The sequence below is a fragment of the Paramisgurnus dabryanus genome, chromosome 20 (genome assembly GCF_030506205.2).
Source record: "Paramisgurnus dabryanus chromosome 20, PD_genome_1.1, whole genome shotgun sequence".
NCBI classification, from domain to species: domain Eukaryota; kingdom Metazoa; phylum Chordata; class Actinopteri; order Cypriniformes; family Cobitidae; genus Paramisgurnus; species Paramisgurnus dabryanus.
In genome coordinates, this window is record NC_133356.1 from 33,041,710 (window position 1) to 33,113,459 (window position 71,750).

The 71,750-nt window shown below is 39.2% G+C and overlaps 3 protein-coding genes across 14 annotated transcripts in view; 2 read left to right on the forward strand and 1 right to left on the reverse strand.

Moving 5' to 3' along the window:
• efemp1 (EGF containing fibulin extracellular matrix protein 1) overlaps positions 1-4,966 on the forward strand; it is a 19,427-nt gene extending 14,461 nt beyond the window's left edge. For 10 of the 11 annotated variants that reach the window (XM_065249770.2, XM_065249807.2, XM_065249835.2 and 7 more), the window contains 6 exons: positions 1,790-1,909; positions 2,668-2,787; positions 2,928-3,047; positions 3,792-3,915; positions 4,049-4,241; positions 4,511-4,966. In XM_065249770.2, coding sequence (XP_065105842.1) covers positions 1,790-1,909; positions 2,668-2,787; positions 2,928-3,047; positions 3,792-3,915; positions 4,049-4,241; positions 4,511-4,672 — 839 coding nt within the window. In that variant the 3' untranslated portion in view covers positions 4,673-4,966. The remainder of the gene's footprint in view (positions 1-1,789; positions 1,910-2,667; positions 2,788-2,927; positions 3,048-3,791; positions 3,916-4,048; positions 4,242-4,510) is intronic. The other variant, XR_012335551.1, reaches the window with a different exon arrangement.
• A 6,439-nt stretch (positions 4,967-11,405) lies between these two features.
• Positions 11,406-40,291, reverse strand: heatr5b (HEAT repeat containing 5B). Of its 2 annotated transcripts, XM_065249762.2 has the most exons (36): positions 40,169-40,291; positions 39,481-39,608; positions 37,641-37,852; positions 37,255-37,363; positions 37,003-37,152; positions 36,617-36,788; positions 35,802-35,956; positions 34,794-35,043; positions 34,335-34,490; positions 33,623-33,873; positions 33,198-33,309; positions 32,458-32,610; positions 32,277-32,376; positions 31,383-31,492; positions 30,521-30,684; positions 30,076-30,251; positions 29,598-29,703; positions 29,321-29,511; positions 29,000-29,159; positions 28,733-28,922; positions 28,045-28,214; positions 27,539-27,686; positions 27,009-27,188; positions 25,697-25,957; positions 24,524-24,705; positions 21,610-21,678; positions 21,239-21,418; positions 20,936-21,161; positions 20,542-20,769; positions 20,334-20,461; positions 20,090-20,234; positions 18,051-18,311; positions 17,435-17,665; positions 17,197-17,339; positions 15,888-16,101; positions 11,406-15,545 (listed from the first exon to the last, which is right to left on the reverse strand). In XM_065249762.2, the coding sequence occupies exons 2-36, from the start codon at positions 39,604-39,606 to the stop codon at positions 15,238-15,240; spliced, it is 6,117 nt and encodes a 2,038-aa protein (XP_065105834.1). In that variant the 5' UTR covers positions 39,607-39,608; positions 40,169-40,291; the 3' UTR covers positions 11,406-15,237. The 2 variants fall into 2 exon arrangements, with proteins under 2 accessions (XP_065105834.1, XP_065105832.1); XM_065249760.2 differs by lacking the exon at positions 40,169-40,291 and having other exon boundaries at positions 39,481-40,061.
• Positions 40,292-62,266: 21,975 nt separating this feature from the next.
• On the forward strand, positions 62,267-69,272 carry fbxo28 (F-box protein 28). Its single transcript, XM_065249754.2, has 5 exons — positions 62,267-62,488; positions 64,607-64,716; positions 64,977-65,115; positions 67,048-67,243; positions 68,052-69,272. Exons 1-5 carry the CDS (start codon positions 62,300-62,302, stop codon positions 68,444-68,446), a joined length of 1,029 nt encoding a protein of 342 aa, XP_065105826.1. The 5' UTR covers positions 62,267-62,299; the 3' UTR covers positions 68,447-69,272.
• Positions 69,273-71,750: the final 2,478 nt, after the last annotated feature.

The window sequence follows — 71,750 nt, forward strand, 5'->3', positions numbered from 1 at the left end:
CTGCATTCGATGCATCCTCAATATCAAGAAAACATCCGGGTATTTTCATGCGTCCTCTGTACTTGCGTTCTTGAGAATTGGAATGAACTTCGACTGTTAATGATGATGTAGAGCAAGGACACGAGAACGCAAGATCGCTTAAGAACGCATATTGAGAAACAGCCACTCGCATCACCCGGAAGACGACTTTGACATTACCACAGGGTTTCCAGTTAAGTGTACAATACACATCAGACCTTTAGCCAACATTCTGTAGGTGTGACGTCTGAGGCTGATACTACTGGCGCAGTAACATCATCACCTTTTTTTTCGAGTCCGCGTCCAGGTTGCGCGCGCACACGTCCGCACAGCTTTTCAATTATACTCACCGCGGCTACACGCGGATGGCCGCGTTCTACACTATATGCAATACAAATGATTTCTTATTCAAATTATTACTCTACCAGGCCATCAGGGCAGCACTGATTTGGCGACATTTACAGTACATTAAAACATTAGGATAGGTGAAAAAAGTAACCGATCCACCTTTGCAAACACAGTTTAGAACAAACATCAAGACAACAAAGAACAGGAATCAAACATTATCATGCTCCACAGCTTTCTGTTCTTGGAAAAAGTAAAAATTAAATAAGAAAAACGATATTTCTATAATTATTTGTAGTGGAGTGTCCTGTCTAAATATTTTCACGCACATGTGCTGTTGTACACGGACTGTATGCGCACTGTCCGTGTGGTCTCAAATTTTGGGCTGCACGCGGACCCTCCTGATGACGAAAACGAGGTCGTGTGGATGGCGCGCATACGCGGACGTCCCTAGTATACCTTCGGCTTAAAGGAATAGTCTACCCTTTTGCCATATTAAACTATGTTATTACCTCAACTTAGACGAATTAATACATATCTATCTTTTTTCAGTGTGTGCACTGTACAGCGTGTTATGAATGTGTTAGCATTTAGCCTAGCCCCATTCATTCTTATGGTACCAAACAGGGAAGCCACCAAACACTTCCGTGTTTTCCCTATTTAAAGACTGTTACATGATGAGTTATACCAGTAAGTACGTGCCACAAAATAAAACTTTTTTTTCGTCTAGGTTGAGGTAATAACATAGTTTAATATGGCAAAAGGGTAGACTATTCCTTCAAGTGCTCTTCTGCCATACAATAAAGTTCTCATTTTTTTGTCCGATTAAAAATCGCCACGTTTTATTTAGTGCCACCATACTTCCTCGTGTAACTACTCATGTAACAGTCTTTAAATAGGAAAAACATAGAAGTGTTTGGTTGCTTTTTAAATTCATCCCTGTTTGGAGCCATAGGAATGAATGGGCTAGACTAAATGCTAACACATTCACGACGCGCTGTACAAAGATGAAGTGCACACATTGAAAAAAGACAGGGATGTATTATTTCGTCTAAGTTAAGGTAAGAACATAGTAAAATATTGAAAAACTGTGTAGTTTTCCTTTTATATCTATTGCAAACATCACATTACAGCCAGTGACCAGCTAGGATTTTATTTCATTAATCTCTTTATATCTTTGTATTTTATGTTTATATACATATTTATTTGATTCATTTTCTTAATGGCACTTCTAAATGGCATTAAATTGTTAATCACAGCCTTATCTGTCTTTACTTCCTGCCACAAAGAGACACGAGGTCTGTCAATAAATTGAATGTAAAAAGAATGTAATATTTTAAAAAATGCCCTCATACAGGCACGTTATCAAGAATGTCAGTAGTAGGTTATATAAGGACACGGGTGTGTGTTTGTGTGTTTTTTGCAGATAGAGATGAGTGTTTGCTTTCACACTATTGCATGCACAGATGTGTCAATACTGCTGGCTCTTATTACTGCCAGTGTAATGATGGCTACCAGCTTGCCAACAACAATCACAGTTGTGTAGGTGAGTGACCTTCTTATACACACATGCCCACTCACCTCATTCCTCACATCATCTCTTTCTCTTCAGTAATATACAGATGGGGTCCAAAGTTCTGAGACCACATTGAAAAAACTGGCAATGGAGTAAGACTTTTTTTCAATATTTTTTTCTTACCCCATTGGCAGTTTTTTTTGCTTGTTTTAGGTTAAAATTCCCTTAAATTGTATAAGTTTTGTAAAATTTAAGAATTTTTAGATATTTGTACTAAACAAAAACAAAAATTCTAAGTAAGAAAGTAATTTTTTTTGCAGTGCATTCCTGCACATCTCTGGCAAAGAATTTGTGCCCACATACTCACAGCACTGCTTTGATTAATTGGACAGGTGTTCAGGTATGAACTGCTTTCTTTCAGGTCCTGTCATATCATGTCTGTACGGCACAAGTCAAGAATTTGTGTACGGCTCTCCAAAACTTTCCAAATTTGTTTCAGCTTAGATGAGGACTTGTTTTAGTTTCATGCAGCATCACTTGGATATCTGTGCCTGTTCTTCCCGTTGACTTCTTACTGACAGGACTGGTGGAAGAAATCAAGCCTGGCTCTTTCAATCACTCAAATCTGATTAGCAACTAAAATCTTACTTAAAAACAAAGTAGACCGTTATGTTTCCGAAAGGGTCATAGAAGTAATCTGTGGCTTTATCTGTAAAGGCAAATTTTAAAAACAACACTCTTTGATAGTAAAACAGGGTTTCTGTGAATAACTTTGATTTGTGTTTCAGATGTGAATGAGTGTGATCTGATTCAGCCGTGTCATCATCAGTGTTTGAATCTCTTGGGCTCATATATTTGTCATTGTGATCAGGGTTATGAACTCAGCTCAGATTCAATCTCATGTGTAGGTTGGTGATTTGACTTTATTCACTCTATACAGCGTGTATTTCACTCCATTAAAAGATGGCAGAATGATAGCAGCGTTTTTATTTGACTCGACTTGCACTTGTGTTTTGTTTAGCTATGTTGTTTTGTTGTGTGTGCACAGACATCGACGAGTGTGCGTTCTCCACTTACATCTGCCAGTATGTGTGTATAAACCGAGCAGGTGGATATTCGTGCACTTGCCCTGAGGGATATCAGCTGCAGGGAACAAGAATGTGTCAAGGTTTGAGCCTCCTCTTCTAATAAATATTAAGCTCTTCATAGCCTGATCTCTCGTCCACACCCATACATTTCACATCAGCACAACATGGGCCAGGAATTTCAACCACATGATCATGGAAACAATGCAGCGCTCCCAGGCTAAAAAAAATCACCAGCATTTTACTTGTAAGGCCGACTTTTGTGGTTTGATGCTTTCCTTGTCATTACTATATTTTCTTTGTATTAATAATAATTTTCGAATGATTTTTAACGACCACAGAGAGTCAGGTTTAACGTCTCATCCGAAGGACGCTGCTTTTTGACAGTGTAGTGTCCCTGTCACTATAGGCCCTTTTACAGCCCACGTGATCAAATAGTTGTGCGTGCATTTTGGCAACGGAAGTGGTGTTGTTCCCCAGTGATTCTAACGTGTTAGCAACTCAGAAAGTTTATCAAAACGGTTTCCCAGCATCAAAATGTCTAGTTTTTGGTTGCACTTATCGATATTCCACCAAGGGGCTTAAGTGTTATAGGATTCCGACAGGATCCTGCGGAGCCTGTGATTGCAGGCGATTAAATGTGTTGATTGGAGCGAGGACATAATAAAAAATTCAGCTGGTGTGTTCCTCCTTGTATGATTTCATTTGACTTTCGGACCTGAGAGTGTTTTTATAGTGCCTTGTTCCCTTATCATTACATCCATAACCCAGAATGACTGAAGATTTAGTATAGCAAATGCAACAGTTTGTTCTCTTTGTTATTAAAGACATGAACGAATGCGACGGAGGCCATGAGTGTAGAGATGACGAGATGTGCTGGAACTATTACGGCGGTCATCGTTGTTACCCACGGAACCCATGTCATGAGCCTTACGTTCTTTCATCTGAAAAGTAAGTCTGGTGTTTATATCCTCAGTTAACTAGAAATGTAACGGTTATAAACCTGCGGCGGCTAGACATTTTAAAATGTTGTCTTGATGTCTAATCCCATGGAACAGTAATACACTTGCTTTAATTTCTGCAGTCGATGTTCCTGCCAGTCTGCGAGTGCGTGTCGAGGCCTGCCACTGTCTATTCTTTACAAATACATAAGTATTCATTCAGAGCGCACTGTACCGGCAGATATCTTTCAGATCCAGGCCACATATGTCCTCTCCAATGCACACTACAACTTCAGAATCAAAGCAGGCAATGATGGAGGAGAGTTCTTTCTTAGGGTGAGTAGCCAATCAAACCAATAGAATTCAGGATTAAATAATTCCTGCCTATTCCTGATTTTTAAATCTAATATCGAACATACAATATTATGCTTTTTCCATTTTTCAACTGTTCAGCGTGAAATGCACGGGTGTAATGAAATGCTCCTTTAACTTCAATTAAATTCTATAGAGCACTTCACAGCTTTGCATTGTTGGAAAGTAGCGTTATAAAAAAACAATCTGCTTTTGACTGCTATATCATTGATATCATTGATTGTTTGTTGTAGAGATTGAGCAGCACTGGTGCGATGCTGGTCTTAAATAAATCTCTAGAGGGTCCACTGGAGCAGATTGTTGATCTGGAGATGATCGCTCAACACAAAGTGTTAAACTTCAGAACAACTTCTTTATTACGTCTCACCATCATTGTAGGGCCGTATCCGTTCTAACTACATCTATACTGGACATTATACTACATCTATACTGGATAGTACATACATATAACACATCTATACAGTACATACATTCAACGCATTTATACTGCACAGTACATACATACAACGCATCTATACTGGACAGTACATAAATCCGTACAACCTATCTATACTGGAACGTACATATGTACAAGGATCTTTACTGGACAGTACATATATACATACAACCTATCTATACTGGACAGGTCATAAATGTGTACAATGCATCTATACTGGACAGTACATACGTACAACGTATCTATATTGGACAGTACATATTAGGGCTGCACGATAAATCGCATGTGTTTGTCACGCGCATCTCGTCAGTAATGCCGGTTCCTTGATTAGTATTAAATCGCCATCAGCTGTTTTCAGATGGAGCTGATTTAACTACACAGAGCCGTAGTTCACTGACAATCGGGGCAATTTTGCATTAATTATCGCGGATGTATCGCCTGCGATATGTATGCGATATGGCCCAGCTTGTCAGGGAACTACGGCTCTGTGTAGTTAATGTTGCGCCATCTAAAAGCAGCTGTTGGTGATTTAATACTAATCAAGGAACCGTCATTACTGACGTGATGCGCGTGGTATCGCATGCGATTTATCGTGCAGCCCTAGTACATATATACGTACAACCTATCTATCCTGGACAGGTCATACATACGTACAATGCATCTATACTGGACAGTACATACATAAGTAAAATGCATCTATACTGCACAGTACATACAACCCATCTATACTGGACAGTACATACATACAATGCATCTATACTGGACAGTACATACATATGTACTGTCGTGGAATTTTAGCCGCATCAAATAATACTCACTAAGAGTCAAAGTCAAGGATCACACAGACACACTGTCGACAGAATTTTCTTTGTCTGAATTTTATATATTCTGCAGAATAGGCTCTCACCCCCATGGTGCAAGAAGTTTAAAAACCTAAGAGCCCCGATCACAAGGTTGAAGACACATTTATAGTAAGATGCTGAAACACGTACAATCATCCGTTTCTACGTCATTTAGAAGATAGCCTTCAGTTGTCAGTGATTAAGAGCAAAGACCGTTAAACATAATCATAAAGGACAGTACATGCTGGTACATGATGTTTAAGTCCTTCCTTGGACATTGTACTTGCTGAAAAGACAGAAAGAGCATAATTCTGTACGTTAGCAGAAAAACATGATCTCCATATGAATCACAATTTGTGAGCTTCAGATTGTTATTAAAAAATGAAAAATAGGATGAAAAATAAAACATAATAATATGAAAATAAAAGCATAATAAAAGTCCTCGACTACACTCCTCCCTTTTTATGATTTATTCATAACTTCATTTACTGTCATCGTTACGTAGCTCTGGTTATTACCCTTAACCATAGTGTACATATAGTTCTGTGCAGTTGCAAAAGTAAAAATGCACACACACATAGTATGATCATGAATCTCATTTTTGAAAGAAGAAAAATAGTTTGTTTTCTTGAAGAAATTGAGCACAGTTAGAGTTGGGGTCGTGAGCCCTTGATGATTCCGGATTGAGCACAGTTAGAGTTGGGGTCGTGAGCCCTGAGCACAGTGAGAGTTGGGGTCGTGAGCCCTGAGCACAGTTAGAGTTGGGGTCGTGAGCCCTTGTTGATTAATTTCCTTTGTAGGTTCGGGTTTGGTAGTACCACACGGTGTAGTCGTGCCAAGCTATCCTGCTTTCTTGTTCGAATGAAATTATCTTAGTGTCTAAATGAATGTGGGGTCTCAAAGCTGGTGTTGTAATAACAGTTATTAAGCTGCAAGCGTCGTGTCGATTACCCACATTAAAGATGTCGTGTGCGTGTGTCCAAACCAAACCCAGAATACTGGAGTCGTCCTCCAATACCTTGTGAGCTGTTGCAGTTTTCTCGTGTCGTTCTTCGTATAAACTTGCAGTATACAGGTATCTGTGGTTCCCACCAATACGAAAAAGTGGTCCGTAGCAGTCGACTAGCCGTCCTCCCTTTGGTTTGCACCTTGCAGTCCAGGACCAACCCTCCGGCAATGGGCAACGTGCACCCAGGTGGCACGCTCCGCGACTTTCACGGCAGTGTGAGTCGTCAGCAGAACCTGAAATGGCCCCTCCCACCGTCTGGCTTTCCAGGATTTCCTCCTGAGGTTCTTTACCACCACGTAATCCCCTGGTTTGATGTTGTGTAATCGTTCTTCTACTGGACGGGGTAGGGCTGATTTAACCTGCTTTGGAGATATTTTGAAATACAGAGGACATAGAAATACAATATTGCAACATGTCATTTTCATTTTGAAGAGTATCGCATGTCACCGTGGTCCCCATGTGTCCACCTAGCAAAATGGGAATAAAAATGTTTAGGTAAGCAAGGTTTTTGATTTGGACCCATCCAAATCCCTTCAGGAGTTTTGGTTGCTCCACACGATTTCCATAGAGCTATTTCTGTTGGAAGAGAAAATGTTTGCATGCTTATTAGTAACTCCTGTGGTGTTTCGGCTTCCTTTTCCTGGGAAATCTGTGTAAGAGAAACGTTTTTGTTAGTAGTCATGAGAGATGCTTCCGCATCCGTGCGTGCATTTCCTCTGGAGATCACGTCCTGTTCCTTGGTGTGTGCTTTGCATTTGCACACAGCTATTTGAGAAAGGAGTAAAATTTGTTATAGGAGAGAAACTGTCAGTAAAATCAGCAGTCAATGTAAATGGTTATAGATTGATTAGTAGCAAGTTGACAAGCTTGTGTTAGTGCATGCAATTCAGCCACCTTTGCAGATTTCTGAGGTGGTAAGCATCCGGATTTCACTACTTCAAAGTCAGACACAACTGCCCACCCCATCCTATCTATGCCTCTGTCATCTCTGGAAGAGGAACCATCCACATAATATGTGAGGGTGCATTTAGGTATGGGTGTGTCAGCAAGGTCAGGCCTTGGTGTGCATACTTCCCGTAGGGCAGACAAACAACAATGTGGTGTACCTTCACCAGGTGTAGGTAACAATGTCGCCGGGTTTAGCACTGTACATCTTTCAACTGTGACATTAGACATCTGAAACAATGCACAGGAATAACGCAGCCATCTTGCTGCAGACAAGTGAGATGTGCGCTGTTCAAGCCCTGAGACATCCTGGTAGGCCCCTGGCCACCGCATCAAGGCGTCCTGAAAAATATGCAACTGGTCTCAACTTGTCACCATGTTCTTGTAACAAAACAGATGTCATACAGCCATTTCCTTCATCCACAGTTTGAACAAAAGGCTTTTTTGGGTCTGGCAAACCTAAAGTGGGTGCCTGCTGTAGTGTCTGTTTTAGTTCCACAAATGCCTTTTCAGCCTTCTCTGTCCATTCTACCTTCTCTGATGGTGCCAAAGGTTTCTCATAAATCATATCATGCAATGGTTGTTGCATCTCAGAATAGTTAGCAATAAAAGTCCTGCAATAAGATGTCATACCCAAGAATGACATCACCTGTTTCTTTGTAATGGGTTTTGGTATGTTAGCTATTGCCTCTATTCTCTTTGGAGAGAGAGACTTACCCATAGGTGTAATTTCGTGTCCTAGAAAGGTTACTTTCTGGACAGAGCACTGTACCTTTTTGGGGTTGACCTTATGACCTTCCTTAGCTAGATGAGTAAGCAGCCGTATGGTGTTGTCTGTGTACGATTGCTGAGTCGGTGCTGGCACCAAGAGGTCATCCACGTACTGCAATAAAGCAACATCATCATCCAACACAAGTTTCTGTAATGAACAATGCAATGCATTGAGTTTGTAAATAGTGCGGCTCTCGCTATACCCCTTAAATGTAAAATCAAACCAAAACTGGCTATCAGAATGGACAGGAACTCTGAAAAATGCACTTGAAATATCCACTACACTGAAAACCACTGGCCATCAGCTGGTATCTGTGAGAGAATTGTGTAAGGGTTTGGCACGTGAGGTGCTCTTGCTTGTACCACAGCATTTCCTGCTTGGAGATCTTGAACAAACCTCCACTCTGTGGGCTGACCTGCATCCCTGACCTTTTGTACAGGAAAAATGGGTGTTCTCACAGGTGAGTGTGGGCAGGGAATAATTATCCCAATAATGCCTAAAATACTGGCCTTATCCCCTCAAGCGCCTCCCTTTTCAGAGGATATTGGGGTTTACATGGTCTATAATCACTCTTTGGGGTGATAGTTACTGGTTCACACCCTTTAATCAAGCCCACATCATACTTGTCTTTAGCCCACAGGTAATCAGGTACATTGTCAAGAACTTTTTGCGGTAAATCAATACTAGCACACGTCATGTGTACTGACAAACTGTTTTGTGAGTTGAAATCTGCAGAAACAGCTTTCTGTATTACAACTCTCTCTCTCTCAGCCATGAAAAAGCAGCATAATCTCTTCTGTGTGCTGATAACTGCTCTGAGAACTGTATGCTATCTGCCAATGGTTCCCAATCAACAGCCTCGCTGCAGGCCTTTGCAAATTCACCTGCATTTCTAACGGCTGACTAGTATTTTTTGCAATGGAGATGTGGGGTACTGAATTGTCAAAATCAAAAATTTGTTCCTGCTTTTCCTGTCAACTGAACGAGTGCCACACACCATGAGTCATTCCAGCATATATGGGTTAAAGTCAAAACCCTCTGTCTTTACAGAAAACCATCTCTCTTGCCACTCTCTTTCTGTTATGTCAACAACATGAGCTTGTGCAATGCATGTTTTCAGCTGGAATGACCTCGCTGGCTTGTGGCAATCTTATCTTCCCTTCAGCATGCAACTCTTCATTCAGAAAGGCCCATTCATACACATATACAGACAGAGACATACATATAGATGACATTCTGGGATCCCAACAAGAAATATTCAGGCCTTGGTTGTTACATAAGATGCTAGCATTAATTTTACACATCAAATCCCTCCCCATGAGGTTTACTGGACACGCGTCAGATAAAAGGAACATATGCATAAACTTGTTACCGTCATGCATACAACAGAGTGGAGCAGTAAATTCTTCCCTCACTATATGCCCCGTAGCACTCATAGATGAGTTAAACTGCCCACTCAAGGTGACAAATGGGAATTCATCTTTGCGTTTGACAGAGTTAGTCGCACCAGAGTCCACCATAAATAACAATACCTGTCCCTCAACCATTATTTCTTCGAGAGGCAGTTTAAAGTATGCCTCTCGATTAAACATCAAGCAAAGCAAGTTCTTCATTGCATAGAGCGTTTCTTTCCCTTTCACACACATCAGAAAAAACAGAATCAGCAAGCAGATAATATGGCATTTGAACCGCAGAAAAAACAAGATTGGACTTACCCCCTTCCGTCCGATTCTCTCTTTCCCCCTCCTGGCTTCAGTCCCCTTTTTCTTTACACCCCGCAAAGTTTCCCGCGTCCGCCTGGGATTCTGGTTGCTCTGGAGAATTTAGGAAATGAAAACATTGGTTTTTCAAGTGTTCTTTCTGTCCGCAATACCAGCAAATCTTCTCTCTCTGATTTTCTTGCCACTGCTTTCGCTCTTTTTCTCTCTTTCTCTTTGTTGCCAGTTCTCCTGGAAACATTGTCCTTGTGAAGGGAAACTGTGCTGATTATGTCGTTGCTGGCCCCATTCGCTTATCTTGACAAAAGCTGAAGATAGTTGTTGATTTGCCTTTCTCTGCTGCTTTCGTTTTTCTTCATGCAGGCGTTCAGCATGTAGAGAATGTGTAATGACCTCACTCAGCTTTCCTGATTCCCATCTGATGCAGGTTTGCTTCACCTTTGTTGAAATTACAGGTTGAAGTTCCCCGAGGAACATTTGCTTTTAGGTAGGATTCCCAGGATGTTACCTCTCCGGTGTTGATGTTTTTATCTGGACTTCCTCCTCTTCCTCTTCCAAGATGCTGTCGAGGAGGATTGGTGGGTTTAGCCCAGGTGATAGTTCTTGTGCTGGCGGTGGCGGGGGTGCAGTTGGTATTTTTGGTAATGCTTCTTGTGCGGGTGGTTGTGGGAGTCTTCTTGGAGGGGGTTGGAGATCACCGTCTAGAAGAGGTACCTTTGTATAAGAGAAATGTACCCCAGGTGGGGTACGTGCAGGTGCATATGGAGGAGGAAAAAAAACAGAAAGTTAGGTTCATCATGTAATGAATCTGATGTAGGAAAAACATTTGCTTAATGTTTAGCTCTGACTTAGTCTGAGTCAGTTCGTCCTTGGTTCTTATCTTACTCTGTGCTCTCATTTCTCTGCCATCCGCAATGATCTTTTCCCTTAATAAAGTGAGTGCTTTTACACTCAGTGTTCCTTTAGGAGGAAAATCATACCTTTTCTCCCAGATTTTACGCTTTCCAACGCCCCCGTGCCCTTTGATTTGATCACTCGATCACTCGAGCATACACGCCATTTTCCAGATCCATTGACTTTGTACTCCCTTTCGAATTACCCTGACCCATGGTCACGAACGAAATAACGCTTACCGTATTATCTATTCAGATGCCACCACAACGGTTCTTTTCCAGATTCCGTCAGCTTTGACTTCAGAAATGGTTGAGACTCTCCCTTCCCTTAGGCCTGGGGTACGGAGCCCGAGACCTCTTGTCTCAGGGGTGATCAGTCAGTCTCTCCCAAACCTGGAGTCTACAGCTGTGGAATCCGCATCCTCGTCGCCATTATTGTCGTGGAATTTTAGCCGCATCAAATAATACTCACTAAGAGTCAAAGTCAAGGATCACACAGACACACTGTCGACAGAATTTTCTTTGTCTGAATTTTATATATTCTGCAGAATAGGCTCTCACCCCCATGGTGCAAGAAGTTTAAAAACCTAAGAGCCCCGATCACAAGGTTGAAGACACATTTATAGTAAGATGCTGAAACACGTACAATCATCCGTTTCTACGTCATTTAGAAGATAGCCTTCAGTTGTCAGTGATTAAGAGCAAAGACCGTTAAACATAATCATAAAGGACAGTACATGCTGGTACATGATGTTTAAGTCCTTCCTTGGACATTGTACTTGCTGAAAAGACAGAAAGAGCATAATTCTGTACGTTAGCAGAAAAACATGATCTCCATATGAATCACAATTTGTGAGCTTCAGATTGTTATTAAAAAATGAAAAATAGGATGAAAAATAAAACATAATAATATGAAAATAAAAGCATAATAAAAGTCCTCCACTACAGTACAACGCATCTATACTGCACAGTACATACAACCCATCTATACTGGACAGTACATACATACAACGCATCTATACTGGACAGTACATACATACAGTGCATCTATACTGGACAGTACATACATACAACGCATCTATACTGGACAGTACATACATATGTACAACGCATCTATACTGCACAGTACATACAACCCATCTATACTGGACAGTACATACATACAACGCATCTATACTGGACAGTACATACATACAGTGCATCTATACTGGACAGTACATACATACAACGCATCTATACTGGAAAATACATACATCTGTACAATGCATCTATACTGGAGAGTACACTAAATCTATATCAGATAGTTCATACATATAACACATCTATACTGGACAGTACATACATACGTCCATCCCATCTATACTGGAGAGTACATACATTCATACAACCGATTTATAGTAGTATGCTTTATTGTCCTCGAGAGGAATTTTTTTGGACTACAAATTGCTGCATGACTTACATACAATCTACATACAATAAACAAGTAAAGGATAAAAAACAATATAAGAGATAAAATAAAAAAAGATACTTATTTGTTAAACAGGTGCACAGATACTGATATAAAGGAGTTCTTGTATCGATTTAGCTTGCACCTCGGGACTCTGTATCTTCTGCCAGAGGGATGCAGTTTCATATTGTGAGTGCAAAAAATGAATCTAATTGCCAATGATCTTTTCAACCTGGTTAAGAATACATTCCTCATATAAATCTTGGAGGTTACAATCTCTTTCATGGCCGACAATTTTTGATGCTGTCAATATCAGGTCAACTTAGATTTAAGCTTCACTTAAAGATTACCAAACCATACTGTGATCCTGTATCTAACAATATACTGGACAGTACATACGTACAACACATCTATACTGGACAGTACATATATAAGTACAATGCATCTATACTGGACAGTACATACGTACAACCCATCTATACTGGACAGTACATATATAAGTACAATGCATCTATACTGGACAGTACATACGTACAACCCATCTATACTAGACAGTACATATATACGTACAATGCATCTATACTGGACAGTACATACGTACAACCCATCTATACTAGACAGTACATATATACGTACAATGCATCTATACTGGACAGTACATACGTACAACGCATCTATACTAGACAGTACATATAAACGTACAACCCATCTATACTGGACAGGTCATGCATACGTACAACGCATCTATACTGGACAGTACATACACTGCCTTTATTAAAATCATCTTACATTTCCAAGATATGATCAACTGCTGACTGAATGTAAAGTAAAAAGATCTTACATGTGTTCATTCTTAGTCATCTGTGACTTTAAAAGTTAAGTTCTCTGCCAGTCTTTGAAATGGATTATATTTAAACCTAAAAAAGGACCTTTGTGAACTGATGTCAACCTCGCAAGAAATGTGATCTCAATAAAATCTTAAACTAATTTAATTGAGGATGATAAAAAGTAAAGCAAGCGATAATGAAATCAGCTGACCAGCAATAAGCTGATAATTACATTAAAGTAATCTGTTAGGAAACTTTTTTAATGTAATGCCAAGTTTTTTTTTCTTTACAATTTTTTGTACTTGAAAGGTTTTAATGTAAATGAAATAAATGTAACATTTTAATGAAATAAATTGTTGTTGTTGTTTATGTAATCACAGTCATGAGTCGAGGGGAAACGCAGAGTTTTATCACAGCAGCATATACTCAACAAGAGATATAAAAAATGTTTTATCCTTTATGTTTTTATATATGTATAAAACTTAGTTAAAAACTTTTAGAATGTTTTTAAACTTAGTTGTAAACAAAAGTATGCTCATGTGTCTGGTTCAAAAACACAGACAGAAAGTTAAGATCTGTTAGAGAGACCAAACACTTCTCAAATGATGCAACAAGAAATAAGATGCCAAAAAAAATCTGTGGCTGCACCTCAACCATCTTTTGGTCTATTGACATAAAACGTTGCATCATTGTAAACAAAACCTGATCACTTCATAACAACAGCGACACCTGTTGGTCAACAGGTAATATGAATCTCTCAGTACAGGGGTTCATGGTTGTTTAGAGGAGTATCATTACAGGACATTTGTGCCACTGCAAAGTGGGCATTTCATTCTTTATTTGTCACATACTACTGGTTTAATGTTCCCAGGACAGGACACTGTTTTAGGGGTGCTCTTCTGGGAGGCTTTGTGACATATCAAGAATCACCATCCTCTGGTTTTAGCAGCCCTTACTGTAAGAGCTGTCCATACCTCCTAAAGGTGGATTTTGAACCAAGTTGATATCAAGTTGCTGTTCATAACCCTGGGTCTCTGAAACATCGACTTTCACAGAGATTCACAGAGTTTGTTAAACAAGATGATCACTGAGGGGAGGTTACACGTGCAGTTCCCTTTATATAGATATAAAGCAGTTCTCATATGTGCATTTCTGCACTCAATCAATATTGCTATATTCACGGTTTCATATATGATTTACTAATAAACAATACCATAAATTCTTCCAAAGCACTTGTCTATGGGCAATATGTCCTAAAGGGTTTAATGGTTTGTACATCTAGTCAGGATGCTAATTTAAGGAGAAAAACATAAACTAAGAAGCTGAAATCAAACTCGTAATAAACAATAAGGGATCCTTAATCGATTTGCATGGTATTATTAAACAATCTGGCATACATGGTAATATTATTTGCAAATACCAATTTAGTCGTAGTGTTAGAAATTAGATGCAGAAAAAAACATTTTGTACACTGCATGACTGTGTAGCTCTTCAATTCAAGTCCTGTCAGTCGTGAAATATTGACATTATTTCCAGATGTTTATCGTTCATACAATTTTAATTTAAGAATAGCAGGCAAAAGGAAAACATTACAGTCTGACAATTAAAACCACATTGTACTGGCCCTCATACTGTACATACAAACTCACAATTATAAATACATGAAGACTGTAACCACTTGACTTATGTGTTGTGGAGAATAAAAGAGTGAATTAAAACTAGATAGTAAAAGAAATAAGAGAAAAAAAACAGAAGTATTCATTCAACTCGATCTAAATAAACAGATCATAAAAACATTTAGGAATGTGCTATTGGGAATATTCAGCCATCTGTCTGTCTGTGTTATGTGAAGGATGTCATTCATTGACTGTTAGTGACAGACGGTGTGATTTAAAACAATGAGATTACAAACAGCACGCACTGTTTAACAACAACAACAACAACGTTTAACCAGACCATAAAGTCTTCATCACCATTTCACTGTAACATATTTGACTTTATTTGTGTGTCAGACTGAATAAATAAGCCAACATCCAGGCGTCACACCGTGTCGGGACGTTTAATGAAAGATCTAGAAGAAGCTGGTTTTGAGTTTGATGGTGGGCGTGGCCTGTACGCTCTGCTGAGACTGTCTGCTTGTGGCCTTGGCTTTACTGTTGGCTTGTCTGGATCTGATGGCACTCTCCAGACGAATCTTCAGCTCTGGTGCCGCTCCGATCACAGTCTTGAAGGCTTCTGGGTACAGCGGTCCTATGTGCATGAGGTTCTGAAGAGCAAACTCATGCAGACCCTTAGAGCTGACGGACGCTGAAGAGAAAGCCGTCTCATCTAACAGATATGAAACCAGAGTCGGGACCAGCAGAGCCAATAACTGCACTCCTGTCACAGATGAAATAACAGAGTCAGACGAGGAAGCTGGATGGTCAAGGCAAACTGATTAGTTAAAAATATATGGAAATATCTAAAACTGCCACAGTTAAACACCCAGTGGTCACCAATGAGAAGTGTTCAATTCAGTTTGAGTGGTTTTAAAGTCAAGAGAAACTCTCCGTCTGAAATGTTTCTATATTTAGTTTTATTACAATATTGCAATAATTAACATTAACTGTCAGCAATAAGTCAGAAGCAAATGAAAATGTCACATGTATACTTTTATAAAGCTCTTATCCAAACATTTCGCCATTATCACCCGATCGTCAATATGGTCTAGTAACAACTTACGGTTTTTATCGTCTCCCATGGCCACGAGGCTCTCCAACACTTTAACCCCTTCCTGTACAGCCTGAAGTTCAGCGGGTGTGGATGGTCGTCTGTGCTCGATGGCCTTGAGTTTCTCCACAAGCACTGGTGCTAATGTGTGGATATACGGCACAGAGAGACTGCGGCACGAGTGCTGAAACACTGACAGCAGGAGCTGATAACAGCGAGCCTGAGTCTGTATAATCACACACAAATAAATACATCACAAACATTAAAGACAGATTAACATTGAGTCAATGGTTTTTACTTAAATTTTCTTATTTATAAAGTAATATTTCTTATAGAATTTCACTTTATACCACGGGTCTGTAAATGCTTTATTCTGAAACATTTGTTTTAACTATAATACACGCACAAGAACTGAATGTTTATGTTGCGCACGTGCATCTATTATCCACACATCCATCCAGTAAAACCTTTCATTGAAACTGACAGTGAAAATAATTATTCAAAAACAACATATTCTGCTGATAAAAATATGCTGATTTATTTATTCTGCTATATATTATTGCAAAAATGAGATTACAGTACAGAATATATAGCCTACGACATAAACTGTTTATTAGTTAATGTTTATAATATAGTAGTCAACATTTGAAGTGGATCAAAAACATTCATCAAATTTGTCCTAAAACAAGAACGGGTATTGGATATTGGTTTTAAGAAAACTTTTAGAAAAGGATTTGATCCACTTCAAATGTTGACTAGTGTAGTTTGTGATGTGTTTGTAACGTTACTTTTTTATGTTTTAAATTATTATTTTTAAATAAGCAAATAATTTCATAAGCTCATGTCTTATCTACTGCATAATAAGATTTCGATAAAACGAAAACAATAATAAAAACATGTAATAGTAGTTTAATATGTTTATTATGGTTTGTTTAAATAACTGATATTTCTCTGTGCTTTTATATTTGCACATTGAAGACCCTTCACCCCTGAGGAACAACATGAAACGATTAAAAATATCTATATTTGATGTATCAGGACACTTCTTAATTTCATCCTCACACTGGCTCATACATGAAATTATGACCATAATCATCATAAAAAAAACGCCGGCTCCGGTTCAGTGACAGTACGTGCCGGAAGTCGCACCCATAATTCGTGCAAAGCGTTATGGGGCGTAGGAATAGTGTGGATATATTTAAATAGTTTTTTTTATATATATTTGCCTGTACTACTCTGTAGCAAAGCAGCTGTATAGGTAAAATTGTGAAAAGTGCTATAGAAATCAATCTGAATTGAACTTAATTCTGGTGTAACTTACCCAGGGATCAGAGGAATTAAGTCCATGTCTGAAGCGATCAATACAGCCCTTCTGCAGAACAGAGACCCCGACCAGCTCACTGCTGGCTGACAGTAAAAACAGAGTAACCGCTGTCAACAGACTCACTTCATCTACACTGGATCCTACAACAGAAAGATCACATCACAACAGATCAGATCAGATCAGATCATAAAGAGTGAAAGATTTCAGATAAAGGGATCACAGTATATCATCTGACCAGGCTGTGAGTACTCCAGTATTGTGGCTAAACTACTCCTGATGAGAGAGCTCCAGTGCTTCTGATTCTTCTGATGACGCGCCGCCGCCGCTGGAGAACTCAAGATGATTTTAATGCCCTGCAAAACTGCGGATACAGGGACCGAGACAGAGTTATCTGATGTTTTTACTGCCGTCTCTCGTAGGACACCAGTGATGAGAAACAGGATCGTGGGCAGGATGGTCATACTTCCTATAACAATAAAATCTCATATTATAAACATGTGATACAAAAACTGAAGAATATGCATGACATCTGAAATGCATGACATACACTACATAAAAATATTAAATTGACTGAAAAAGAACGATTACTTGTTTTCAATGCATTTTTGTGTTCAGGTGAATAAAAAATGAATGTTGTGATGATGAACTAAATATTGCCGTTTGACTTTCTGATGAGATGCAAAGCATAAGTTTATTATGCTGAGTAATAGTAATGGACACACAGACTACTCCATCATTATGAGCTTTTGACCTGACACCTGTAGGTTGCTTTGGATGAAATGCATGATTGTAATGCATACGACACACATGACCGTGATGAAGACTAGAAGTGAGCGAGGGTTTGTTTGTACCTGCAGGTGAACAGAGTGAAGGTAACTCAGCCAGAGCTGTGACTGTAGCAGCCACCAGTCGATTGCTGTCATCAGAAAGATTTAGACAGATGGACGGTCTGACATCATCACTATCCTTCTCCTTCAGCTGAGGCAGGTGACGCACCAAGATAAAAACCAGCAGCTCCATAGCAGCAAACACCAGAGATTTTCCTGGAAGAAGTTCACCGGTGTCACCACCTTCACCGAGCACTGACACCTGCTCTCCAGCCTCCTCTACAGCTGTCCAAACACACATCAGCACAGATGAAGATTACACTTTTAATTAGATTTAACGTCAGTTACTCATTTCTGAAGTATTTATTTTAGCGTCACGAGTTTGGCATCGTCTTTAAAACAGTATTAATAAAAAATATATATATAAAAATCACAAAACCACATTAGAATCACTACAAATAATGAAGTAAAAAATCTGGATGTATTACATTGTAACTGCTCACATTCATCGTTTAAACCATGATTGTTCAACAATATGAAGAGTTTGGTTCCTAAACGCAATAAATCAATTTTGACAAATTTCGGTAAAAACGTGTTTTCTATACCAAGAAAGTGACAAGATGAAAAACACTATTTTCTGTTACAAACTTTCACATAGCATCTTTAGGTTATAAAAACATAAAAAATTCAAATCCATAACTTGATTTTCAAAGATTTATTATAAAAACTGATTATTTTTCCACAAAATGCAACAAATCCATGACAAGTTTTTTTTCAAAATTCTATGAATCTATTCAATCAATGTATAAATGTGCATTCATTTTTGCCATTTTATATTCATTTAGTTGAACAGTTGTACACACGGATTAAAAAATAAACATTAATGTCATTAATCAAACACTTACTTTGTCATATTAGGAACACTGTCATTGCTGCGCGGTTATACTTGACGTAGTCGCTTAACATTTTTCACAGCGATCAGCTGTGATTCTCGTTGACTTTGAGTAAAATTATGGAAAGTTTTTCATAAGATCCCCTGGGGTCAATGTTTTAGCACGAGTTAGATGCTGTCGGGAGAACAAGCGAGTGCCTCTCACGTAAATTATTAGATGTTGATGGCTTACGTTTCTTTCCCGTCACAAAAACCACCACAGGTTTATCAATGCTATTAAAGTATTATTATTTTTTGTTTGTTTGTTGATCATGAAGTACAAAGTAGATGAGGAAAACTAGGACTCTGTGTACTTAACGCGCCACCATTGTTTGTTTACAATGCGTGGAATGGTGCGCTGTAATTTGTGGAGCGGATTTATTGCATTCTGTAGAAAAGGAGGAGTGGCGTTTATCGCGTTTTGGGAAAAAAGGGAGAAAAGATGACAGAATAACACGGCGGATATTGGATTTTGCATAAAATTAAGAATTTACTTTTACATACTGACCTGATACAATACTGATTTTGGCAGTAACTTATTTTTTTCAAAAATGGCGTTTATTGCATTTTGGAACCAAACTCTTCATGTAGTTGTTGATGTCACATGGGAGGTGGAGTACTAATTAATCCATTTAAATCGATTTAAATGCACAGAGAAAGATTTGCTGTTTTGCTTTAAATCACAAAATCACAGAAGAAGTCTGTGCGTTTGGTTGTGAGGGAAATATAACCTTGTTCAGATTCCCAAAGAACACAACTAAGAAACAGTGGATGCGGTTTGTTTTTCCAGGGCAGCAACGAAGTTGTGCAAGTGTGCCTGTTTGTTCCCGGAGTTTCGTTGATGAATGATTTATAAACAAGGTCCAGTTCAAAGCTGGATTTGCAGATGGAGCGGTCTCAGCGATAAAAGATCCTGATCATGAGTTGAAACTGCTTGAATTTACCTTTAATAAATCTGATAAAAACTAAAGACTCTTCTGAGATATGAAGGATGCAATACTACTCTATAGGTACTCAAGAGTAACATGAATTTGGCAGAAACTGTGTAAAATCATCTTTGAAGTAAAATCAGAATGGTCGTAGAAAAGTAACTTAAAATGCAAATGATCCTATTATCATGGGTTAAACTCACTCTTGCTGCTCTTCATGCGCTCCAAGTGCTCTTGGGCCGCATGGATGCTTTTCTGTACGACTGCGATCACCTGCAGCTGTACACTGGGCGGGTCACGTGTTAACAACAGCCGATGAAGCACATTCAACAACTCCACAGCCAACAACTGCAAACAAACAAGCCATGTGACCAAACGATTTACTGTTTATTTATGTACTGAAAACAAAGAGATAAAGAAAGAAGACGTATGTTTAATGACACCGACCTGGTCCTCTGCGATGTGTGTGCGAGCGCTGGGTGAGTCGAGCAGTGTGCACAGAGCACGCAGACATGACATCACATCTTCAATGGGCTCCTCGGCACGAGGAAAACACAAAAATTCAATGCTGATACCTGAAAAACAAGAAAGTCAGAGTCTCGACATTAACACGACTGAATAAAAATCATAAATCGAGGTGAAGCAGATGGGTTACCTAGAAGAAGGTGCAGTTTGTCCTTCACAAGGTCCTCCGGGTTTTTGCAGGGTGCTGGAGTCACTACGGGCCCTTTGATGGGTCCACCCTTGATCTCTGCGGTCTCTTCAACTGTCCCGAAACCTGTGCTACTGAGCCACAATGCCTCAGCGTGCAGGATAGGTGCCCATGAGTTACGATAATGAAGACGTGCCATATCTATAGTCTCTGGGGTGTAAAAGGCACCTCCTGTGATTTAAATCAATAAATGATATTACGTTCTATTCAACAACTTAAAACAATAATTCAAAACTTTACGTTACAAGGACAGGAATAAGCAGGTGTGACTGATCGCGAATTTAGATTAGGTGAAATGAGTTAAGTCTGGATTTACCCGGTGAACTCAGTTAATTACCTTCAGGTGGCAGCTGGCTGGAGAATTCGGCAGGCAGGGTTAGCAGCGCATAATCTCTCAACACGGCCAGCCACAGACGACTGAGAGACGGCAGCTCGGGCTCAACTAATGTCATCAGACTGTCTGGAGGGAGAACATCTTCATCTCTTTCCTCCTCTTCCTCATCCTCCTCACAGGCCGTCCTGGACTGAGACTCCTTCTTTATATTCATAGCCACTACAAACACCTAACAACAGAGAGCGTGAGCTAAGTTTTGTCTTATAGACGGCAATGATTGTGCCAAGCAAGCATCCTCTGCTTTACCTCTGCCCATGCTTTCAGCACAGCCAACTTCTCCATGGTGGTGGCGCTCTCGCTGTAAAGCTGACTGGACTGACCTTTGCCAGCCTGAACTTTGTCCAGAGAGGAGACTAAAAGGTTGTGGACACGACGCAAGTCGTTGAGATCACTGACGACACCGCTTCCTATCCAGGCACTGCACACCTATGTACACAAATACAAAAAGTCACTTTTAAATCAAGACCTGACGCTCGCACACTTCTCTGCTTTCTTTCTCTTGGATTTTTTCTCTTTGACAGACTGTTTGAGTCATAAAGGAGAGCAGCTGGATATTGAACTGATCAGAATACGCTGGTGTTTAATTTTTGGTCACTACAGAATGTCTTGAAATTCACCTGACAGGCTTTGGCTGTGATGTCTGAAGGTGTATCTGCTGAAAATGCCGGTCGGAGTGCCGCACCTACCTGTAAAAACAAAACTTTATTATTAATGCACATATTCTTCACATTTTAAGCGGATATGTTACACAACATCACAGCATCTATTTAATAGAAATGAATAAAAAAAAACACTGATTCGTTAAACCAAAGGGAAACCCATAGGATCTTTTTAATTTTGCCACCTTTAACATACCATATGATTGACTGAATGATACGGCTGCATAATTATGACAAAATGTTAATTAAAATCTAAACACTAACAATGCCACAAGGCCAATGAAGTTTCTTCATAACAGATATGATGTAACACATAGATTTCTTTAAGATGGCAAGTGCAACGCCGGTGCCAAAGCCGAGCACTCGCAAGTATCTAGCTATAATACACTCCAGAGCATGATGTGTGATGGGGCAAGTGATAATATTTATGCTGTTTTGGAAACAGATAATCTCAGTTGTTGTAGATCATGTATATAATGTAAATGTATATATAATGTATATTGAAATATCTACTAAATACCTATGGTTGGTATGCTCCAAAATGGGAGGAGTAACCAAAGCACAAAATCAGGGACATTAAGTAGGTATAATTACGAGAAAAAAAATACAAAGCTCAAAATGCATCACATGACTAGACAGAGCAGATATTCCCATTTACAAAGAGACCCTGATTGTAAAAATCCATTGAGGATTGAGAAAGTTATGATATTTTTAAAATTAGAAATTAGAGGAAAAAAGTTATACATGGATGTCAATGGAAGGTGTGCAACCGAAAATGCTGCTGCTTATTCACATGTTTTTGCTTGTAACTTTCTCATTTCATCAGATATTTGCATGAAATTTTAACAGACGGTAGAATTTTGTTAGTTCTTTCAAATTAAATCATGAACATTTACTGCTTTAGTTGGAATGGACCATTTAGTTGGAATTAGGGTTCGCTAATCTACCACAAACGTGATTACCAAATATCCGCGATTCCTTCTCCTCCATAGGTTTGGATGAAATATTGTCAGTACCAAGATAAAAGATTTTGGGCTCTATCTTAGACCCGGAGAAATGTGCGATGCAAGAGTCTTTTGCTAGTTTCCACCCTGCGCAATTATCATTTTTACATTTAGAGCCACGTTGTTTAAATAGCAAATGCATTTGCGCCCCCTTTTGTGCCCATGGGCGTTCTGGGCATGAAAACGAGGTGTGTTCGGGCATTGTTGGCGCGTTGCTATTTTGAGGCAACTAAAATAGACTACGCCATTGACCAACAAAAACCTGGTCTAAAGTCTAAAGTCAATGGCGCAATATGTTTTTTGTTATTTAAAGAGCGCATTAGAAAAATGTGCCTATAAACGGGATGACAACGCGAGCTTGCTTATCACATACATGAATGCGCAGCAGCACAAAAACGCTTTTAAATATGAAAGATTAAAGGATTGAATGTAAAGGTTTTTATTGAGTCTCTTGGACATAAATGAGGAGCGATTATAAGACTTTAGAAGGCATAAAGAGCTGCTTCACCTGTAGCCTGGTAAGTAAATAAATGCTTTGCTTTAAACAAATGCATCTGTTTTTAAATGTTTTTATTAAATGCTACCTCATGGATTTATTGTATATGATGACTCTGTACCTGTGGATGTGGTGGGATGAGAAACATTTTTAAGTAATGCTTAAAAAACTTATGATGCTGTCCAAGTGCTGAAACGTGAGGAGAGCCGTTTGTAAATTCTTTATCTCCTGTTTGTTACAAATAAAGTATTTTTAGAGTACAAACCTTTTCTTACATACTTGTAAATTATGTTTTGATGATATTGGATAGCCATTTAAAGCAATTAAAAGCCTGCTTTTTTACTTCCATGACTAAAAGAAAACGGGTTTTAAAAGGTTTTAATAAAAAAATAACAATTTCAATACAAGTGAAAACAACACAATTATTTAACATTAATCTTAAACTGGGGATCTTCTTCCTCCGCTTAGTTTTTCAGTTTACAAAGTCCGTCATCTAAACAGGCATTAGATATAGCGCCAGCGCAACTTGCTTTTAAAGGGGATGAAAGCTGAGACTCTCATTGGTTTATTGTACGTTACACCCAAAATACTCCCATTACTTATTAGAAAAATAGGACCAACCCTTTTCGACCGTGCGCTCAGTGCACAAACCATTTTTTCCATCGTTAAATTAGCAAAAGTGGATTTGGACACGCCCATTTAGACATTGCGCTGTGCGCTTTAGACAATGCGCTTAGATTGTTAAAATAGGGCCCATATAGTTTGTCAACCATACCTTTCGGTTGTGCCCCAAGTCTAGCGGAAGCACAACAACCCGTTAAAAGTGACAAAAATTTTCCAACAGTTGCTGTAAAATAAAAACACCTCAGGACTGAAAGCTCAAAATATCGAACGCTTCCGGTGGTTCTTCTTCACGTATTTATTGTAGTATTTAGTAAAAAAAACTACAACCATGCGGCGAGAAGTGGATATTGCATGACACGCATCTTAAAGTAAAAAGCCAGATGAAACCCAGAAGTTCGACCCAGAAATTTGACGTGCAACAGTAGTGCCGCAAATTAATAATTTGTATGGTCAATAATGTATATGTAAATATTATATAAGAGTATGTTTTTTTTGTTTTCCCCTTCTTCATTAATTGTTTTGTAAATACACTGCCAAATACTGGATTCTTATTTTTAACCTCAAACCTAAGTGCTATTGTGAGCTGAGCCATCATTTTCACACGTTTTCTCACCTAACATCGAGTTTTATAACCCACTGCATAACAAAATTACTGTTGCATTCGTACTCATAATGAATTATTGTGCAGCATTAATAATAAATAATGAATGAATGAATGAATGGCATTTCTATAAGTGAGTGCACTTACATTGGCCTGGTATTGCTCCAGTATCACATGACCAGGAAACTCAGGTTCAGGTACAGTGGCAAACTTCTTAATGATGTCCTCCAGTGCCTGTAGACCGGCCATACGCAGCTGGTTACTGTGATCGGTCGCAGCCATGAAGGCCATACGAATCAGATCACACAAGTGCAGCACCAGAAAGTCACCTGGAGATAAAACATAACATGATCAAGACCTTACACAAACAAAAACTAAACATGCTTACAGCATGAGAAATTAGCCAACAGACTAATATCCAAAACAGATATAACGTACACAATGCACTATTTTCATCTCACGTTAGCTCATATGTCCCTTCTCAGTTTAACAATCCACGTTTTTCTGAGGTTCTTTGTCCTGTATACATTTATAAAATGTATTGAATGTATTTTCTGTGTTTTGATGGCTGAATGACCAGCATCCTGATACAAAACAATAGTTTTAAAGTGGACGTCCATCTCTCACAGCCTCAATTTGGTATTAACATGGCAGCGGACTGAATAAGGTGTATTACAAGTGCGTGTTATGGAGTGAGCACAAACCCCAGTAGAAACATAAATTGGCACTTATGGTACATGGAAAAAAATTATTTTCATGATCACAAAATCCAATCTAGGCTTTGATCTATCATTTGATATTTATAGAAATGTATACATTTTTATTTAAATTAAATGCTTCAACTATTATAATGATAAAGTATTTAAAGTAGAGCTGTGCAATTAATCATTTTTAATAAACATTTTTAATTTAAACGATGACAAAAACAAGATAATCGAGGTAAAACAATTATCGTGGGATTAAAATATAAATTGCATGCTGCTGGACCGACGTGCTTGTAAGGCACTTCAAAAGCCTCACCGCTTTAACACATGTAGCCAATTGTAACACTTCCTTAATAAAAAGGTTAAATAAATAAATGGTTTTTAAAGCCACAGAGTAATCATGTTAAATAATCGTGAATATGGTTTTGCCCATAACCGAGCAGCCCTAATTTCAAGTATAACATTGTTTTACCAATTAAACCATTAAGTCAATTTAGTGTTTAAGTGAACAAAAATAAACTAGTGTAACATGTCCGATAACAAACAGGAATCACAACAAAAATTATGTAAGATAACACATTTATATTGGTAACTACTGTGAGTCTTTGACTTTTACCTGCAGGCTTTTTAGTCTTGGCAATACGAGCGGCCGCCAAGTCAAAGTGGACTTTATCTGCATTTTCACACAGATTAATGATGCGGCACAAACAGTCGGCAGCAAACACACGCGTGACCCAGCGAGGGGCCACAGAAGGTTTGGACTTGTCATCTTGACCCAGTGACGTAAACATGATGTCATCATCCATCTCATCCTTCTTCTCAGAGTCTTCATCTTCTTCCTTTCGTCTACCATCAGACGTAACGGCTCCACCAACCTCTGCAACACATTAAATAAAAGCTTGATCAGCGTTCACTGCTGAGTTTGGATATGATGTTGGATGCACATTTTTATTCTCAGTTTAATGTAGGTAAGGTTTAGGTAAATGTTAGGAGAAGTGTATAGGACTAACTGGGTCAACTGCAATATCTAATAGATCTAATAGAAGGAATAGAGACAATTCTCTGTATAACGGCTATGGAGTCACCTAAATGGCACCTATTATGAAAATAATTGGTTTGGATATAATCTATGTTAGCAGTGTGTGAACTCAACCACCTAATGAGGAAAAAAATTCCCATTGAATTCCCATTAAACCAAAGCAGTCTCATTAGACATGCTGTTTTGATTCTCTTATCAATGTGAGGTCACACTGATAAAGCCTCGCCCACTAACAGTCCTGCAATACCATAGTCTACACCCTCAGCGAGTTGTACTCCGTCCACTACATACTATTGCATCAGACTGTATTAATTAATCAGATCTATTTTAACTGAAAGCGCTCACTGTCTGTTTGTAAGGGAGGGAGGAGCTGTAGCTCATTTGCATTTAAAGGTACAGACAGCGTGTTTTTGCTCCCACACAAATAGGGGCATTTTGAACATGCTATAATAAATGATCTGTGGGGTATCTTGAGCTGAAACTTTACATATGCTTTCTGAGGACACCAAAGATAGATTTTACATCTTAAAAAAAAATCCCCTATAAAATCTGACCTGATAATTGTGCCCAATGCATCGTTCTGTTGCTCAGCCAATCAGGACACGCGCATGTCAGTATTCAACACATTCTAAATATATTAAAAAGTTCTTCTTTCATTACTAAAATTCAGTGGCGGCTGGTTAATAGAGGACGCCGCCCACCATGCCTTACACACAAAATATAAATATGACCATTATTTTGTAAATTATATAAATGTATAAGTGTATGTTGTGACATTTTTTAAACCTATTTTGCTAAAGAAACCATAGTGTAAACATGGTATTTGTAGTAAAACGTGGTTATACAAATGACTTAACATGACTGCAAACCCAATCAACAGATGTGTCACCTGTAGTAGCCGCCAGCACATCTTTGCAGAGTTTTAGCCAATGAGGAAGTTTCTCTACAGCCAGGGAGGAGAGCATGTGGCCCAATGTATCGTGAATGTCCGAACACAACTTCCTGTCGGTCTCACGGTCCAGCATTCCAAACAGAACCCCTTCTAACCCGGTCTCTGTGATGTTCAGATCTAAAACAAAGAAAAAAAAACACACAAATTCACCACAACAATGCATCAGTGCTGCTATGTAGTTTCTAATGGTGCTTTTCCATTGCATAGTACCCCATGGTTTGGTCCAAAAAAATTTACCAGGTACCATGTACTGGACCCAATGGAAAAGCTCCCAAAAGTAAGCTGATCCGACGCAAACTAAACCAAACCGTGGGGTACTATGCAATGGAAAAGCACCATAAGGTGTTCAGGGTGATTACTAACACCTCACAAGAAGTTACATTAAGTGTGCAATGACACATGACTGTCTCTCTCAATATTAATGTTATTACAAGCAGAGATGTACTGTATGTAGACATTTGACATACTGATAGTCGAGTTGTCTTTGCTGTCACCAGCTCTCCTGGCCAGACTCATGGCGTATTCACACACCTCTGCAGCCTCTCGCTGAGCTAACTGTCTGAGACACGCCACAGCGGCTCGCCGTAATAACAGATGAGAACTGCACAGGTGCACCTGAAGAAAACAAAAAGAAACATACTAGTAAATACAAGCATGGAGTTGTATCACATTTGCATATTCATTTACTATAGTGTGTGCAAGACACTCATGTACAAAAGTGACTGGAAGGTTTCCATGATCTTAAAAATCTTTTGATCTGAAAGCATTTGTCTAAATGACTGAAATTATAAATGGTGGCAACATATTCTTTTTTAACAAGAAAAACTTTAAGCAGCAGCATGATTATATGTTAAGCGCACATTTCTACAAATAGGGACAGTGTGACTTCACTAAGGATGATAAAGTTTGGATTTATTATGTTATATGTATGCAATATAAATAGTAGTGTAATGATATGATTGTTATGTCATACACAGAGGGTGGGCACCAGGCTGGACAGGTTGACGTGGCGCGGGGCAAACATGTGAAGTTGCTGCAGACAGGAGATAGCTGCAGCCTGAACCAGCGAATCAGAATGATCCTGCATGATGGCACAGCCCACCAGACACGACGAACGGATCGTAGAGATAGTGCCACTGTTACCTGAGGAAAATAAACCAGACTGAGTAAACCCAAAAATCCAGGAGAAACAATCAACAGTTAAACCTGAATGTTTTACAATTTGGGTTTGTTCCAGCCGAAAGCAAAGTGACATCAAGTGACATAATCCCCATCAGCATGTCATAACTTTTATATTGTTTGTCACACATATGGACAAATGAGATTTTGCTGTGGATGGTAGGGATGTCAGAAGTAATTTAATAGGTTGATTCTGTAATGCCATTTCCACATCTATAGCTATATTCATGATAAGAACTGGTTAATCCATTAATACACGTTGGCATCACCAATTCACCTAATCTGCATGTTTTTGGCTTGTAAAAGCCAACGCTGACACAGGGTGAACATGCAAACTTCACACAGAAAGGCCAGCTGACCTTCCCAGGGACCTTCTTGTTGTGAGGTGACAGTGCTACTCACTGAGCCACTGTGCTGCCCCGATACTGAAATGATCAAAAACAGCGGGACACACAAGATAGTTTTGCTTACAAGCCGGTTACCTTGCAGTTCTGGACCCACAGTGGTGATGAGCGCTCCGAGACACCGACCCAGACATTGATGGACCTCCGTGTGTGATGGTGGGACGGTAAGCAGTAAAGTCAGCACCAGAGACAGGGTGGGCTCCACATAACCACGATACATCGGCCCACTGGAGTCCACAATGAGAGCCAGAGAATGCAGAGCCCACGTCTAAAACAAGAAAACCACTGAATGGGCACGCTAGACTCATAATAACCAGACTCATGATAATCCTCTCAAGTTCTCACCTGGACCTCATGACATGTGGCGTCTTGGGCTAGAGCCAGCAAGATGCTCACGCTGGTCTTCAGGTGCTGGCCAGAACCGATGCCACCAACGTACCGATGCAGACAGCCTAAAGCCAAAGAGTGACCCGTCCTGGAAACCACGTCACGCGCCGACTTCAGCCTGTGTGGTTCAGAAACGAAGACGTATTATGCAGTATTCAAACAAACATGACTGTACAGAACTAGAACATTAATTCAACAAATAACTTAGGATTCCTCTCATTCCCATAACAATAACTAATACATTATACACAAAATAGTGTTTTACAAGCAAGTCTGTACTTGTCAAAGCTGTGCTGTGCCATCCTGGCAATAAATGAGGCTTCTCCTACGACTTGTGCCATCCTTCCCAGAGCCTCTCCAGCAGCACAGCGCAGGATGGGGTTTGGGTTATCCAGCGCCCCCATCACGAGTGCCAAAGCCGACTTCCTCACCTCCTCAGGGCCGAGGCTGCTCTTGTTTTCTGCCAGACCCTATACAAACACAACACGTGTAAATAAACCAGCTAAGCTCCAGGACAGCAGGAAAATATTGTGTGCTGTGGAAGTTCATATGAAACCTTGAGAGCGCTCAGCACTGCGGTGAAAATGTTTAACTGGACAGCCTGTTGACGGACACCTTTGGCTTGTTTAATGCATTCGGCAAAGTGATCCAGCATTTGCAACCTTGAACACATAATGGAAAATAAATACATCATCACTCACTAATGCTCTGAAGTTAAAGATCATGCTAAGAGCTAATCAATATTGCCCAACATCTCATTATTGCATTATAAAAACCATAGCCAATCAGAAGAGTTTGTTTGACCTGGTAAGGGAAAAAATAACCCCCCCCCCCCCCCCCCCAAAAAAAAACTCGTGGCACTGTCTGCTATCTCTAATAATTACACTTATCCATCTGAATGATGCTGATGGATTCACGTGAAAATTATTAACACGCTAAAAACTAAAAAAATTGACATACCTTTAAGTAAGATATTGTAAATAAACAATAAAAAAATGAAGTTTAATAGTAAATCTGTTTGTCCGTTCACTGACCTGTGTTTGAAGGAGACGTGCGGAAAGACCACTCCAAACAGAGCGACTGACGCATCGATGACAGACACACCCAGAGGCAGAGGTCCGGGGACGGCTTCACCGACGGGAACCCGCAGGTAAATGGAGGACGGGTCGTGTTCGAGAGCTCCACTGCCGGATGCGCTGTTGGGTTGCAGCTGATCGAAAACAAAAAAGCTCATTTGAAACCCAGACAAATCTCAATCAACAAAGAAGTCGGTGTAGTGGGCTTGTTCACAGTGCAAGCACTCCAAAAAATAAAGGTGCACTAAAATCGACAACATAATGTAGAAAAGGTACATTATGTATAAGCAGTCTTGTAATTTCTACATTTAAACACAAATGCATTTGTTTGTATTGTATGCAGTTTGTTTTTAAGTGTATGATTGTATGACTATGGCTTTAGAGTAGAATTAGCCGTGATTACCTGATCTTCAATGGACTTGTGATCTGTTTCCTGTAACCATGAACCCATCAGCACACTGTCATCATAATGACACAGTGAGCGCAGCAGAGAGGTCGTGGTGTTGGCTGAGTTATCTGTCAAAGTGAACTCTGCCACCAACTCCCTCAGCAGGGCATTAAAACTACCTGTCGATCATTTTATAATCATTATCAGCTATTATTTAATTTCTATTTAAAGTCTAAAGGGGCGTGCACACCACATGCAATTTCAACGATTTGCACAAGTAGATTACAAAAAAAGTCAATTTAAGGATGCGCTTAGACTCGGGATGATGATTCATTAAATCATTAAGTCATGTGATTGATTTGATGTTTACATTTAATATACATTACGAAACTATTATATATTTTTTGAAAGCATATTATAATTTAAAGGCTTTATTTTTACCTAGTATTTGAAAATAACACATTTTAGTGTAATCGTGGTATTTTCGGTAAAGGTTATCATACTGCCAGAATCTTATACCGTCCCATGCCAAGATGTGAATGATACAAATTGGGCGGCGCAGGCGCTATTGGCATTGAAAAATTTTCAACTTTTGGTAAAACACTCAGCTCATCAATGTCCCTTCTCACTCAGCAGCTGTCCAATCACAGTGAAGAGGTGGGACAAATATCACAGCAACCAACCGACGCATTGTTCAATAACTGATACACAAAGCAGAAGTATTATAGCAACAAAAGCGCTTAGCTGAAAAACGCGGGCAAGCACCTACAGTAAGCAAGTGCTACAGTCGGCAAGCGCCTGCCACTTTCAGCTGCGTTTAAACGCTTTGGTGTGCACACCCCCTAACAGTTCTATGCTTGTAATCTGAAAGACTTACCTTCATATGTCTTGGGTGGCAGTAGTGCCAGTATGTCATAGAGTCGCAGTCGGACCATGGCAGCACTAGCCTTCAGATGAGCACCATGAACCTTTATCAATGCAGGAACACTGACAAACAACAACAACTATCTGTAAGATGACCACTTTATTACACAAAATAAATCCGTCACTTCAATGTAGGTGGAGCTACCCAGTGCATGACAAAAAAACTAAACAAAATGATCCCTCTGGTTAGGACAAAAACTTATTTTTAAAGAGACGATTGCAGATATTTATTGCATGATTCATGCATGGCTGGACATGTATGGACAAATATGTCAGATGGCAACAGATACGTGAATGTTCCGGATAAAATTAAATTGGCATGACAGATAAATTGCTGATGTTAAGACATGATGCTTGAAAGGCTTTTAGTCCTTACAAAATGTACCCTATATAGAAAGAAAGGTGTGGAAATAAATCTGCATGTCATTTTAAGTCAATCAATTGAAAATGGGGGAAATGTCATTATGAAATAAATGTTTTTTTTCCAAGACACACAGTCCACAATCTTATTTAACATCTTGTGCTACCTGCCTTTGCCAAAAACATCTGACAAGAGATCAGGGATCATTCCTTCATACAACATCTCACCTTTTCTTCAGTTCACCATACTCATTTTTAGAGGTTTCAGGTCAGGGGGTTGTGATGGCAGTGACAGATTTATTTTCACAGCATTTTCTCGCACATATTTATCAAGGGTGCCAACAAATGATAAATGTTGATTCATTGAGCAGCTTTCTTTTGCAAAACTTAATAGCCATGGTCAAATAATAAATAATTGATGTCAGCTGTTGAATATATGATAGTGACAATAAGACTTTTATAAATAATAATAAGATGTGACACTCACTGAGACATCATGGTCATAGCGCACTCGATGGGTGTCATCAGTCTACGAATCACATCCTCTGTCAACAGCTCTGGACAATGAGCCACAAAGCTACGCATGGCTGTGAAAGATCAGAAACATGAGTTGTTAAGTACCCCACACATAGTTACAAATATAATAAAGTTTATTCAAGGCGTTTTACCGCACAGAGCGCCAGCACGTCCCTCCAGCATCACCTGCCAGGTGAAAGAGTCTCCTCGTGCTTTCTCAGCCTCCAGCTCTTTCTGAGAGCGAGGAAACACGTTACGCCACAACAACAACATCTTGGGCAGGTGGTAGCGCACTAGAGACGGTCCTGAGGAGATCATTAGCATAAGAAATGCTTTAAAACTTCTGCCACATACAAAAATCAATCCACAAACTCCTGAGCCTTTAACATCAAGTCAATATTTGTTGGGCTTATCTTTAATGCTGTGCATTTTTAACACAACTGTTACTGTCATGGTGTTAAATCATTATGACTGCTGTCACAATAAAATCTTTCTTTAATAAAATCTATGGAGAAAAGGACTACAGATATCAGCAAAAGTGTCATTCACAAAGTTTTGGCTGCTCTTCTGTTTATTTATTACACACAGTATTTTGTACAATTTAAAATAACTTTATTATGCATTCTGCAACTAAATCGAGTGTAGTACTATCAGCTCCACATCGTATATGTTATCATATTTAAAAGGTTTTCCCCATGAATCAATGCAGAAGAAAGTATGAAGATTCATCTAAATCAGGCAAAAGCTCAAATCTTACATCAGTGCATTTCTTTAAAAAATAAAGAGAAAATGTTTTTAAATACAAATGAACACACTGAAGGAAAAGAAAGCTTTTTTTTGTGCAGAAGAAACCCATCTTGTGTGAGAGTGCTTTCAGTCATTTGGTTTTTACCTAAGGTCATGAGGGCACCTAAGAGCAGCCAACCGGCTTGAGTTCTCTGAAGAGACAGACGACTGTTCTGAGCTGCTGAGCGCAGGAGATCTTCAGCTATACTCACCACCATCTGAAAACACATTTCAACTCCATCAGCTATTACACTCTTACTTTATCAAATCATTTCTGCAGTCACAACATTTAAATACATTGTGATATTGCTCAAAATCAATGCAACAGCCCTATATCACATCTGTCACTCAACTCCCTGAAGAGTCAATAAACCTCATTCATTTGCAAAAGTATTTCTGAACGACACAGCTGGTTACAGAAATTGTTATTAACCTACACACGTAGAGCACTGTGTCAATGCTACAATAATACATGTGGTGTGGTTACAATAAGATATCAGTGATCATCAGTCAAACAGAAAAGAGTCAGACCTTGCCCTTGGAGTGTGGGATACCCAGTGGACACTGATACACTCCACCCAAAAGAGCAGCCATGGCAAAACTGTAGCCACTGACAGCCTCCGGTGAGTTCTTCAGGTTATTAATGCATTCAGCACAGCGCTCCAGTAGAGGCGTCAGCTGGTACGGCAAAGCCACGGCAACACTGCGTAGACACCAGGCCGCAGACAGACGTGCCGCCATGCTCGGGTGCAGCAACACCGACGTTACAGTCTCCAAAAAACCTGCAACATAGACAAGAAAATGTTTTGGTGGTTCAGGTCTCACACAACATAAGGTGTGACATATTTACTCAAATGTGGTTTTGCATTTTATGTGCAGTTAAATATATACTTGTGTGTGATGTTATGATCGAGTTTATTATCGCTCATATACGGGCCAAATTTAGCTAACAATACAAAGCCATGCTGCGCCGACCAAAGTGTTCTGTTCCTGTTGTTGTTGGTTTTGGTTAAAAGAGTCACAATTAGGGATGTGCAATACTGCAAAAAAAGTATCTTGATAATTGATGATTACTCATATGACGTCACTCATATCACACAGGCAAGTTATCATTTCTTATGTGTGGTTACACTTGGTTAAATGAAGTTATCATCAGTCAGGCAAGGTTATGACTAGTCGTGAGGTTATGATCCATCATGACTGGTCAAGATGGGTAACGTGAGAACATGCACATTCACCGTACCGACAGATGGTTCCTGGATCAGAGGAGATGCTGTAGCGCTCAAACTTTGCACCAGACTGCCCAGCTCTTTAAGGGCACAAACCATGACATGCTGACTTGCTGAGACGTCTCCAGCGCCGGCCCGGTTCTCACTGCTGGTGTCATTCACTACAGCCTCTGTGTGTGAGAGAGAGAGAGGGTGAGAGAGATTAACTCAATTACTACTGACTTTACATTATACTGCATACACGCCACAGGTTTAGGCCTACATCATCATCTATCTGCAGCTAAGATAAAATGATTTTGGGTTACGTAAGGCACTTTAACAAAGACCATAAGTTATAAAATGTTCATCAGGAGCGGTCACTGAGAGCTGAAAATACAGATCTCTTTATAAGGGTCAACACATGAGATGTTTATTCATACAGGGGTGATGATGAATTGCTCCTATTTGCTGATCAGTTTAATTTTGTATCTTACCCACGGCTCTCATCTGTTTGCTGATGGCCAAGCAGATTTCCTTTGCGGCAGCGATTTGAGCCTTCTCACCCAATAGACCGCCCACAGTTGCCCGCAAGGCAAAGGAGACGCAGCGGCGTGAATACACGGCCTCGACGTGAGTCTGTGTGGCCCGCGGGTGAGCCACCAGCTCCAGCAAATGAGATAGAAATACAGCGAAGTTACGCTCCAACCACTGACCTCCCAGAGCCGTGACAAACACAACGTAAGCCTGTGTGAAGAAATATAAATGATTAATGATATACAATAATAAATTGTATAAAGGATTTTGTTTCAGTTAAGGTACGACTAAGTACTTTGTTGCCCATTGGCACATAGAATAAAGTCACAGATGAAGATACAAATTAATCCTGCATCTTCTGAGTCAATTCTTTAAATAAAGTAAGAAAGATAGGTTTGGGAGGAGCCTATATATTCAGTGTCTAACAATTCTCCACATAGACTCTTATTCTTTCTCTGTGTAGTCACATTATTGGAGGGAACTCCGGATTGAGCCCCTTATGAGGACAGAAAGCTAAGTTTGTTTACCATAAACTGAATGGGCAGGTGAATTTGTGAAATGAATGGGTCAGAAACACTCTAAGTCAGTATGTGAGCCTGTTTGAAAAACTAAAAAACATTAATTAAGGAATGAATCATTCTAAATAAATGAATGAATCATTTCAAGTCTTTATTTATCTACAGTCAACTGGAAGCAAAGCTACTGATGAAGTAATGAAGACCATTAAGTTCTGCACCTGCAAGTGTGAAGAGCTGAAGTCCACTAAAGACATGCTTCAGCCAAAACACAATTTAACACCAGGACATGGATGGGCACCATAGTAATAATGAATATAATATCTGCTTTCTGAGAATTTTAAGACAGACATCAGAAACCTATGGTAATTCACTATCAAGCAGGGCTTTTTTGACGTGTATGGATCACATAAATTTGTCGAGGTATTTGACTGTACGTGTATTCAGTCTTACCTGAGTTACACCAACCCGCACCTCTCGACTGACAGACGCCCCCTTTAGCATTTCTCCTCCGCTCTTCAGGAAGCCTGAACCTCCACGGAGGAAACCTGTGGCCATCAGCTCCAGAACCTCCTCCAGAGTCGCTCGCTTTACATTCTGACGCATTACTAACACACAACAAAAAGATTTTCATCCTCACATGTCCAGCCATAAATTAGCATCAAACACACTTAGGCTCAAATTTACTAAAAAGGTGCAAATTAAATAACACAGGCGCAATAGCTGACTCTCACAAGACCAATGCAATCTAAGAACAGCGCAAATGAAAACAGGGTCGCAAATAAGCAGAGATGATGCTCCTCATGTGCGAGGTTGAGTTCAGCACCACAGACATCCCATTTGAAAATGCAGGGTGTGAAATCCCACCTAAAGTGTTTTTGGTCCATATAGCTAATTTTACCTTTCGTGAAAATTGTGAGGGGTCATCCGTTTAAATCATATTAAGCCTTAAAGTTCTGCACAATTAGGGCTGTGACCGCTTGAGTGACAGGTGAAATGCCGCTTCTGTCACTCCCATCGAGCTAGGCGGGTGTGGTTTCAGCAACCAGTCACCTTAGGTCCAACCACATCTCGCCTCTTTTTAGTTATTCAGGAGTGACACGCTACCAAGATTGCAACGGCAGGCACTGCCTACTTTGGGCTTCAAAAATTATCTTCACAAACCTACGGGTAACGTCAAGGACACTACGTCCATTTTACAGTCTATGGTTATCACACAAGAACCTTTAAAAGCAAGTGATTTAACCCTACGCGCAGATAAAACTCACCTGTGGCCTGTTTTGGCATCAGTGCCGTGGCCATGGCTGTTCCCAGCAGTGTGGATACAGCGACACGCACGCCGTACGTCGAGCCTTCAAGAGCTTTAAAACACAGTGTGGCCACATGCTCCAGCTCTGTGGTCCAGATAAACACGGCCTCATTTTGCAGCTCTAACAAACACTGATCAAACACAAGAACAACCTCATCACATGATCATCATCATCCATATCTGGTATATGTATATTCAATTAGCACTGATATTAACATTTAAAAAAACTATTTATAATCATAAAGTCACTCAAGGTTATAAGTACCAGTTTTCTTGTACACAGCACTCTAGCCATAGGAAAACCTATTGTAATGGCTTATAGGTCATTTACTGAAATCAGCTCACCTTTGCCACAGCACAGCGGACAGCCATGGATCTGTCAGTCAGCAGGGATCGAGCATTCTTGTAAATATCTCTATGACAGGAAGCAGCAGCTCCACCCAGACCACTGAGAACCTTCTGCAAACTGAGCAGGATCTCACCTCGACCCTGAGACTGTATTAAAAACACAAACACACAGATTACCCGAAAATAAATAAATAAATAAATAACACAAGAAATTTGCCCATCAAACTAATAATCAGATGATATGTGCACCTCTGCGCTCTTCAGAGCCTTCAGGAGATTATTGATGGTCTCTGGAAATGAGCTGCCCAACATTCGGCCCATTCGCTCATAGAACGCCCCGACGCACGCCACCGCAGCGCTGAAATAACACAAAAACACAAATCATTCATACAGTTAACATCATATTAAACATACATACATATTGCAGACGTCTTTATAAACCAGCAGAAGATTGTTTGAAAAGACCACATGCAATTAAAATGTGTCTTATTTATTTAGTATTTACTTTCAAAACCATGTGAAATTATCTTCTTTGTCTTCTGGTGTCAGCTAGGCTGCACAGGCTGTTGGTTAATATTAACCATCAGCACAAATGTTTAAACAATTTGGCAATTTCGACAATGGATGGCACTCACAGTTTAGTGGGTAAATACGCTGGTGTGTCATCTTTACTCTTGATGATGTCATTACACTTGTCAAGAGTCTGAAAGACAGTGAAGGTGTCACCGATGCTGTAGAGTACAGCCAGGTTCTTGGCCAGCAGTTTCCTGGTGGGCGGCCCTGGTGAGCTGCTGATTAAACCCGTCAGCTGCTCGACCAACTTCTTCTGCTTCTCCTTCACATCAACCTAACACAGTAAAAAAAATCACAATAAACAAACCATCCAAAAACGCCACTAGATTTTAATACAGTCTTCTGTGACACATAACTCTGCCTTTCATTTGAACATCATGATGCTTTAAAACAGCTTGAATGTAACATTTAGTATACATGTGGATTTATGAATATGCAAATTAGTCCCTGCACTAGTTCGGACCATAGATATATATGTAAATAGATGCTACTTTCAGCAGTAGCGGTGTAACGGATCAAAGTTCGGCTACGGTTCGGCTCGCATGCGATTCGTGGATTAATACGCAAGTTTAAATAGGGAAACGGTTTGTTGTAGTCCAAGAAAAGAGATTTACATTGGAGACGATAACTCACATCATCATTTACTTTGGGGTTGTACCTTTTGCATATCGTTAACATTTACTAATACACACTTACGCACCAATGGAAATGTAAAATCATGAATCGGACCATTAGTGCTCTTTAAGTTTATGTATAGATTAAGACATTCACATTAGCAGCGACTATCTTATTGATATCAATGGAAGCTTGGCAACTTCCGGCGCCACACAAGCCACCCAAAATACTGAGCAATGGTGTTGAATAATGAAGCATAATAAAAACACCACATAGACATACAAACAACGATAAACCCTGGTTTTCACCAGAGGGAGAATTTAACAACATAACATGACAAGTACCGAGCACAGGTAAAACCTGTGAAAACCCAGCTTTTTTGTGATTTACTGTCTTTTACATAAAATCATCTTACATACTGTTAAGAACATTATGTGAAAATCTAATCTTGATTTATTTAATACTGACTGAGTAAGGCTGTGTCAAAAATTGATATGAATGCGTGAAATCAAACTCTGATATTGAGACTTCAGTCCAGTTTTCACAGATAGGCTCATATGAGCATAACAGTAACATTGACAAAAACTCACTGCAAGTCAAATATTTGTCCACATGAAATGAAAAAGATTCAACAGGGCTCACACACTAACAATACAACTAGATAACGATAACCAGCATTTGTGAGATGAAACTATTACTTTAATGCAAAGTTAACAGAAGCACTGGACACTGGAGATTAAATAGTGCTCTTCAGTTTAAAAGTGTATAAGCTTTACCTCCCAGAGGATGTAGGGATCTTATAAATACAATCACAGTTTTAAATAATGAAAAACTATAATTATTCCAGCTTCAGTTTGAACGGATTAGTATGTGTGGTAAGAACTTATGTTTAAAATCCTATCTTTAGTGTTCACCGGCTCCCAGATTACTTCTGTCTTCCTAATGAGCACTTAGGTTTGGAAATGTCAGATAAAAACCAGGTTTCAGGACCTGCAGGATGAGCCTTTCAAAGAGCCTCAAAAGAATTTCCTAAAGAAGGAAGTGTGTACCGATGTCTATGTGCATCAGCTGATCATCACAATAATAACCAGCATCACTTTTTTTGTACTTCTTCTGCAATTGATTCTTGTATTTCTCAGGGCATTGTGTATATGGGACTGAGAAAGGTCACATATATGAGTGAAATGTTTGCCACTTTGCATTAGAGTAGTGTTGGGCCCTTTTGAATCATTTTATATAAGAATAAAACATAAAGCCATATCTGAATTGTCATTTGAGGTGTTTTACCTTATTTGCTGCAACAAGAACTTTATCTAGAAACCTGAGCCACTCGAATATGAAGACGGCTCTCTTAGCTTCAGTGACGTGAGCCAGGGCCTCTTCATTCAGCAGTAAACTGTGTGCCAACTCCATCCCTGATAAAAACAAAGACAAGCTGTACATCACAGAGCTGATTATCTAGTACCTACCCACCAGTATTTCATAGATGTGTTCACACTGAGCAGTGCATTTTAAGGACAGGTCCCCAGAAACGCCTCAGACTTCTTGGACGCCCGCAAAGTGCTAAGTAGACAGGTCGCAAAGTTTAAAGATTATGTCTGTTCGTGCTGTCCAGGCAGGAAGCTCGCTATGTTTTGATACCCAGCCCTTTGATTTCTGCCGATCGGTTGCTGTAGTTGCTGCTTACAACACCTTCATGTATTCTCAGGATATCTCCGCAGTTAAATACTTTTAAGTGAAGCTTGACAAGAAAAACTGTACATACTTAAGGATTTCGAAAAACGAGCATCATTCTTATCAGGCTAATGGCAAATATGAATGACACACGGCCTAAATCGTAAAGCTAACAGGCTCAGTTTAATGGTGTACTGATACAAATCAATCATAAATCCGTTCAGAGTACGTTTCCAATAATATCGCGCTGTAAACTGTTTCTGTAAACTAGTTTTAGCTGATGAAATCAACATTTTCTTACCTGTCAGCTCAGCTGTTTGTATTGAGAATGGTCGTCAGGGTTAACGTCACTTCCGCTATCATAGCCAATCAATGAACGACGAGAATGCTCATACATGATTCACTTCCTCGAATCTGCTAATGTACAATATAAATCATGTTGCGTTCAGATCTACTTAAGGATTCATTTTATAGTTGATATGTAAATAGAATCCGCTCATAGTCTGTATGAATGAAATATACAGTAACCTAGCGATGGGAAAAGCATTTCGAAGCTTCGAATCAACTGAACCAATTGCTTCGCAAACTGATTCAGTTTTTCGAAGCCTTCGAAACACCAAACGCTGTCGCCACCTGCTGGTCAAAATAGTGTAAAAGCAACAAGATCTGTCTAAACATTTGACACTTTTACAATATAATAGCAAGACTTTTCTAAAAAAAATGTTTTTAAGAAAAATTAATTCTTTAAACTTAATTAAGCCATAATTAAAAGTGTATTTTATGTTTTTAGTTTTATTTAAATCATAATCATGGTAAACAGAACAGTAAAAAAGAACTCCCTTTTTATTTGCACATTTGTCATTAAATCTGTCGATAAACAAAAAGTAGACTAAATGGTAGTGTAAGAAGGATGAATGTTTTATGAACTTGCATAATAAAACTGACCCGAGTTTACCTAACCATATCAGACACTGCTCATTTGCTTGTGATCAACCTGACTTGTCCAGTTTAAAACACGTTCCGAACCACTGATTCAAAAAGAATTGTAAAGGTTTCGAAGCCTCATACTTCGAAAATACAGGTACATTTTATATAATTAATTTATGTTTCCTGCTTGCTAAATTGTACATAAGCAAAAATGTACTGGATCCAAAAACCTCTTTTTTTTAAAAAAAAAAAATGATCTAGAGTCTAGACTCTATTAACCCTAAGCAATGAAAACTATATGTCATTTTAATTTATATATTTGCATTATTGTCCTATATTCCTGGCATTTTTTCTCTTTCTTTCTTTCATTTTTTTTTTTTTTTTTTTGTTTTATGACTGTATCGTTACTGCTGTAATGTTGTGCTGACCATCACTACATTAAGCTACATGACGTCAAAGTATCGCGAGAGCGAGACAAAATATGATTTCTTTTATCATTCTCGCGGTACTTTGACGTATCCGGCTGTCGGTTCTTTTTTTTTTTTTTTTTTTTTTTTTTTTTTTTTTTTTTTTTGTCTTTTATTTTATTTTTTTTTTTATTTATTTTTTTTTTTTTATTGCATATGAACATATATATATACATACATATATAACAACAAGAGAGTTATGACAATGTATTGTACATAAATGTTGTCAGTGTACATATGTAAATGATTAATGTAATCCAAAATAAAACAATAACAAAGTTAGCCAGAGAGAACAAACAACCCCCCCCCCCCCCCCATAAGTGGTGCATATTACTTGTCTACATCAAATTTGCAGATAATATTAGAAGCCCTTAAAGCTTTTTTATTTTTACATTTGTTTACAACATTACAATATTGCTTAAATTCGTTGATAAAATGGAAGAAATTGGGTTTACCACCAGACCATTTCATTTTGTGTACATGAAACTTCCCCATTAAGATTAGTAATTGAATAACATATGCTTTGTCCTTTTCTATTGCACAGTCATTAAAATAAATCATTATATCCGGCCCATCCAATTTAACAGTTGTATTAAGTTTTCTTGTAATAAAATTTTCAATATCAACCCAAAATATCTTGGTATAAATACAGTGATAAAATAAATGAAAAATTGTTTCGGCTGTCGGTTCTTGCGGCGCCCATAGTCAAACAATCCTATTGGTTCGGAGCGTGTGTGGTGTTTTAAACTGGCCAAGTCACGTGATTTTAGCAAACGAGCCTTCATTACGTCATAACATCGAAAATCCCATAATTCACCACTAGGGACAGAGTTGATCTCAACTCGGGTCAATTTTATTATGCAAGTTCATAAAACATTCATCCTTCGGACTAATAAAACTATTATTTTGTCTACTTTTTGTTTATAGACAGATGAAATGTGCAAATAAAAGGGGAGTTAGTTTTTAATTATTTGTTTACCCTAAATAAACTAAAAACACAAAATGCACTTTTTATCATGGCTTAATTAAGTTATATAATGTATTTTTCTTAAAAATATATTTTTAGAAAAGTCTTGCTATTATTTTGTAATAAGTGTAAAATTGCATAGACAGATCTTGTTGCTTTTACACTATTTTAACCAGCAGGTGTCGCCAGCGTGTGTGGTGTTTCGATGGCTTCGAAAAACTGAATCAATTTGAGAAGAAATTGATTCAATTGATTCGGTGCTTCAAAAAGCTTCGTTCCCATCACTACATTAACTACAGGAAACGACTGTGATTGGTCGATTCGGTGAAAAGTCACAATCACAACGACAGCGAGTACAGGTTCAGGTGGATGGCAGAAGTTTAAGTTCATAATTTAACTGAGTTGTCATTTAGAATTGAGTTAGTCATCCGCTTTAATGTAACTGTCTCGTATACAGGTATGCTGGACTAAGCTGTGACTCCCCAATCAGCTTCCTAGACCATCTAACAATTTGACTCAATTCTACTTATTCTTTACAGACAAATTTCCAAACCAAAGAAAACATTAAGGTTGATTCAATAAAAGCATGATAAAATAACATCATCATGGTCCTGTCAATGTGAAAATGGGCCAATTTTCTTGAACTAAACATACGCTAATGCCCCTTTTTACACACTGCTGCACTTAACAATTCGCTTCAAAGTTCAGCTTTGAGTCAATGATGGTCCCAAGATATTCATAAGACTGCACGGATTCTATTTTGTGACTTTTAATAAAATGTAAGTTCAAGTGTATGGGCTTGTTTCCTAAAATCAATCATATCTTTTGTCTTAAATAAGTTTAATTGGAGGTAGGACTCCTTACATCACTTTATAAAGTCATTAAAGGCGGAGTCCATGATGTTTGAAAGCCAATGTTGATATTTGAAATCACCTAAACAAACACGCCCCTACCCCAATAGAATCTGGACCCTCTGTTGATAGACCTGCCCCACACATACGCAACCCGGCATTTGATTTGATTTGATTGGCTATAAGTGTGTTTTGGTAGTCGGCCCGTCTCCTTTTCCAAACCGTTTTTCAAACATCGTGGACTCCGCCTTAAATGATCGGTCTATGACCTCATTTCCCTGAAACAATAACACTGTCATCTGCATACTTTAAAATAGTCTTTAATACTTTTCTTAAAAAAAAAAAATCAAGAATCCACCCCACAAATAGGCACCAAATTCTAAATCTAAGTTACATTTCCACTACATATATGACACACTTTCAATAAAGATTAATGTTTCTACGGGTGAAATGCTTCTTTAAGTCAGCCTCTAAACCAGGGTACAAAATAGCCGATTAATTATGGCTTTTGATGTTTTGGATGTAAAAATCACACAAACATCATAAGCAGACCGAAGACAACCGTATAAAACAATAAAATATAACTCAGTCATGTGTCCTTTAAACTTGAGACCAGGTTGTCATGCAATATGTTAAATCACTGAATTTATATATAATGTTGCTGCTGTAGTATGTCAATTAGCCAGAGCGTGCTATTTGCAACACTTTCTTCACTTGTTTTTTGAAGAATAGAGTGGAATCCAGTGTCACACTCAGGGCCAGGAAGGAGACTGAAGGTAAGTAATATAGTTCTTTATTGAAACACACACTAAAGCAGAGAAACAATTGGTGAGTAAAACTGGATATGTAAAGTTAAGTAATCCACTTAGTTGTCAAATAACAATGTCTCTTTAGCAGGAGGAGATCGCAGGGTTCCCGGAGGGTAAACAAGGATAACAGGTAAGTCCAAGGTAAGTAGTATGGGTGAGTCTAGTTGTCCATTAGTGATGAGACCAGACAAGGAGTGGAGGGAGCAGAGAGATATTTAAAGGGATATGGTGATGGGACACTCAGGGAAGAGGGAACGAGTGGTAGGAGTGACCGATGATGTGGATGGTGGTGGATGGGATCCTGGCATCTAGGATAATACCAAGATACTTAACGTGAGAGACCACTTGAATGATCTCTCCAGACACATAGACTTTGGGATCACAGTCAGTAACAAAATGTCTTTGAGAAAAACTTAACATTAAGGACCAAGTTTGAATCATTAAGCCATTTATTTACATTTACCATTATTAAACTAAGTTTAGAAGCTGCTTGTTCTTTGTTCCTTGCATAAACATAAATTAAAGCATCATCTGCATATATAAACATCACACCCCGTGCATACTGATGCCAAGTCATTTACATATAAGCTAAACAAGAGAGGTCCCAATATGGATCCCTGAGGAACAACTATTTCATTGTGCTTTTCAGTTATATTCCTGGATCTTTATTTGTATTTGTTAAAAGGGACACTCCACTTTTTTTTAAATATGCTCATTTTCCAGCTCCCCTAGAGTTAAACATTTGATTCTTACCGTTTTGGAATCCAAACATTTTATTCTAACCGTATTGGAATCCAAAGCGGTAAGAATGGGAGCTGGAAAATGCATATTTTCAAAAAAGTGGAATGTCCCTTTAAGGTATCGCTTGTATAACAGTTAATAAAAAAAAATTGAGACAGCAACACTGATAAGTCTGATTATGGTCCGGCAGACGTGCATGCACATTCAGCCGTTATAAGGCTTTATCGAGCAAACATAAAGTTTGTTCACAAACTATAATCTCCAGTTTCTGTTTGTGGCTGTGTTTGCTGTTGGAGGTGCAGATGGCCTGTGGAAAGAATAGTTCTTGTGTCTGGATGTTGTAGTCGTGCACACAGTGATCTGTAGGGTCTGCCTCAGGGAAGAAGTATAAACAGGGTTGTGGTTTGAGTGTGAGATGAGTTATTTTCTTTACTCTGGAGATGTCCTGGGAGGTTTTTAATTTAATTTAAAAAAATAATAATTCAGAAATGTTTTAAAAATTATTTACAGAATAGATGTTGACTCCTTCAATAGTGTTTAAAAATCATCTCAGATTTAACTTTCAAGGTGCTGCTTAATAAAATGACAATAGAACATTTCTGTAAATTACAGGTAAAGTGTGACTACACATATATCATAGTTTTGAATTGTTTTCAATGGTTTTTAATCACAACAAATTTCGAATAGTTATACATCTTACAAAGTTCACAAGATGTATTTTTTTACAATATATGTAAAACAGCTCTTTTTAAGACCTTTATCAGATGTTTTTAACACCAGGGGCATGTTCAATCTCACACCGGTGCGCAACGTTTTGCTACGGTTTCCGGGTTGAACGACATGTTTCCTGGAAACGGTGTGCAACGGAATGCAACAGGTTTTAGAAGCGTTTTCTCTTGTTTGGTGGGTGTGTCAGAAATGTCAGCCCAATCAGCGGCAAGATGTATAAAACCACGCGATAGTAAAGAGACAGCTCTCTCAATGGGTTCAAGTTGGAATGTTGTCTTTCATTTTGGACAGCAAGGTCAGTGATTGTAACATCGAGGGTATTTTACAGTATTAAACACACATTTATAACGATTTCATCAGGCTTTAGAAACATTTAAAAAAGAACACAAAGAATGGCCTCTCAGCTACCGTAGTTGCAACTCTTGCGTCATCACAACAGGGTGTTCAATGCATCACCGTTTCTGTTTAATAAACGTTGTGCAACGTTTTGTCGGGGCTGAACGAAGCCCTGATGTATTCCAGATCTCCAGATCTTTATCAGACATCTTACAGATGTATCTGTAGAGAAGTATTGCAGATGAGCAAACACTAATCTTGCAGATGTAACGCAGACATCATCAAATTCATGTCTCCGAGATTTAAATGTCATCACGCATGCAGATTTAAAAACAACACAACATGAGCACAATTCCCAACTAAGATTCAAGAGTATTTCCTTATCAGTTTTAAATGTGTTTAATAAAGTTGGAAGAGCAGTTGAAAGCCTGGTGGATGACGTTGATGTCAAGAGACCGTAGTGTAGTTCAACTGTAGCCTAAAAGGTTACGCATTTAAACTAAAAAAATTGTTGAAAGTTGTGTTCATCTGTGAAGATTAACTTGATGGAAAAAATAAGTAAGTGTCATAAACTTTTGTTAAATACAAAGCTTATTTTTTTCAATAATCCAAAAGTCTATGGGTAAAATGAATTGGATTTTTGTCATGGGAACCAGTGTCCCGCTATTTTCGGCTTTGGCCTACAAAAATATATCATCCCTGCAGCACTCTATTGGGACAGACTTACCAGCCTTTAGTCACGCTGCTGTGATATATTTGGGCTTCACTTGCAGAGATGATCACGCTTTTGTCTGACAATGACTAAATTCATGGCAAACAGTACTGACTAACTACAAAGTAAAGATTCATTATGTTGGCTTGAGAAAGCCAACATACTGTTGTTGCACTTAAACTTATTATTATGTTGGCTTGAGAAAGCCAACATACTGTTGTTGCACTTAAACTTATTATTATGTTGGCTTGAGAAAGCCAACATACTGTTGTTGCACTTAAACTTATTATTATTATTATTATTAGTGGTGCTTGCATTTATGCAAAGCATCACTATTACTATCTTGCATACTTATTATTATTATTATTATTCTTTTTCTGGACACTTTTTCGGCGCGTAACTTGTCCCGCACGCTTTGTCGTAGACCCATAAATTAGGGCTCAAATCGACCGGCTTATTGAGGAGAAATCTGCTATGACTTTTATAAGCGATCGGGTGCAGGATTTCCGAAAGGGGGGCGAAAAACCACCCAAAAAATCCCATTGACTTAACATTGCGCCCAACTTTGACGAGTCATAGCTCCGCTCGAGGATTTTGTAGAAACATGTGGATTATAACATTTGAAGAGGGTGGTAGGCTCTGTAAGAACATGGATCACAATGGGGTGTAAGTTGTACCCCTGGGGTGTAAGAGGTGCCCAAAAGTGCCCCAATGAAAAGTCAATGAGGCAAAATCCCATAGACTTACCATTGCAAAAATTTTGACGGGTCATAGGTCCGAGCCAGGATTTCATAGAAACATGTGGGTTACTAAATTTGAAGAGGGTGCTAGACTCTGTCAGGACGTCCCCCACAATGGGGTGTAAGGTTACCATAGCAACCATTTTGGGCACCCTAGCAACCTATACCATAGACTGCCATTATAAAATGCCCGGATGGATATCTTTGCACCACAGTGTCATAGAGACATAGGGGTGGGCTCATTTTACTCAGGCATCCAATCAGTCTCTCAGGATCCTTACCGACTTACTAAGCCACGCCCCTAGCAACCACTTTTGAGCACCCTAGCAACATAAAATACAAACAGTTATATCTCGGCATCAGAACATCGTAGAGACACGGGGGTTGGACCGTTTTACTTGTGACTAGGGGTGTAACAATTGGGCACATCATTGGCCACTCCCAAGCCACGCCCCTAGCAACCAAATTTGAGCACCCTAGCAACCGAATAAACAAAGCCTTATATCTCCGCATCAGAACATCGTAGAGACACGGGGTTTGGACCGTTTTACTTGTGACTCGGAGTGTAATCACTGGGCACATAATTGGCCACTCCCAAGCCACGCCCCTAGCAACCAAATACAGTACCCTAGCAACAGAGTAAACAAAGCCTTATATCTCTGCATCAGAACATCGTAGAGACACGGGGGTTGGACCGTTTTACTTGTGACTCAGAGTGTAATCACTGGGCACATCATTGGCCACTCCCAAGCCACGCCCCTAGCAACCAAATACAGTACCCTAGCAACAGAGTAAACAAAGCCTTATATCTCCACATCAGAACATTGTAGAGACATGGGGGTTGGACCGTTTGACTCATGACTCGGAGGGTAATCACTAGTGGATGCCATTTTTTTACCTAGCAACCAAATACAGTACCCTAGCAACAGAGTAAACAAAGCCTTATATCTCCGCATCAGAACATCGTAGAGACATGGGGTTTGGGCCGTTTGACTCGTGACTCGGAGGGTAATCACTAGTGGATGCCATTTTTTTCCTTAGCAACCAAATACAGTACCCTAGCAACAGAGTAAACAAAGCCTTATATCTCCGCATCAGAACATCGTAGAGACACGGGGGTTGGACCGTTTGACTCATGACTCGGAGGGTAATCACTAGTGGATGCAATTTTTTTCCATAGCAACCAAATACAGTACCCTAGCAACAGAGTAAACAAAGCCTTATATCTCCGCATCAGAACATCGTAGAGACACGGGGGTTGGACCGTTTGACTCGTGACTCGGAGGGTAATCACTAGTGGATACCATTTTTTTCCCTAGCAACCAAATACAGTACCCTAGCAACAGAGTAAACAAAGCCTTATATCTCCGCATCAGAACATCGTAGAGACACGGGGGTTGGACCGTTTTACTCGTGACTCGAAGGGTAATCACTAGTGGATGCCAAGAGGTGTTAAGCCACGCCCCTAGCAACCAAATATGAACACCCTAGCAACGGAATAAACAAAGCCTTATATCTTCGCATCAGAACATCGTAGAGACACGGGGGTTGGACCGTTTTACTCGTGACTCGAAGGGTAATCACTAGTTAATGCCAAGAGGTGTTAAGCCACGCCCCTAGCAACCAAATGCAGGACCCTAGCAACAGAGTAAACAAAGCCTTATATCTCCACATCAGAACATCGTAGAGACACGGGGGTTGGACCGTTTGACTCATGACTCGGAGGGTAATCACTAGTGGGTGCCATTTTTTTCCCTAGCAACCAAATGCAGGACCCTAGCAACAGAGTAAACAAAGCCTTATATCTCCGCATCAGAACATCGTAGAGACACGGGGTTTGGACCGTTTGACTCGTGACTCGGAGGGTAATCACTAGTGGATGCCATTTTTTTCCCTAGCAACCAAATACAGTACCCTAGCAACAGAGTAAACAAAGCCTTATATCTCTGCATCAGAACATCGTAGAGACACGGGGGTTGGACCGTTTTACTTTTGGCATGGAGTATAATCATAAATTGTCCCTTGAATTTTGCCACGGCAAGCACCACTCACATTTTCCTCAGGAAATGTACCTATCTAGTTATTATTATTATTCTTTTTCTTCTGAGACTAAAATTTCTAACTCTAACTCGTCCTAGAGCTTTCAAGCTACAGCCATCAAACTTTGGACAGACTTTCGGTCTGATCTGACGAGGTGTGCTATATCTTTTCTAACTGATGGGACCTTCCGAATTCCTAAACGGGGCGCTGAAACACCCCAAAATTTCCATTGACTTAACATTGAGACAAACTTTGACGGGTCATAGCTGCGAGTGAGAAACTTGTAGAAACTTGTGGCTTACCACATTTAAGGAGGCTGACAGGCTGTGTAAGAACATACCTCACAATGGGGTGTAAGCTGTACCCCTGGGGTGTAAGAGGCCCCCAAAATTTCCCATTGACTTATAATGGGGCAGGAAACATGCCCATAAAAGGGAATAAAAGCGTCCCAGATGGAATATCTTCACTTTAGAATGTCTTAGAGACATGGGGGTGGGCTCATTTTACTCAAGCATCCAATCAGTCTCTTAGGATCACCCCAGAGCTATTAAGCCACGCCCCTAGCAACAATTTTGGGTACCCTAGCAACATCTCCCATAGACTACCATTATAAAAAGCCCAGATGGATATCTTTGCACCAGAGTGTCATAGAGACATAGGGGTGGGCTCATTTTACTCAGGCATCCAATCAGTCTCTTAGGATTCTTATTGAGGTATTAAGCCACGCCCCTAGCAACAAAATATCAAGACCCTAGCAACATAATAAACAAAGCCTTATATCTCTGGATCTGAACATCGTAGAGACACAGGGGTTGGACCGTTTTACTTGTGGCTTGAAGTGTAATCATTATGGGATGGCAATTTTCTCCCTAGCAACCAAACTTAGTACCCTAGCAACGCAATAAATGTTAGCTTCATGCTAGCTTCATGCTAATCATGCTAACATCATTCTAGCTTCATGCTAATCATGCTAGCTTCATGCTAATCATGCTAACTTCATGCTAGCTTCATGCTAATCATGCTAACATCATGCTAGCTTCATGCTAATCATGCTAGCATCATGCTAGCTTCATGCTAATCATGCTAGCCTCATGCTAGCTTCATGCTAACTTCATGCTAATCATGCTAGCTTCATGCTAGCTTCATGCTAATCATGCTAGCTTCATGCTAATCATGCTAACATCATGCTAACATCATGCTAATCATGCTAACATCATGCTAGCTTCATGCCAAACATGCTAGCATCATGCTAGCTTCATGCTAATCATGCTAGCATCATGCTAGCTTCATGCTAATCATGCTAGCATCATGCTAGCTTCATGCTAATCATGCTAGCTTCATGCTAATCATGCTAGCATCATGCTAGCTTCATGCTAATCATGCTAGCATCATGCTAGCTTCATGCTAATCATGCTAGCATCATGCTAGCTTCATGCTAATCATGCTAGCATCATGCTAGCTTCATGCTAATCATGCTAGCATCAAGCTAGCTTCATGCTAATCATGCTAGCATCATGCTAGCTTCATGCTAATCATGCCAGCATCATGTTAGCTTCATGCTAATCATGCCAACATCATGCTAGCTTCATGCTAATCATGCTAGCTTCATGCTAGCTTCATGCTAATCATGCTAGCATCATGCTAGCTTCATGCTAATCATGCTAGCATCATGCTAGCTTCATGCTAATCATCATGCTAGCTTCATGCTAATCATGCTAGCATCATGCTAGCTTCATGCTAATCATGCTAGCATCATGCTAGCTTCATGCTAATCATGCTAGCATCATGCTAGCTTCATGCTAATCATGCTAGCTTCATGCTAATCATGCTAGCATCATGCTAGCTTCATGTTAATCATGCTAATATCATGCTAGCTTCATGGTAAATCATGCTACCTTCATACTTAAACATACTAACAGCCAGATAGCCTACTAAACTAAACTTATGTCAAACCGTTTTAAACGTTCAGGCTACGCTTTCTCAAGCCAACATAAAGTTTGTCTTCAAACTTTACTATCTAGTTATGTTGGCTTGACAAAGCCAACATACTGATATTGTATTTAAACTTATTATTATTATTATTATTATTCTTCTTCTGAGCGAAATTTCTGCGGCTAACTCGTCCGACAGCTTTCAAGCTACATTCACCAAATTTTCCACGGACATTCTAACTGGTCTGAAGAAGTGTGCTATATCTTTTTGAAGGGATCCGACTTACAGAATTCCTAAAACGGGACATTAAAATTCCGAAAGTCCCATTGACTTAACATTGGACAAACTTTGATGGGTTCTAGCTGCGAGCGAGAATTTTGTAGAAACTTCTGGGTTACCACATTTGAAGAGGCTGGCAGGCTCTGTAAGAACATACATCACATTGGGGTGTAAGTTTCACCCTTGGGGTGTAAGAGGCACCCAAAATTCCCCATTGACTTGTAACGGGACAGGAAACATGCCCATATAAGGGGATAAAAACGTTCCAGATGGAATATCTTCGCTTTACAGTGTCATAGAGACATGGGGGTGGGCTCATTTTACTCAGGCATCCAATCAGTCTCGGAGGATTCTTATTGAGGTATTAAGCCACGCCCCTAGCAACCAAATATGAGCACCCTAGCAACATAATAAACAAAGCCTTATATCTCTGGATCCGAACATCATAGAGACATGGGGGTTGGGTCTTTTGGTCATGTTAGCCTTATGCTAGCTCCATGCTAAGTCATACTAGCTTCATGCTAGTTTCGTGCTAGCTTTATGCTAATTTCATAATAAATCTTGCTAACTTCATGCTCATCATGCGAGCTTCATACTAATTCATGTTAGCATCATGCTAACTTCATGTTAATTCATGTTAGCATCATGCTAGCTTCATGCTAATTCATGTTAGCTTCATGCTAGCTTCATGCTAATTCATGTTAGCTTCATGCTAGCTTCATGCTAATTCATGTTAGCATCGTGCTAGCTTCATGCTAATTCATGTAAGCATTGTGCTAGCTTCATGCTAATTCATGTTAGCATTGTGCTAGCTTCATGCTAATTCATGTTAGCATCGTGCTAGCTTCATGCTAATTCATGTTAGCATCGTGCTAGCTTCCTGCTAATCATGCTAGCATCGTGCTAGCTTCATGCTAATCATGCTAGCATCGTGCTAGCTTCATGCTAATTCATGTTAGCATCGTGCTAGCTTCATGCTAATTCATGTTATCATCGTGCTAGCTTCATGCTAATTCATGTTAGCATCGTGCTAGCTTCATGCTAATCATGCTAGCATCATTTTAGCTTCATGCTAATTCATGTTAGCATCATGCTAGCTTCATGCTAATTCATGTTAGCATCATGCTAGCTTCATGCTAATTCATGTTAGCATCATGCTAGCTTCATGCTAATTCATGTTAGCATCATGCTAGCTTCATGCTAATTTATGTTAGCATCATGCTAGCTTCATGCTAATTCATGTTAGCATCATGCTAGCTTCATGCTAATTCATGTTAGCATCATGTTAGCTTCATGCTAATTCATGTTAGCATCATGTTAGCTTCATGTTAATTCATGTTTGCATCATGCTAGCTTCATGCTAATTCATGTTAGCATCATGCTAGCTTCATGCTTATTCATGTTAGCATCATGCTAACTTAGTGCTAAACATGCTAACATGGTAACTTTTGGTATCATGTTTACGGAAAGTTATAATCCTAAACTAAACTTGTTTTAAATTTCTCTCAATCTGTTTTAAACGTTCAGACTAGGCTTTGTCAAGCCAACATAAAGTTTGTCTTCAAACTTTTCTATCTAGTTATTATTATTATTCTTTTTCTTCTGAGACTAAAATTTCTAACTCTAACTCGTCCTAGAGCTTTCAAGCTACAGCCATCAAACTTTGGACAGACTTTCGGTCTGATCTGACGAGGTGTGCTATATCTTTTCTAACTGATGGGACCTTCCGAATTCCTAAACGGGGCGCTGAAACACCCCAAAATTTTCATTGACTTAACATTGAGACAAACTTTGACGGGTCAAAGCTGCGAGTGAGAAACTTGTAGAAACTTGTGGCTTACCACATTTAAGGAGGCTGACAGGCTGTGTAAGAACATACCTCACAATGGGGTGTAAGCTGTACCCCTGGGGTGTAAGAGGCCCCCAAATTTTCCCATTGACTTATAATGGGGCAGGAAATATGCCCATAAAAGGGAAAAAAAGCGTCCCAGATGGAATATCTTCACTTTAGAGTGTCTTAGAGACATGGGGGTGGGCTCATTTTACTCAAGCATCCAATCAGTCTCTTAGGATCACCCCAGAGATATTAAGCCACGCCCCTAGCAACAATTTTGGGTACCCTAGCAACATCTCCCATAGACTACCATTATAAAAAGCCCAGATGGATATCTTTGCACCAGAGTGTCATAGAGACATAGGGGTGGGCTCATTTTACTCAGGCATCCAATCAGTCTCTTAGGATTCTTATTGAGGTATTAAGCCACGCCCCTAGCAACAAAATTTGAAGACCCTAGCAACATAATAAACAAAGCCTTATATCTCTGGATCTGAACATCGTAGAGACACAGGGGTTGGACCGTTTTTCTTGTGGCTTGAAGTGTAATCATTATGGGATGCCAATTTTTTCCCTAGCAACCAAACTTAGTACCCTAGCAACGGAATAAACAAAGCCTTATATCTCCGCTTCAGAACATCATAGAGACACGGGGGTTGGACCGTTTTACTTGTGGCTTGAAGTGTGATCATTATGGGATGCCAATTTTCTCCCTAGCAACCAAACTTAGTACCCTAGCAACGGAATAAACAAAGCCTTATATCTCCGCATCAGAACATTGTAGAGACACGGGGGTTGGACCGTTTAACTTGTGGCTTGAAGGGTGATCATTATGGGATGCCAATTTTCTCCCTAGCAACCAAACTTAGTACCCTAGCAACGCAATAAATGTTAGCTTCATGCTAGCTTCTTGCTAATCATGCTAGCTTCATGCTAGCTTCATGCTAATCATGCTAACATCATGCTAGCTTCATGCTAATCATGCTAACTTCATGCTAGCTTCATGCTAATCATGCTAACTTCATGCTAGCTTCATGCTAATCATGCTAACATCATGCTAGCTTCATGCTAATCATGCTAGCATCATGTTAGCTTCATGCTAATCATACTAGCATCATGCTAGCTTCATGTTAACTTCATGCTAATCATGCTAGCTTCATGCTAGCTTCATGCTAATCATGCTAGCATCATGCTAGCTTCATGCTAATCATGCTAGCATCATGCTAGCTTCATGCTAATCATGCTAGCATCATGCTAGCTTCATGCTAATCATGCTAGCATCATGCTAGCTTCATGCTAATCATGCTAACATCATGCTAACTTCATGCTAATCATGCTAGCATCAAGCTAGCTTCATGCTAATCATGCTAGCATCATGCTAGCTTCATGCTAATCATGCTAGCATCATGCTAGCTTCATGCAAATCATGCTAGCATCATGCTAGCTTCATGCTAATCATGCTAGCATCATGCTAGCTTCATGCTAATCATGCTAGCATCATGCTAGCTTCATGCTAATCATGCTAGCATCATGCTAGCTTCATGCAAATCATGCTAGCATCATGCTAGCTTCATGCTAATCATGCTAGCATCATGCTAGCTTCATGCTAATCATGCTAGCATCATGCTAGCTTCATGCTAATCATGCTAACATCATGCTAGCTTCATGCAAATCATGCTAGCATCATGCTAGCTTCATGCTAATCATGCTAGCTTCATGCTAGCTTCATGCTAATCATGCTAGCATCATGCTAGCTTCATGCTAATCATGCTAGCATCATGCTAGCTTCATGCTAATCATGCTAACATCATGTTAGCATCATACTAGCTTCATGCTAATCATGCTAGCTTCATGCTAATCATGCTAGCATCATGCTAGCTTCATGCTAATCATGCTAGCATCATGCTAGCTTCATGCTTATCATGCTAGCTTCATGCTAATCATGCTAGCATCAAGCTAGCTTCATTCTAATCATGCTAACATCATGCTAGCTTCATGGTAAATCATGCTACCTTCATACTTAAACATACTAACAGCCAGATAGCCTACTAAACTAAACTTATGTCAAACCGTTTTAAACGTTCAGGCTACGCTTTCTCAAGCCAACATAAAGTTTGTCTTCAAACTTTACTATCTAGTTATGTTGGCTTGAAAAAGCCAACATATTGTTATTGCTTTTAAACTTATTATTATTATTCTTCTTAGCACCCCAAAATTTTGGACACTAACTCGTCCTAGAGCTTTCAAGCTACATGCACCAAATTTTCCACGGACCTTCAGACTGGTCTGACTTAGTGTGCTATATCTTTTCTAACTGATGGGACCTTCCGAATTCCTAAACGGGGCGCTCAAACACCCCAAATTTCCCATTTACTTAACATGGAGACAAACTTTGACGGGCCATAGCTGCGAGTGAGAAACTTGTAGAAACTTGTGGCTTACCACATTTAAGGAGGCTGACAGGCTCTGTAAGAACATACATCACATTAAGGTGTAAGCTGTACCCCTGGGGTGTAAGAGGCCCCCAAAATTTCCCATTGACTTATAATGGGGCAGGAAACATGCCCATATAAGGGAGTAAAAGCGTCCCAGATGGAATATCTTCACTTTAGAGTGTCGTATAGACATGGGGGTGGGCTCATTTTACTCAGTCATCCAATCAGTCTCTTAGGATCGCCCCAGAGCTATTAAGCCACGCCCCTAGCAACAATTTTGGGTACCCTAGCAACATCTCCCATAGACTACCATTATAAAAAGCCCAGATGGATATCTTTACACCAGAGTGTCATAGAGACATAGGGGTGGGCTCATTTTACTCAGGCATCCAATCAGTCTCTTAGGATTCCTACTGAGGTATTAAACCACGCCCCTAGCAACCAATTTGAGCACCCTAGCAACATAATAAACAAAGCCTTATATCTCTGGATCTGAACATCATAGAGACATGGGGGTTGGGTCTTTGGGTCATGTTAGCTTCATGCTAGCTCCATGCTAAGTCATACTAGCTTCATGCTAGTTTCATGCTAGCTTTATGCTAATTTCATAATAAATCTTGCTAACTTCATGCTAAATCATGCTAACTTCATGTTAAATCTTGTTAGCTGCACGCTAAATAGTGCTAGCTTAATGCTAATCATGCTAGCATCATGCTAATCATGCTAGCTTCACGTTAAATCATGCTAGCTTCATGCTAATCATGCTATTCTCATGCTAGCTTCATGCTAGCTTCATGCTAATCTTGCTAGTTTCATGCTAGCTTCATGCTAATCATGCTAGCATCATGCTAGCTTCATGCTAATCATGCTAGCATCATGCTAGCTTCATGCTAATCATGCTAGAATCATGCTAGTTTCATGCTAATCATGCTAGCATCATGCTAGCTTCATGCTAATCATGCTAGCTTCATGCTAATCATGCTAGCATCATGCTAGCTTCATGCTAATCATGCTAGCATCATGCTAGCTTCATGCTAGATTCATGCTAGCTACATGCTAATCATGCTAGCATCATGCTAGCTTCATGCTAATCATGCTAGCTTCATGCTAATCATGCTAGCATCATACTAACTTCATGCTAATCATGCTAGCATCATGCTAGCTTCATGCTAGCTTCATGCTAATCATGCTAACATCATGCTAGCTACATGCTAATCATGCTAGCATCATGCTAGCTTCATGCTAATCATGCTAGCTTCATGCTAATCATGCTAGCATCATGCTAGCTTCATGCTAATCATGCTAGCATCATGCTAGCTTCATGCTAGCTTCATGCTAATAATGCTAACATCATGCTAGCTTCATGCTAACATCATGCTAGCTTCATGCTAATCATGCTAGCATCATGCTAGCTTCATGCTAGCTTCATGCTAATCATGCTAGCATCATGCTAACTTCATGCTAATCATGCTAGCATCATGCTAGCTTCATGCTAATCATGCTAGCATCATGCTAGCTTCATGCTAATCATGCTAGCATCATGCTAGCTTCATGCTAATCATGCTAGCATCATGCTAGCTTCATGCTAATCATGCTAGCATCATGCTAGCTACATGCTAATCATGCTAACATCATGCTAGCTTCATGCTAATCATGCTAGCTTCATGCTAATCATGCTAGCATCATGCTAGCTTCATGCTAGCTTCATGCTAGCTACATGCTAATCATGCTAGCATCATGCTAGCTTCATGCTAATCATGCTAGCTTCATGCTAATCATGCTAGCATCATGCTAGCTTCATGCTAATCATGCTAACATCATGCTAGCATCATGCTAGCTTCATGCTAATCATGCTAGCATCATGCTAGCTTCATGCTAATCATGCTAGCATCATGCTAGCTTCATGCTAATCATGCTAGCATCATGCTAGCTTCATGCTAATCATGCTAGCATCATGCTAGCTTCATGCTAGCTACATGCTAATCATGCTAACATCATGCTAGCTACATGCTAATCATGCTAGCTTCATGTTAGCTTCATGCTAATCATGCTAGCATCATGCTAGCTTCATGCTAATCATGCTAGCATCATGCTAGCTTCATGCTAATCATGGTAACATCATGCTAGCTTCATGCTAATCATGCTAGCTTCATGCTAGCATCATGGTAGCTTCATGCTAATCATGCTAGCATCATGCTAGCTTCATGCTAATCATGCTAGCATCATGCTAGCTTCATGCTAATCATGGTAGCTTCATGCTAGCTTCATGCTAATCATGTTAGCTTTATACTTAAACATACTAACTGCCAGATAGCCTACTAAACTAAACTTCTGTCAATCCGTTTTAAACGTTCAGGCTACGCTTTTTCAAGCCAACATAAAGTTTGTCTTCAAACTTTAATATCTAGTTATTATTATTCTTTTTCTTCTGAGACTAAAATTTCTAACTCTAACTCGTCCTAGAGCTTTCAAGCTACAGCCATCAAACTTTGGACAGACTTTCGGTCTGATCTGACGAGGTGTGCTATATCTTTTCTAACTGATGGGACCTTCCGAATTCCTAAACGGGGCGCTGAAACACCCCAAAATTTCCATTGACTTAACATTGAGACAAACTTTGACGGGTCAAAGCTGCGAGTGAGAAACTTGTAGAAACTTGTGGCTTACCACATTTAAGGAGGCTGACAGGCTGTGTAAGAACATACCTCACAATGGGGTGTAAGCTGTACCCCTGGGGTGTAAGAGGCCCCCAAATTTTCCCATTGACTTATAATGGGGCAGGAAATATGCCCATAAAAGGGAAAAAAAGCGTCCCAGATGGAATATCTTCACTTTAGAGTGTCTTAGAGACATGGGGGTGGGCTCATTTTACTCAAGCATCCAATCAGTCTCTTAGGATCACCCCAGAGATATTAAGCCACGCCCCTAGCAACAATTTTGGGTACCCTAGCAACATCTCCCATAGACTACCATTATAAAAAGCCCAGATGGATATCTTTGCACCAGAGTGTCATAGAGACATAGGGGTGGGCTCATTTTACTCAGGCATCCAATCAGTCTCTTAGGATTCTTATTGAGGTATTAAGCCACGCCCCTAGCAACAAAATATGAAGACCCTAGCAACATAATAAACAAAGCCTTATATCTCTGGATCTGAACATCGTAGAGACACAGGGGTTGGACCGTTTTTCTTGTGGCTTGAAGTGTAATCATTATGGGATGCCGATTTTTTCCCTAGCAACCAAACTTAGTACCCTAGCAACGGAATAAACAAAGCCTTATATCTCCGCTTCAGAACATCATAGAGACACGGGGGTTGGACCGTTTTACTTGTGGCTTGAAGGGTGATCATTATGGGATGCCAATTTTCTCCCTAGCAACCAAACTTAGTACCCTAGCAACGCAATAAATGTTAGCTTCATGCTAGCTTCTTGCTAATCATGCTAGCTTCATGCTAGCTTCATGCTAATCATGCTAACATCATGCTAGCTTCATGCTAATCATGCTAACTTCATGCTAGATTCATGCTAATCATGCTAACTTCATGCTAGCTTCATGCTAATCATGCTAACATCATGCTAGCTTCATGCTAATCATGCTAGCATCATGCTAGCTTCATGCTAATCATACTAGCATCATGCTAGCTTCATGCTAACTTCATGGTAATCATGCTAGCTTCATGCTAACTTCATGCTAATCATGCTAGCATCATGCTAGCTTCATGCTAATCATGCTAGCATCATGCTAGCTTCATGCTAATCATGCTAGCATCATGCTAGCTTCATGCTAATCATGCTAGCATCATGCTAACTTCATGGTAATCATGCTAGCATCAAGCTAGCTTCATGCTAATCATGCTAGCATCATGCTAGCTTCATGCTAATCATGCTAGCATCATGCTAGCTTCATGCAAATCATGCTAGCATCATGCTAGCTTCATGCTAATCATGCTAGCATCATGCTAGCTTCATGCTAATCATGCTAGCATCATGCTAGCTTCATGCTAATCATGCTAACATCATGCTAGCATCATACTAGCTTCATGCTAATCATGCTAGCTTCATGCTAATCATGCTAGCATCATGCTAGCTTCATGCTAATCATGCTAGCATCAAGCTAGCTTCATTCTAATCATGCTAGCATCATGCTAGCTTCATGCTAATCATGCTAACATCATGCTAGCTTCATGGTAAATCATGCTACCTTCATGCTAATCATGTTAGCATCAAGCTAGCTTCATTCTAATCATGCTAGCTTCATGCTAATCATGCTAACATCATGCTAATCATGCTAGCATCATGCTAGCTTCATGCTAATCATGCTAGCATCATGCTAGCTTCATGCTTATCATGCTAGCTTCATGCTAATCATGCTAGCATCAAGCTAGCTTCATTCTAATCATGCTAGCATCATGCTAGCTTCATGCTAATCATGCTAACATCATGCTAGCTTCATGGTAAATCATGCTACCTTCATACTTAAACATACTAACAGCCAGATAGCCTACTAAACTAAACTTATGTCAAACCGTTTTAAACGTTCAGGCTACGCTTTCTCAAGCCAACATAAAGTTTGTCTTCAAACTTTACTATCTAGTTTTAATTGACGTACCACTTATACTTCTGGGGATGTATTAAAGATTGTAACTTTAAAATCTTGTCTTAATTGTTTGGTAACCATTGTAATTTCAGTTAGGGCCTAATTTAAGACAAAGCTACAGAATAACATTTCCTATCTAATTTTAACTACAAATAGAAAAGGGATATTACAGAAGCATCCTAACTTGACACAACACCCTAAAAACGATCTTAACTTTAGGGTAACCCCACATGTGTCCTCTTAAAACTTTAATGAAAGCCAGCTGTTACAATCACATTTTGATAGACCTGCTGGAGAATGGCATTACGTTTTCTAACAACACAATGAAAAACAGCAATGTTTGTTTTTGGATTAAAGACTCTTTGAATATTTTTTACCTTACCACAAATGGCCACTATATTACTCTAATTATTAAAAACTAAACTAAACTAAATAAAATAATAATAAAATTCAATTGATGATTTCACAAAATGAAATGTCAAATCATAAATTGATTTTTATTTTTCAGTTTGACTGGAAACATGCATTATCACCTTGAAAATTAAAATTATTTTGCAATTTCGGCACATATTTTGAGTACCATTTTCTATAACGAAATTATAAATCTGGCTTTATTTTTTATTATTAATTAATTTATATATAGTTGGCAGAAAAAAAAATTCTATAGAATCCACTCATCAGCTCATTACTACAAGATGAGAATTAATGTAAGAGATCAGATGTAGGAGACATCCAAAATGTACACTGTTGTTAGTGTGGCCCCAGGAACAGGGTTGGGATACACTGTGGTACAGTACACAGTTTAACCTCCTTAACTTCCGCTGTCCCGTGAGCGGGACACCTGAGTTTACTTGAATAATAATCTATCACGACAAACTATCATTAGAAATGTCTAAGAGTCTATAATACATTTTTTAACATTGTATTATAAAATAAATTATAGGGAGCGAAATTGAATCATTTATGAAAAGAGTGTGCCTCAAAATATTTATATCCTGCTAAATGTTACTGTCCCAGGACAAACTATAGATAAAAGCTCTAAGAGTGTAATTGTCATATATCATCACCAATTTGAGAAAATTATGACGTAGTGAGAGTTACGGGGGTACAAGTGGGCCCAATTTGTTTTTTGTATATTTATAACACTACCCTGTCTAAACCTAACAAACTATCCTTGGAAATCTCTAAGAGAGTAGTCTTCATATATCATTCCCCTTTGGGGGAAAAAAATACACAGGGAGAGTCACTTTCTAAAAAGTCACAGGCCCAATTTGGTTTCACATATTTATAACACTAAAACCCTAAACCTAAAAAACCTTGACAAGCTCTCAGAATGTAACCAGCTTACCTACAGTTTATCAAATAGGCCTACTTTTATTTTTGTTTGCATGACAGTTACAGTGAAACTAATAGCTGCTAGTCAAATAAATAATTACAAGCATTTACATTTTTTATTATATTTGTTAGAAACATAAAGATTTGTTTTGCTTATGTATATTATATGTGTTTTAAAATTATTACCAAATTATTTACGTTATATTAAAATCTGGGAAACCCTGCCATTGGTTTTTCTGGAGGGCGAAGTCAAGTCAGGCAGTGAAGTCCACTTAAACTGATAACCCATGCTCAGGGAGTAGGGAGCAGTCTACACTGGGTAGGGAGTAGGGACCCTGTCAATTTGGAACGCATACTAAAATCCAGGCGATGCGCAACTCAAAGGTTTCTGGCTAGAGGGGATACAGCTACGGATTTGTTGGGTTTAGGTTTAGGTTTGGGGGGAGGGTAGGTTTAGGATAAAAACAGTGGTTCTGGCTAAATGTGATATCGCTACGTTCTAAATCCCGTGAAATGTTGGGGTTAGGGTTATGTTTGGTGGTTTGATAAAAATAAAACCCGCGCTTATTCCCGCGGTTTTACGAGATGTTAGCCGTAGCTGTATCTCTTCTAGCCACAACACAGCTCAAACAAACGACAACTTCCGCCTGCTGCGTCGTATGCTGTGTCGTCACGTCCTGTGGTGTTGAGCTGGAGAAGATGGCGGCTGTTGTAGTGAGCGCTGATGGAGGAGTCGCGCCGCTGGATTCGGGATCAGTTTCACCGCGTTTACCGTCACCTTCCCCGGAGCAGCCGCACCAGAATAACGCGCTGCTGGGACTCCCGATCGTTGCCATCGACAACATACTGAACTTCCTGACGTACGATGAGATCAGTCTGCTGAGACTGGTGAGAAAAACAACGACTACAGAGAAACAGCGCAGCGAGTTCACTAATAGTGACAGCACATTTAACCAGTCATAATTACAAATGCATGTGATCGTGTCAAACACTCGTCAACTGTCTATTTTAATGAGCAGATATGGACAATGTAGGCGCGTCCCAAACGCCCTTTTCCTGTAATGGCCAGAAATGCTGCAGACGCCCGTGATGTCCGCAGTCTGGATCGCTAGTTCACTAAGTTAGATAATAACCAAACATTCTCATTAGACAGCCAACCCACTAGATTTGTGAAACTGTAATGTCCTGAAGTGTTGTCTGGTTAGGTAGGTAAGTAAGTGACTGAGTTTTGAAACGCTCCCTAGGCAGGCAGTTTACAAGGTTTGGAGACTTTGATGCCCAAAATGCTGCTTATTTAAATAGGCAGATAGCATAGAGATGATGGCCATTCGGTGTATCCATTAAAGGGGACATATCATGAAAATCTGACTTTTTCCATGTTAAGTGCTATTAAAAAAAACAACCCAGTAAGTTAGTTTTGGTGAACCATTCTCTGCAAGCATGTGAAAAAATAGGTCATTGAAATTTGGGATCTTATTATAATAATACCGCCCCTCAATCTGCAGTGCCATTTAGTGCAGAGATGTAAACAGTTTCATCGGACACACGTGCATTGTCTTGCATTTACTTGCCTGAGCCGGAATAAGCTTCCTGTCTATTTATTCATCAGTCTGGCTTATGAAAGTGGGCTTTCATAATAGTTGGGGATAGTTGTTATTATTATCATCATAGTTTCACATTAACATGGCATTGCATGCTTTTCTTTGCATGAGAGGGTTTGTGGGCTTCACTTTGCACGAGAGCTTGTAACGTGCGCAAATTCCTTCTCACACGCACCTGGACTTGTAACGCACGTGACTTGGACACTTGCTGGGACCTGAATGCGTGCAGCATGGACCCCTAGCACCTGAACTTGCAATGCGCATGACTCGGCCTCTTCTTCGGCTTGCACATGAGCTTGTAATACATTTTCTTGTATGCTCTGATATTTTCTTGCACTAATGAGGTTAGGCATAGACGCGCAGGGGTTTAAAACCATCAAGTGTGTTGTTCCCACCCCCTGGCACGTAGGAAATTTCAGAGCGCCTGGGATTTAATGACGCGCTCGGATTAATGGCATCAGCTTTAAGAACGTTGCAGTTGTGACAGTGTTGCCCTTAGAGTAAAACAGCTTCTTTTTATATAATCATGGTGATCTCACAGGCTGACGGTAAGAAGATCTTAAAATGGGGCCTATTGCCTAACACTAAACTGGCTAGTGACTAAACTGGTCTCTGAAACAAATACCTTGTCGAAAATAAAATATTTTGGTTTGGTAAAGATAAGGGGAGACGATGAGCATGGATCATAACTGTGTGGGGAGGTTTGGCAGCCAGGCAAGAATTTAAGGACCTGTAGCTAACATTGTATACATTGATTTTACACAGTAACGTGTGTGTAATCATTGATATGTGTTAGATATGATATATGAATGTAATGTAATAGAAGGTATTTTACTTGTCATTTATTTCTCTTTTTATCAGAAATAGACTACTGTAAAACGACTCTGTAGTTATTGATTCTATGTGGAAGCTTACCGGAAGTTGCGTTTACTTCACAAAAGCCGTTTGTTTATGTTGTTACTGCTAAAACGGGAGAGAAAATAATTGACAGCACAATTGAGTTTCATTTTTTACAAACCACTATTATGCTGATCAGTGTTTGCATTTCATCAGATCATTTGCATTTAAAAGGACACACCCCAAAACGGCACATATTGCTCACACCTACGAAGTGGCAAATTTAACACGTTCTAATAATATTTATGTGGGTTTTTTCAGCTGAAACTTACACATACTTTACTCTTCTGACACCAAAGGTTTATTTGACATCTTAAAAAAGTCTTTTGAAATGTCCCCTTTAAAACCTATTGGTGAAAAGACTACTGAAATGCGAGATTAGATTTGTGGACATATTTCACATCTGATTTCACATTGGATCTAAAGGTTTCTGCTGTTTGCTCTCTTCAACACCAATTTCAAAAGTATTGTTTGATTTAATAAGCTGACATTTCTTTTTTTATGTAAGGTGTGTAAACGTATGGATATGATCTGTCAGCGCATGCTTAACCAAGGCTTTCTGAAAGTGGAACGCTATCACAGTCTGTGTCAGAAACAAGTGAAAGCCCAGCTGCCGAGGTAAGATTTTAAATAACTTACTGACTAGCAGTTTAGTGAAGGGGGTTTTAAATATTAACACACCCAGCTCTTAAGATCTATTTCTTCTAAAACCATATTGTGTTATTTGCTCAAAACGTACAAACCGTTTGACATCATGTATGCTTAAAAGCGAATAGAAGATTATATCTTCTATACAGATGTCTTTATTTGACAACGGATGTGATGAAGTCAACTACTACTCAAGGTATAAATGTCATGTTATGAATTGTATGTTATAGGAGGGAATCTGAGCGGAGGAATCACTCGTTGGCGCGTCATGCAGACATTCTGGCTGCGGTGGAGACGCGACTGTCGCTCCTCAATATGACCTTCATGAAATATGTGGATTCCAATCTATGTTGCTTCATTCCTGGAAAGGTACAGTTACACATTTCTGTCCCGTAAATACTGCTAAAAAAATCACAATGTTATTACACGGCTCTCTAGAAACTTGATTGGTCAGTGGCGTTGGTCAGATGTTTCTAAATAAGAAGAGTTTTTGTCATCAAGATGATCTATATTTTCTACTCTTCATGTTCTGTCTTGATGGTGTCTACAAGGAAAAATAGATAAATTAAATGTTCATGTAATGCTTTTGTTTAATTTCATTTTTCCATAAGGTTCATAATGTGTAATGTTAGTTACTCTCCTTACTTAACACACCACATTACTCCAAAAAAAAATGGCCTTCTGTCTAAATGTAAACACGTTCTGGAATCCTGGGATTGCTCCCGGAATAGGGACCTACTAGTAGAGATTTATCAAATTCAGGAAGGACTTAATGACGTAAAAAAAAAATGTTTTAAGAGGAAGCTACTAGTACTTAGTTTAATGCATTTTGTGTTGTTGCTGTAAATATATAGTGGTGCCTTCAGAAGTGCCTTACAAACACATTGGTTGATTCATATATAGTTTTGCCTTCGCTTGCTTGAAATGCAGAAAACTTTACAAATATAAACAGGATTACTTTTTAACGATCTAACATGGTGTTAACATTAGAGCTTTTGTGTTTTAAATGTTTTAAAAGGCTTTTAAAAATGTAAACGATCCTCGTTTATGTACTAGCATACCAAAAAAATATCATCGTCCACACTATACACGACCATAAACATGTGAAACATTCATGGGCATGTGCATAAAAGTGTACAATAATTTATTAATCCAAGATAGTTTACCTTTAGTGCATTTATGCAGCATATGGTGTTCAATATTGGCAAAAAGTCATATCTGGATAATTTTCCGATTACGATAACAGACAATATTTTAAATTAACAGTTCTTTCTGGTTCTCAAATCTGATTTGTTCTACTACTAGTATCGAAACAGTAACCGCTTCACCATTTTGTATGGTTTACATATCATATCGCCACTGCTAATGAATGAGAAAGGAAGGCACTTGAGCTGTATGGGCGCTCTATCTGTGACTGGAAAAAGCTGCAAACAGAGCGTCACATCAGCCTGATTCCCTTCAAAGATCAGAGGTCTTGATGTGTTTATCGTTAATAGGACAACAACGATATTATTGCAAACGATAAAACTTCATGTTTTGGCATTCGGTAGCATATTGCAGTGGTTTTTATTTGTTACACATCAGTGAGATGCATGCTGTTCCTTTTAATGTTTTTATTTATTTATATTCACAAAACTTATCAATCAAAACATTGATTAAAATTTAGAAACAAACGAAATTCGTTGTAAAGAACACGTTAGTGTAAACAGGGCCTAAGTTTGAAGAGATGCTAGAGCAGAGAGAGAGAGAGAGAGAGAGAGAGAGACATTGTGCAGCTGATCCATTTCATTGATGTAAACACAGGACAGGGTAACAGTGAGCTTTGCCTACAAAAATACATCATTCCTGCAGCGCTCTATGGATTATCACTTCACATCTATAATGTATAAAACTATTACAAAACTGAAGCATCACTGTTAAACGTCCAGTTCAAGTCGTCCGGAGCAGACCAATCACAACAGACTGGGCCAGCTTGACCAATCAGAGTGTTTTGGTGGTTGGGCTTTAAAGAGACAGGTGGCTATAATATCAGTGCATTGATAAAAAAAGATACATGTCAATATATCAGTATTGTACTTATATCAACTGCTTCACTTACTTATTCACATTATATATAGACTAAGTTAAACTGTGGTAATCATAGCAATGTAAATATGTCCTTTGAATTTACATTGCAAATATTAGGATGCCAAATGTGTGGAAACATGGTTTAACAGTCTTAAGCTTTATTTACATATGTGTGCTCTGATGTGTGTGTACCTGGAAATTCACTAAAGATTTTTTTTTTCCTGACATCTATAGGTAATCGATGAGATTTATCGTGTTTTGCGGTACGTCAACTCCACACGTGCTCCACAGAGAGCTCATGAGGTTCTTCAGGAACTGAGAGACATCTCCTCTATGGCCATGGAGTATTTTGATGAGAAGATCGTCCCCATCCTGAAGAAGAGACTTCCTGGAGCTGATCTCTCTGGACGTCTGATAGGATCTGCTCCCGGTAAAAAAAACTTTTTTGTAATAAGAATTGGTCATGATGGTCATTTAGTCAGGTCAGCTAGTTTGTTTTTATTGATCAAGCTTTACTCTTCCAGTGGAATGTCTTTTGAATGGCACATTATTTTTATTAAATCTTATTGGCTCTTGCATGGCTCATGACGTCATAACCCACAAGACGCACAACAACTTATCAGATAAGTTTAATATATTGTATGTTTATATATTTAAAGATAAATGCTTCCCTTCCAATGACAAGTTTTTATGGCAATCCATATTTCCCCTATTATCCACCAGGTGGTGCTCTTACCCAAATTATAAAACACTGAAGCATCCACTGATCCAAAAACAGTAAAAACTGTGTGTGTTTTGATCATCGCTCTGAATCTGATCTCTAACAAAAGTCCTTTTGTATTTTTGGAAAAACTTACCCATATTTGAGAGGTGATAAAAAGAAAACAAATGAAGATAGGAAGATAGGTTTTTGTTATTGTTTGAAAGCAGAGGTCTGTTCTTTAATTTGATTTTTTTAACATAGGAGAAATTTTTTTGGAACGCATTAAACTTTTGTGAAAATCTTAGAAGGTGCTGGCTGGCAAGTGGAAGTTTGTTAGACAACAGAAAATTTCAAGACGGTTTATTTTTTTTTATGTATATTCTGCATAATGAATTAGCACCTAATTGCATTGCAAAATATCCGCAGGCATACACATCTCAGTGATCCATGACATCCTTTAGACACTAGTGTTTGTTTTAGGTGATGCATATCTAATCCCTCTCCGTCTAATCGAACTCACCCCTTTGTTTCACAGTGGCCGGTCCCTCCACCTCTCTGACCACCATGTCCCTGCTGGCCAAAAACACGCCTTCTCGCTCCGAGATGACCAAAGTCCAGCAGCAGGTGAAGGTGAACGGAGCGTCGATGGTCGCCCTGCGGCGAGAGATGCAGGAGGTGCGCCTCAAACAGCTGGAGCAGCAGAAACAGCTGCAGGACCAGGAGCAGAAGCTTCTGGAGCAGTCACAGGTGATCGGTGAGCAGAACGCCCGGCTGGCTGAGCTGGAGCACAAGCTCAGGGAACTGATGGACAGCGCGGCGGCCGCCTCCACGAGCGGGGCTAACGGCGCCGAAGACGAGAGCAGCACGGCCATCAAGCGCAAGTGCTCGGACAGCCCGCGACACTCCAAACGCCTGCGCAGCAAAAAATAGGAGACGTTCTAAACATGTATATTTTTATGTTTTCATTTTGCTTCCTTCATACTATATCGATTCTTCTTTATTAAGTGTCCCTCCAGCGAAGCAGATGTCGCTTAGAGGTGAGAAATGAAAGGACCGTTGAAAACGAGAGGGTTTTTTCTTTTATCAATGGTTTGGTTTCCCTCATATTAAATATTACACTAACGCTCAAAGCCCCATCGCTTATTTTTAATGTTTGGCGTCGGCCTTGAGCAACAATCGCCTTTAATATTTACCAGCGAGCTGTAAATTTTCCCAAGGAAACATAGCAGAAATCATTGAATGTGCAAAGCTTTAGTAAATCGGACACTCGCAAGAGCTCGGTGCTCGTCTCCATATCGACAGCACGTGGTAAACAAGAGTATAAAGCAAGCCGCTTGCCCCTGAAGATGCTGGCGGCACGCACACCCGCCTTCTTTGGCCCTCGGCAGTAGCCGTTTCAGATGAGATCTTCCCTTTTGAAATGGACAACTCAAGACTACCAGACTACTAAGTTGTATTGTTATATAAACCGTAAATATCAGCTTTGTTCTGTGTTCTACGAGTTAAATATTTCGTCTGCGATGTGCTGTATGAGTTAGAGCAAATTAAAAGTCATTGCAGACGTCTACAGGTGTAGCATACACGATGATGATATTGTCAGTCACTGGTCAGGATAGTGTCTTGTAGGTGTCAATGTCATGTTGTACCTGCCACTGTTTGTAGGTGTATTATTTTCTGCAAATAGAATTGTGTCAGTGCAATAAAAAAACTAAAATGTGGAAAGCCTTGTTACTAGGAAAGTAAATTATTGATGTTTATTTTGCCTATGAATCACTCTTTCATGACTTAAATAATTCATCTAATGAAAGCAAAGGGATATAGGGAAAAGCACATGGCGTTATATATATATTTACTTATGTAAAGGTGACAAGAAATACATTGAACTAGTCTCTGATATCTACATGGTAGGTTTGTGGCTTTATTAAGTGCAAAAATTATACCAAGACGGTTTTACATATCCATTTACCATTACCATAACTGAAACGTCAATAGTAGATCTTCAGCCTTAACATTTACTAGCATATGCAGTCACAACTTTATTTTTAGCATTGTAACAACATTGTAATTAATTTAAAGTTGGGGCGTACATCTCTACTGTAATGTCACTGTCGGATTGGTCTGTTTTCCATCGGTCTTTTGCATGCAAGGTTTACAAAAAAAAAGGAGGTGTTTGAGGATAACGATATGTCATTACTATGTACGAACTCTTATTATTCCTCCATGCCTAGAGAAATGCAGTTTTTCATTCTACAGCACCTTTAAAAATGTACAGTACTTCTGCTGGTATTGTCAGATTCAGTCTCGGATACACACAATCTCTATCTCTCTTTATTTCTGCACGTTTACCTGAGACAGGACAGGAGAAAGACTAACTTTTAATGTCTTGTCAAGATTACACCGCACAGCCTTTCTTTTCAGATATTTGTTTAAATGTTTTAGTAAAAGTAATGGCATTGTAGTTCACCTAGGTAAAAAGAAGTACACTTCCATAATGTACTTAATGTGGTAGTTTTCCATACAGGGATTAGTTTAAGCCAGGACTAGGCTTTTATTTAATTAGTAAATATAACTAGTTTAAAAAAAAACATTACTTTTGTGCATTTTGAGGCAAAACAAAGGGCACTGATGTATTTTAAAATATGTCGGTGCAAGTTGTTTTCAGTTTGGACATTTTCTTTTTGTCTAGGACTAGTCTCATCCTTGTCTGGGAAACCGCCCCAAAGTGCTATAACTTTCTACTTATTCAAACTAAAAAGTCTTATTTAGTACTTGTTGAGAAAATCTTAAAATGATTTAAGTGTCCTTCTCTGTGCTATTTTGAGACACCATGAATATGATGAAATTTATTTAGGTACCCCTTGTAGTAAACTTGAACCCATCTTTGTATGAAAGTTGGATTTAAGTGTTTACTAAATACATTTTGTAATAAAGAGATGGTACTGTATGTTAAATGCATACTTTAGTTCATATTCATGAAGTCTCAAAATAGCACAAATAAGTACACTTAAAAAATCTTGAGAACATCTTAAGAAGATTTTTTAGTATATCAAGTATAAAATGAGTTCATGAATCATCTGGGTAAAAATCTTTCCCCATACCACTGTTATTAGATCTGTCTGACCTGTTGGCATCATTTTTATTCAAGCACTTTTTTAAACTGTGAGACAATAACAAATTTTATTATTACAGTGATCATTTAAATACAAACAGTGATATTGCTGATGCTTATATACATTGCACATTTGACTCCTTTCACTGCCTTTTAGGTTTTTATAAATTTTGAAATTCCACTAATAATTGACATTATTTTGAATGGTCCAGCTCTGTCATGTTATTAAACATTTAACGTTTATTGAATTTTAATGACAAAAATCTACACTCTTGAGCAAGAGCCTTTATTACACATCTCCCCTTTAAAAGTACAAAGACATTTGTGCTCCATCCGCTTTCTTGATCGCCATTTAATTTTTCAGTGAATCAGTCTCAGTGCACGCCCACGCATTGCAAGACAAGACAATGAAGATGTGAAGGCCGCATTTTAGAGATTTTGGACACAGCCATGATTAAACTCATCAGGTTTTTAGTGAAGACTGTATTTGGGTGCTCTGAGATTTTTGATGAGCACTGTATTATCATATTACTTCCAGTATCACGCAGGTGACCATCTGTCATGCTGTAATTTATCAGGTTTACTATGGCTGGAAAATGTTGGCCTTTTGAATAATACCTTTGCTATTCACAAAAGGGGGTTGAGGATTTGTGTATGTGTCTCTGGAGCAGCCTTCCTCAGAAATTCTGCATTTAAGATTAAAGTTTGGAAAGCTTAGGGGCCCCTGTAATACACTCTTTTCTTATTGTACGCCTTTTAATATATTTTAGTTAAGTAGGTGTGTGGCAAATATGCCATTTTTAAATAGTTTAAAAGATCTTTGTACTGGATCTCTTTGACTATAGGGAACATAATGTGCTTGTCATGTTGTTTACTAACATTTATTCTTTTTTAGATGGCCCTGTTTTTGTGGGAACATACAGAAATAGACAAAGACATTGGAAACTGTACACGCTTTTCCTTCAAACAAAGTTGACACCCTATCAGTGGTAATCTAGAGCAGTCATTTTCAAACTGTTCCCAGGGGACCCACAGCTCTGCACATTTTGCATGTCTCCAGCACACCTGATTCAGATCATCGGCTCATTAAGGGAGAGATCCATGAACAGAACTTCGTGTGTCAGT

What these genes read in the sequence shown, in the direction of transcription:
- heatr5b (XM_065249760.2), bottom strand. Translation starts at nt 39,636, where the DNA reads ATGTACAGCTTGTCTTTGTTTTTATCAGGGATGGAGTTGGCACACAGT. An exon ending in GCGTATTTACCCACTAAACT is followed by an intron (nt 37,364 to 37,640) that starts GTGAGTGCCATC and finishes GTGTTATTTCAG; the next exon opens with CGCTGCGGTGGCGTGCGTCG. An exon ending in CAAACAGATGAGAGCCGTGG is followed by an intron (nt 34,491 to 34,793) that starts GTAAGATACAAA and finishes TCTCACACACAG; the next exon opens with AGGCTGTAGTGAATGACACC.
- fbxo28 (XM_065249754.2), top strand. Translation starts at nt 62,300, where the DNA reads ATGGCGGCTGTTGTAGTGAGCGCTGATGGAGGAGTCGCGCCGCTGGAT. An exon ending in GTGAAAGCCCAGCTGCCGAG is followed by an intron (nt 64,717 to 64,976) that starts GTAAGATTTTAA and finishes TGTATGTTATAG; the next exon opens with GAGGGAATCTGAGCGGAGGA. An exon ending in GTTGCTTCATTCCTGGAAAG is followed by an intron (nt 65,116 to 67,047) that starts GTACAGTTACAC and finishes TGACATCTATAG; the next exon opens with GTAATCGATGAGATTTATCG.